We start from the raw sequence: 67,424 nt of genomic DNA on the forward strand, positions 1-67,424 counted from the left end.
AATCAGGAGTAAAAAATGTGGGTCACCTCCTGCTCAAAGAAATGAATGTTGGGAGGCTCAGCTGCTCCTGACCTCCTTGTGCTGGGGATGAAGCAGCCCCAGACCCCCCCCCACAGGGTGAAGACCTTTTGGGTTGGATATGTTGATTTTAACCAGTTAAAATTGGGTCTGAGGGCAGGGCTGGCTTTTGGCCTGGGGACAGTGGTGGGGTCAGGGCAGGGACACAAGTGGTGTGTCCCCTGACACCCCCCCTGTACACTGCTTGACCATGGCACCACAGGGGACACGTGTGAGCACAGCTGGCCATGGCCATGGTACCTGGAGCCAGGTCCTGACACATCCCCCTTGGGAAAACTCTGCCTTTTCTTTGTGCTTTCTCTCTCCTTCGATATTTTTCTCCTATCCCACTGCTGTCAAACCCACTCCTGGTTTTTCTCTGCTAAAGTAAAACCTGATGTGGACTCCATGGCAGATAGAGAAGCACCAAGGTGGCACCTGAGAGCCCTGAGTCCTTGCCCCACGTTCCACCTGTGCTCTCAGCTTGGTTTGTTTGGTGCTTTACTTTCCCCTTCTCTAACCCAGGGGTTCTGCAGCTTTTCTTCCCCTCCTACAGTCAGCTCAGAGCAAGAGGGTGGCATTTCCAGAGGCTGGCACCCAGCTGGGTCACCTCACATCTGGAAGGGACATTGGGTGTCCCATGGGCATGAGCTGCTTCACCTGACCTGGCATCAAATGAACTAGTTTGGGGGGGAAAAACCTCATGCCTGAAGGTGAAAGGGGGCAGAATGTTTAAGTGGATAAAAGGGGAAGGTGCTCAGGGTTGGGACCTGCAGAGCCCACCAGGATGAGCTGCCCTTGGCCGGGCCCCGTGGCCGAGTTTCTGCTCCCGCTTGGATTTTGTTGCTTTGTCTTCCCAAGCCCCGGAGTCAGGAAATAGTTAAACTCTACAGTATTTTGATTAGCAGAGCCTTAAAGTCAGTAAAAAAGACAGTCAGAGAGAACTATCAAGAGCATGCTAATGAAGTGAAGTCATCAGCAGACACCAGAGAAGTCTTCATGCCTGCTCCACGCTGCCGGACCAGCGCCGGATCCCAGCAAGGCACATGCAGGTGGAGCCGTGTCCCATCCCGCTCCTGTTTGTTCCCCTCCTTTTGGATATTGCAACACTTTTCCTGGGATTTTTGTTTTCTTTCTTTCTTTCTTTTCTTCTTTTTTTTTTTTTTTCTTTTTTTCTTCACTGGAGCTTAATGATATTTCCAGCTCGGCAGGAGCTGCGGGAAGCCTGGAGATAGTGCAGTGACAGCAAAGGGCAGCTCCCAGCTCTGCAGGAAAGGTGAGGGAATTCTCTTGGAAAATCCCTTGGGATTCTCCATGTCGCCGGCGGTTGGGTTGTGGCAATGCTGGGGGTGGGGAAAAGGGGATGTTTCTGGAAACACGGTGATGTTTCCTGCTCTTTTTGCAGCTGGGAAGTTGGCTGAGGGGTGTCCCGGGATGGTGATGTCCCGGTGAGCCCTTCCCGGTGCTCAGGTATGGAGCTCCCAGGAGAGCAGGGCTGGAAAGCTGCTCCTCAGGAGCAGAACCCAGCTGACCCTCTAAGTCCCCTTGGAAAAATACAGGGGTAGTTTTAATGCCATTAAAAATGATTCTTCTGCCCTTCTGGAGCTTTGCAAAGAACCCGTGTCAGGGTTTTATCAGCCTTGCTGTTAGAGCCTGTGCATGTTTGTGTCTGTACTTTACTGGCTCAGGTCCTGCCTTTTCCTTAAAAAATGTGGTGTTTTTTTATGTATATGATTTATAAACTTAGGAGAGGGCTGAGTTTTAGTCAAAGAGTTGCCTTAAGGCTAAACCCTGTAACTCTCCTGCAGACAAACCCACACTGGAGCTGATGACTCGGCAGTGCTGTTTAATTTACAAAAAGTCACACCATGAAAACATGCATTTTTGTTTATCGTAAAGGCAAGAAAAATATGCAGAAGAGGTTTTACTCCTAACCAGATGCAATTAACCCCTTCAAGGCAATGAGTTCCTGGGATGAGATGAGGGTAAATGGCTTTGCACCAGCTAGAAAGGAGCCCAGGACTCAGTTGCTGCATCGAGTGCAGGGCTCACTCAGAGCCTCAGCTTTTCTTTGGGTCTGTTCCCCAAATTTTGCATTTGCTGCCTTAATTTTTCCTCTTGGGGAAGTCTCCAGGCTTGGGACACTGAGCGTGTGTTCTGAGGAAGGCAGAAGCCCAGCTTCTGGGGCTGTGTGAGCTCCCTGCTCCTTGCTGCAAATCATACGTCCTTGAAAATAAAAATCGCTTGATTTTCTCCATATGGAGGTGAATGTTATACCAACATTAACTGGATTTGGGGGGCCTAGGGACTCCTGGCATGTTTAGCCACACAATTACCTTTTAATCCTATGTCAGAAGCATCTTGGTTTATTGTACCCTATTATAGCCAGAAAAATCTTACTGAGTTACCCTAAAAGTGACCTCTCTCCATTCAACTGCACCCCAGCACCCCCCATCCCTGGCTGGTGGGGGGGCAGAGGTTTGTGTCCCCCTCCCCAGGCCTTCCCAGAGGATTTTCCCTTGGCAGGTGCCTTCTCCCCTGGAGCCTGGGAAATGCACCTTCATCCACAAGTGAGCTCCTTGTGATGGACTCAGCTCCATCTCCCAGTTGTGGGCATCTCACCAGCTTCTCTTGGTCTGGTGTAAGCAGAGCTTTAGTTAACTAAGAGAAAACTCCAAGGAGGATCATCTGATCATCTCTTCTCTTAACTCCTTACTCTGTCCCCAGCATCTTGTGTCCTGCCCATGGTGGGTGCCAGCAGAGGACCCATGGAAGGGACCTTAGGTGCAGGCAGAGGGGGACAAGTGCAGGTGACCCTTGGTGAGGTCTCTTGGATGCTGCATCCTGCTCAGGTGCAGCCTCCCTGGCCTGACCTGCTGCTCCCAGCTCTCAGGAATCACCTTCCCCTAAGACACCCCAATTTATTTAGGGAGTTGGACCTTGGGTGTCCTACAGTGAGCTGCCAGCGGGGCTCAGGGCTGCACTGAGCCACCCAAGGAAAAAAGCTCCAGTTTCCAGTTCCTCTGGGGTTTTGGGGCAGGATTTGAGCTCTGAAGTCAGATGCAGGTCCAGGTGTGTCAGTGCCAGCTGCAGGTGACCAACCCTGCCCATCAGGCTGGCTCCAGTTGCCTTCAAATGGGGATGAGAGCACATTTCTGACCTTGGATGTCACCTCATCCCACCAAGGGCATGGATTTTGTCAGCCTCTCAAGCCCCATCTCAGCTCCAGTTGCACCAGAAGTGATTGGTTGCACATCCAGTGCAAATGAACTGGGAATTAGTTGTGTTGTGCTGATTTTTGCTGCAGATTTTGGGGGGACCGTAGCTCCCAGAGCCCCAAAAGTCAGCTAGCAGGAGCTGCCCAAAGATTCTATGAGCTTGAAACACCCTTGGAGCCTCCTCTGTCCACTTTGGCTGGCTGCTCTTGGAGGAGAAAGGTGTGAAAGGGCCCGTGGCCCACTACTAAGCAACAGTTACCAACAACCTCAAGCAAATAAAATCTGTGAGATTATGAAAACAGGGGAACAGCAGCTGCTTCCCAGCATCTCCACAGCGTGAGTCAGGAGCTCATGGCTTCTCCACTCCTTCCTAGAAGACAGCAGCCACCAGCTGCCAACCCTGGGAGCTCAGGCATCCCTGGATATTTACTGTCATCTCAAGGAATTTCTATTTCCCTGCTAGAGAAGCTGGGATTTGCAAGTTTCTGTCCTTAATGTTGGTTTGGTTTTTTGTTTGCTTGTTACTGCTTAGTTACAGGACACCCTGAGTGCCCTGTGCTCTTCCCCTGCATATTCTAGGCTGCAGCTTCCACCCCAGTGCATCAAGAGTTGACCCCACACCAGCTAAGAGAGAGGGAAATTCATCCACTGCAGTGGGGGTGTTATCACTGCTGGGTTTTTATGCAGATTCCCCAAGATCTGAATTGCTCAGGGAATCATTCAAGGGCTTGGCTGAGACTCCATCCAAAGGTGGAATAACTCTGGGAGGTGCCCATCCCATCACCGAGGTTCAAAGTTAACATTTACTCTGCAAACCTTTTATTTATTTATAATTTTTTTTTAAAAAAAGGTGGTTTTATCCAGTGTGGTGTTTCCAAGGTGGTTTCCCCAGCGTGGCCATGCTGGTGGTGGAAGGGCTGGAAGCTGGACCAAAGGGATTTACAGGTGCAGATTAATTTTAGCTCCCTGGCTCTGTATAAATAAGTTTCTGGGCAGTTTGTCTCCACAAGCAGATGTCAGTCTGTCTGAGCTCGTGTTTCCTGGCTTTTTTTGGCAGTTTGTGCTGCCATAATTTAGCAGGGTTTGGGGACAGGGAGTCTTGCTGCAGGGAAAAGCTCCTGGGTTTGAAGCAGGAGCTGCTGGGGCTGGTTTGCTGTCCTGTGGGCTCGTGTCACCAGTTCTGGTTCTCAGTGATGCTGGTGGCTGTGGAAAGGTGAGGATGGGATTTGGGGACATGTTTCCTGAGTAGTGGTTTGCCTGTGACCTTAGATGACTCCTGTCCCCTCTTTGCAGAGGGGTCTTTTGGGTGCAGTGCTGTGGGTTAGCCAGCAAAACACAGATCCCTGGCAGAGAGGGAGGCAGAAAGTCAGGGAAACCCCTCTGAGAAGTGAAACTGCTGCTTTGCCCAGCCTGGGAGCTCTTTTCTTCACCTGAAAATTCCCCTCCTTTTTCACCTGGCCACTCTTTGCTCTGCCTGGGGATGTTCTCTCCTCCAGAGCCCCCAAACCTCCTGAGGTTCTCCTTGAATTTGTGGCTCCTGCCTTTCTCTGAGCAGGCAACACACGTTAAGGGGATGGAGCCCTTGTCCCCTCCACTGCCACCAAGAGCTGTGAGGGCTTTGGAATGAAATGGCATCAGTCTGTGGGAAGTGGCACTGCCCTGTCACTTGCTCCACACCTCCCAGAGCATGGTGCAAGAGCTTTCTTCCACCTTTCCTTTTGAAGGATGAGGGGAACATGGGAGAGAGGTTCCAGCACAGGGACAAGGACATGGTTCCGAGAAGAACTCTTCAAACTGAGGGGATGCAGCAGCACAAAGCCCTTGGCAGCTTCTGCTTTCATGGAGATGTTGGGTGGCATCAGTCCAGGTGCCCTGGAGGACACATGGCCACGGGTCCCAGCATCTGCACCATCACCCTCACCTCCTGTCCTGGGCTCTGGTCACTCTGTGGTCCCCTCTCCCCAGCATCCAGCAGACTGCAGGCACTTGGTGCCCTCTGAGAAGGAATTTCTCCAGCAAGGAATCACCCTGAGCCCCCGGGGCTGCTCCTGCAAGAGACAGGGACAAGCAGGATGAGTCTCACCCTTGTTGTCCCCACCACTTGGTGCCTTGGGTCTCTGCAGACCTCGTGTTCCAGCCTGCTGAGAAAGGAAAACATTTCCCAGCTCTGCTTTGCTCCAGGAATTTCTCCCTCTGCTTGAGACACCAGAGCCTGGCAAGGTCCCAGGTCCCTGCTCCAGCACCCACAACAAGGAGATGTTACAGCAAAGCATCCTCTTGGCTCCCCTCACAAGCTCAAACTCTCTGCATCCCTTCAGAACTCCAAGGAAAAACACGTTTGCAAGGAATGGATTAAATAAAAGGGGATGGGAAGAGATGCTCGCGATTTCGTTTGCATTGCAATGAAAGAGAAAGCTTGGGTTCATCCCTGAACCTCAGAACTTGCTTCCCAAAGGTTTCCTGGGGGAAACAGGGACCAGAGAGACTCCGAGCGCGGATTTTTGCCGTGCGGCCGCATTTTGGGGCTGGAAGCCGAAATCCTGGAGTACAACATCGCCACCTGTTTGCCAGAGGAGAACATACAGCAGGATGAATCCCGGCTGGATAAATCACAGCAGGATGCCATCCCATTGGGATGCACCCCACGGGCCATCCCTCCGTCTGGATGCATCCCACTGGGATACAACCCGGGAAGATGCTCCCCGTGGGGCAGCCCCGCTCCAGCTGGGACACGGAGGGAGGAGAGGAGGGGATGGAAAGAGAGGAGGGAATTCTGTCTGGAAGCTGGAGCAGAGGAGCTCCCCAGCCCATGGGACAGAGCAGTGTCCTCTGTGCCACCTTTCCTGCTCTGTCCTCTGCCTTTGGGTGATCCCTTGGAGCCCTTCACCTCTGGGCTCCTGATGTGTTGGGTTGTTTTTTTTTCCACCATGGACATGAAGAGGTTTAAACAGATCTCTTGGAGCCTGGCATGGGCAAGAGTAAATCATTGCAGAGCTGTGCTTGCAAGATGCTGGGAGCTGAGTGGCCCTGGGTGCTGTCTCACAGCCAGTGTAGGTGCAGCATCCCTCTGGGAGGGGGTTGGAAGCCATGGCAAGAAGCTGAGCTGCTCTTGAGGGGTTTTGTGCCTTGAGAAAAAAACAAAAAGCCTTTGAGGGCTTTATCTTTCCAAAACACCCCCCAGGGTCAGGCTGGACAGGCCAAGGGGCTGGAATGGGGCTGCTGTGGAAGGCAGGGACTGCTCCCCCAAACCCACTGCTTCTGCTGTGAGAATCCCTGGCTGGGAAGATGCCTTGGAGAGGAGCAGACTGAGGGTTTGGGCTGCCTGGAGCTGAATGCTGGGGGCTCCTACATCTCAATGCACCAGTCTGGGGGCATTGTATTGATTTTCAGTGGATATTTAGGACACCTGGCAACAGGACCTGGTCATGCCTTGGGTTTCTCCTCCTTCACCTGGATGCTAGAAGCTATTTAATGCCTAAAAAAAGAAAAAAACCAAACCACATAGAGGCTGTTCAAATCCTTTTTGTGCCTATCCAGTGCAGAAGGGGCATTTGGAGAACTGGTCCCTTAGAGGAGGCTGTGTGGGGATGAAGTGCCAGGATTTTGTTTGAAAGAAGCCTCCTAGGAAGTGGCTCAAGGAGCTATTTGTATGTTTAAGTTCGTGGGGATTTGAAGCATTTGGATTCTGCTTAGGAATAGTGGCATTTCCAGGGGAGGCTCTGGCAGATCCCAGCTTGCCTCTTTGCAGGAGGGAGAAGTGTGAGTCTGGTGCCCTGTGTGCAGGCACACAAACCCCTTCTCCTTTGGGAAGTGCTGATGGGAACAAGCCAAGGTAGATTGTTCCATTAATGGGGATTTATGGCACAAATCTGCTACTGTTTTGTCAAGGCAAGCAGCAATAAGTGGGCTTTTAGTGCTGGGAAAGCTGGCCCTGGGGCTGTAGGGTGTTTACTAGCAAAAGGCAGCTGCTCAGAAAGGGCTGCAGAGGGAATAAAGAGCCCAAAAAAAAAAAAGAGATGAGGAGAACCAGGATTTGGTGCAAAGGAAGGATTCAGATGAGGGGCAGGGACTCCAGGGCCTTACCTCCACCCTGCTGAGTACTTTTTTTCCTGGGAAGTTTTGGTGAGTGAACTCACTGCTCATTTTCCCCTTCTCTGGATGTTTGGAAAGCTGCCTTCTGCTTCCAAAGGATGGGTCAGTGTTGGGCAAAAGGTAAATAACCTCCTGTGCCTTGCCTGGAGAGAGAACATACCCATGGGCCACCTGCTAAATGATGGAGGTTCCTCTCCTCCAGGAGGTGGGGAGATGCTGGACTATCCTGCTTCCCACCAGAAACATGGATCTCACCCTCTGGGGCTGGGCAGGATAAGCCAGCTTGGTTGCTGTGATGCGGGAGGACATGAGTGGGTTGTGCTTGTGCAATGGCACGGTGACACGTGGGCCCCTTGTGACAAGAAGGACATGGAGGGGCTAGAGTGTGGCTAGAGAAGGGCAATGGAGCTGGGGCACAAGTCTTTGTGCCAGCAGAAACTGGGCATCTCTAGGGAAAGATGCCTGCTCCTTCCTCTGCCCACCTCAAAGGAGAGAGACCTTTCTTCTCTTCCCAGAGGATATCTCCTTCCTTTCCTCAGCCTCCATGCTGCATCAATATAAATATAAATATAAATATAAATATAGACATATAGATATAAATAATATAAATATAATTTTTTTTAATTTCTGCATCCCCCAGCCCTGTGAAGCATCTCAGGGGACAGATGTAGGTGGACACACACAGTGCTGTCACCCTTCTGCCTCCCATGGGTGACAGTGGCCTCAGGAGCGTGTGCTGGCACCCTGGGTGACAGGTCAGTGCCTGCCCAGTGGCTGGGCTGGAGTGGGAGGTGTGAGGTTACTGGGAGAGGTTTGTGTGTGGAGAGCATGAATGGGGAATTGTTCTCCCCGGGCCAGTAATTATTATGCAAAGCCAAGTCCTAAGAAAATATTGGATTTCCTCTCCCATCATTTGGAGGAAGAACACTCATCCGGTGTCAGGCAGTGATTGGGGGGTGTCCTCTCATCTGAAGGAGCACCCCAAGCTGAGCCTGCACCCCCTTCATCCCCAGGGCATGGGTCACAGCTCCTGCTCACCTTACCCAGAGCTGCAGCCCCCTGTGTCTCTGCTCTCTGCCAGGGTCACACCAGTGCTGGACCACGCAGGTATCCCAGGTCCTGCTTCTGTCACCAGCATCCTCTGGTGTGCAGGAGAGCTGGTGCTGGTGGCACTGGGAAGGGAGCAGGGAGCCTGGCTCCAGCTGAGCTCCATCCTGGGGGGATGCTCTACAGCATCTGTTTAGCCCAAAGGTCCCAAAAAGGGCCAGGAAAGGGTTTGGTGACACGTGGCCACCTTTAGGGTGCTGGTTTTGATGTCATCACAAGCTTGCTGCATCTAAATAGCCAGAAAACTGAGCCCTGGAGTGTCACATCTCCAAGGGTAAAACCCTTCCAGAGCCCGGGATGAGGGACGTGTTTGGGAAGGGAAGGAGGAGGCAGCCCAGGAGCTGGGAACAGGAGGGGTTCTGGGCACCTCAGCCACTCCCAGGCACCCCACTGGCACCTTGCTCCCTGCTCACATCCCGGTGCTTCCAGCAGGCATCACACTTCTCCCCAAATCAACCCCAAACCTTCCCCCAGCTCAGCCCCAGGCAGAGCTGCAGAGCTGGCAGCAGGCAGGGCAGGGCTGGGGGACCTGTGCCAGCTCAGTGTCACCCCCAAAGCCACCCCTCGTGGCTCAGCCAGTGCTACCAAACCCTCCGGGTGACATTTCACTCCGTTGCCAGGCGTTTTTTTGCTGGGTTCCTCGGGCACAGGGTTGCAGTTGTTTGGCTCAGCAGGAGCAGAGGCAAGGAGAGCTTTGGTTGTTTTTCTTGCAGTTAAAAAGGAAGTTTGAGAGCAGACGTCCCGACACGTCCCAGCCCAGCCTGCACCTCACTGCCCTGCTCAGCCACAGCAGCAAAATCCTCACGGGGACCCCAGCAGGTCCCAGCTGCAGAGCTGGCATCACCCAGCAGCCAAATCCCAGCCCCGGCAGCACCAGGGCAGCTCTGGGTGCAAATACCCCCTGTGAGCAGAAACAGAAGGGATAAAGGGCCATGTCTGAGCTCCTTTTGTTCCTTTGGGTTAAAAAGCTGAGCCAAAGTCCTGCCTGATGCTTCTGGGTTGAGCTTGAGGTGCTCCAAACTCCTCCACCCTTGAGGTTCCCCCTTTGCCAACAGCTGCTCCTGGGGGGACATCACCCATCCAGGCTACTAAATGGTTATTCTGGTGCTGGGGCTGTGCCAGGTTGGTGCCTTCTGGTGGGTTGGGAGGAGAGCAAGAACACGAAGCTCTGATTTCATCTGCCTCTTGCTTTTGGTGCAGCTTTGTGTGGTTTCCTCACCTCACACAGGGCTGGGCAGAGATGGTTGGTGCACCCCAAGCCTGCACCTGGGCAGGGTGACACCAGCCCTGTCCCAGCTGTAAGGGAGATCTGGTTGGGTGTTGTTGGTCAGTAGTGATATCCAGAACCTTTTGACAGTCCAGGTGGTGTTGGCAAAGCAAAGATCCCTGTTTGCAGGGAGAAAAAGAGGATGCAAAGCCCTGGCAGGGGACAGCGTGTGCCTCCTGTCCTTATCTGGGGACACAACACTGAGACCTGAGACTGGTGCACAGAAGCTGCTGAGGGGAAATGGCAATGGGGCAACTGGGCTGATGGGGGGTCTGGAGAGCAGATCCAACGAGGAGAGGCTGGAGGAGCTGGGGATGGAGAAGAGGGGGTTGAGGGGACACATTGCTGTCTTCTAAAACTCCGTGGGATGAGGCTGCAGTGAGGCAGATGTTGGGCTCTTCCCAGTGGCTGGTGATGGGACAAGAGGACAGGGGTTGCAGTTGGACCAGGGGGAGGTCCAGGTTGGATCTTAGAAAAAAATTCCTTGCTGGAAGTGGAGAAGCATTGGAACAGGCTGCCCAGGGAGGTGGTGGAGTTGCCACCTCTGGGGGTGTTCAAAAAATGGGCAGATGTGGTGTTTCAGGAGATGGTTCAGTGGTTAAGGTGGTGTAGGACTGACAACTGGACCCGATGATCCTGAGGTTCCTTTCCAACCACGATGATTTCAGTGGCTCAGAAAATGCCTGAGCTGCTTTGCCCTCAGGAGCCAGAACTGCAAGGTCTGGGCATGGGGAGGCTGCCTCAGTTTCCCCACCTGTAAATCAGGGGTGAGAGCACTGGGGTCCATACCCCACACCCCCCCTGTGCTGTGCAGCTCAGCCTGGGGCTGGCAGTGACCTATTTACCCACAGCAGAACTTTCTGCTCCACTTATTTGACCCGGCACCTCTCTGTTTGCTGAGAGCCAGGCAGGTTTCCTCCCGGGCAGGCAGGGATGTTTGCTGGAGAGACAAACCACTGCTCTGTGCATCCCCACCTCCAAGGAATTCCAACCCTTCCACTGCCATCCCGTTGCAAAATTCCCCCTGAAAAACCTTCCACGTTTCAGTTTGGGGTTTGCTTGTTGGGTTTTATGTTGTGTTTTGGTTTTTTTTGCTTTTACCCCCTTTCCTCCCCATCCCTCTCGAGCTCCTCATCCTGGGGACAGGGAGTAAAAAGGTGACATTGTCCCTGCCCTGGAAGGCTGTCAGCATCCCAGCTCCCCAGCTCTGTAGCTGCTTCAGTCATGCGTGTTTGCATATGTTAAAAATATTTAGTCCAGTGCTAAAAAAAATATTATGCCCAAGTTCTGGGGCCAGCTCAGCATAATGCCAGCTATGTGTCCATGGCACTGCATGCTGGAGGCACACAGGGGTACTATTTGCCTTCCTCAGCTCTGAGCAGGGATGCTGGGAGTGATCCCGATCCCCGTTTCTGCCAGAAATGCTTTTTCTCCCCCTTTTAAAGAGGGATTTGGGGCAAAGCAGGGGTTTTGGGGTGGCTTTTTTCTGGGCTAGGGGTGTTTCCCTGGGCCCCCGCAGGCTCTGTGGTTGTGGGTGGGGATGCAGAGGGCAAGGGAGGGGGAAAAAATGGCTAAAAAAATGGTGTTGGCTGGAAAAAAAAAAAAAAAAGTCATAAAAATTACTTTTAAAAGGCCATAAAAAGAGTAGGCTGGGGCTCATTCCTGGATTCCCAGCTGGTGGGATGAGCATGGTGCAGGGATGAGCTGGGGATGGTCCTGGTCCCCAAAGCCTCTGGTGCTACCAGAACCCTGGAGTGGTTCCATGGGTGACTTTGGTGAGGGCTGAGACCTCCCCAAGTCGTGCCTTGCACTTTGGTGATGCTGAGAGCAGGTTACAGCAAGGACCAAGCTCACCTGGGCTGTCACCCAGGGCCCTGCTCAGCCTGGGAAGTTTCACAGGAATGGTTTGAAGTCAGCTGAGAGTGTGGGAGGGCAGAAGTTTCCCCCTGGTAATCTCCCCCGACCAGGGGCAGGAGAAAAGGGTTTGTTCTGGCTGGAGGAGGAAGACAACAGGGAGTGAGGCCACGGGATTTTTGTGCAGGAGCATTAAGGAATCATTTCCTCTGCTTTTTTTTTTTTTTTTTTTTTTTTAACCTTTATATATTTATTTTTGGAGAGGGGAAAAAAAGAGCTGGAGGAGGGTGGGGAAGTGAAATAATCAAGGAGTGTGAAGGAATCTTTATACCCCATCCTTTTGGGGCTTTTTTTTTTTTTTTTTTTTTTTTTCCCTAACTCTGGAAGTGTTTGGAGAAGCTGAGGAGCAAGCAGCTCCATACACTGCAGCTATTCATGGCTCAGCTGGGGGTGTGCAGGGCTGGGTGGGAGCCGGGCAGGAGAATAACTTGTTCACAATCTATAGAAGCAGGGAAAATAGGCTGGTTGTCTGAGCAGGGATGGAGCATAATGTATAGAAGTGCAAGCATCAATAAGGCCATTTATTAGCCCGAGGCTTTTCGCTCGAGCAGGGCTGTGAATGAACTATACAGCTGGGAGAAAAATGTAAATGTTAGTGATCCCTTAGAGACATAATTACAGGAAAAAATAAGGACAGCTTTTCAGCCTGGGGAAGCCAGGCTCCTTCATCCCTTTGCCAGCTCCTGAGCCCCACGTTCTGCTCCCCACCTCCTCCTGCAGTTCCCCCCTCTTGCAGCTCCTCTCTCCTCCTCCCTGCCCTCCCGTTAAAGGCAAGTCCTGACTCCACGTCCCACCAAAAGTCTTCTTTGGTGTACAGAGCCCTCGAATTCCTCAAGCTTGTGTGTGTGCCACTGGCTCCTCTGGACCACAGTGAAAGGTTTCATTCATCCCTCCTCTGCTGCCTTCTAGAGTTACCACACCCTGGGCCTCTGCTCCCCAGCTCCTCTCTGTTTTCCTTTCATTAGCAGGATTCGAAGGGCTGGGAAGGGTTGGGAAAAGATGCTACAACCCTCTTAGCATCCAGGGCTGGGCACCTACCTGCCCCGTGCCCTCTCCTGCCCTCTGCCATGAGGCTTGTGGAGCCAGAAACCCAAAATCCCTGGGATTTGGGGTGTGTTTTGTCCACAAGTGCTGCTCCCAAATGATCATCTTTAAGCTCTTTTCCAGTCACAACGATTCTGTGATTCTAAAAGCAACTCAAAGTGCTGCCCCGAGTGCCCCCTGCCTCAGTTTCCCCGAGCAGACCCCATTCCCCCCCCCTCACTGGTGAGTTCTCTGCAAGCTGGCAGAGGAGCTGCAGGCAGGGCAGGTGCTGCCCACCCTGGGGACCTCTCAAAAGACTTCTTGGGATCTTTTGCTGCTTAGTTGGCTGCACCCAAGCTGTGGCAGTGCCCCTGGGCTCACAGGACTGCAGCAGAGTGTCTGCTCTGTGTGTCTGAAGCCACAGAATCATTGGGTCAGAGACTGGTTTGGGTTGGAAGGGACCTCAGACACCTCCAGCCCAAGTTCCTCCAAGCCCCATCCAACCTGGCCTTGAACATTTCCAGGGATGGGGCATCTCTGGGAAACCTGGGCTGGGGTCTCACCATCTGAGCTTGGCTGTTCTTGCCCTCCATGCCCATCTGGGAGGATGCTGACCCAAATCATTTCCACCAGGGAGATGGACAGAGGGAAGCCCAGGCAGAGGTGGGATGGCCAGAAGATGGGTTTGGTTGGTATCAGCTTTTCTTTTGGGGAGTCAAGCTGTTCAGCAAGGCTTCAGCAGAACAAGATCAGAGGAGAGGGAGAAAATGAGTTTCTAGGCAGTCCAGGCTGGGGCACAGAGGGTGACAGGAGGGGGTTGATGAGGGGATTTGCTCTGGGAAGGAAGAACAAAGCTCCACGGAGCAGCTGTGGCTTTCACCAGCCCCTCTGCCCCTTCCAGATGAGATCAGCCCCAGCCCTGCCTCTCGTGCTGAGCTGCTGCTTTTCTGGGTGAGCTGGTGAAGCAGTTGAACTTCTGATGAGTTTTGCAATGGGGAAGGGACGGGCTGGTCAACAGAACCTGACAGCAAAACCTTAGCTTCATGTGGCATCTTGTGAGGTCCACAGCCACGTTCAGCATTATTTGGGGTTTGGGCCTTTGCAATTATTCTGCTGGTGGTGGGGACTCAGCTGGGGTGGATGGAAGTTTCCTGATCACTGGTTTGTGTCCTCAGTTGCCATTCCTGGGGGGCCTCACAAATACCTCAGTATCCTGGGTGGGTCATCATGGTGGATGGAAGCTTTGGGAGGTCAGCCAGGTTTTTGGAGGACCCATCCCTGAGCCTGGTGACCTTGATGCCATTGGATCCCTCTGTCCCTTCATCCAGCACTGGGGATTGGCTTCTCTCTGTGTCCAGTTGTCCCATGTGTGGGGACCCCAGGTGATGAACACCAGGTAGGACAGGGAGCTGGCGAGGTGCTGAGCCTTTCCTAGGGCTGCTGAGCCTTTCCTAGGGGTGCTGAGCCCTTCCTAGAGGTGCTGAGCCTTTCCTTGGGGTGCTGAGCCCTTCCTAGGAGTGCTGAGCCTTTCCTTGGGATGCTGAGCCTTTCCTAGGGGTGCTGAGCCCTTCCTAGAGGTGCTGAGCCCTTCCTAGGGGTGCTGAGCCTTTCCTAGGGGTGCTGAGCCTTTCCTAGGGGTGCTGAGCCCTTCCTAGGAGTGCTGAGCCTTTCCTAGGGGTGCTGAGCCTTTCCTAGAGGTGCTGAGCCCTTCCTAGGAGTGCTGAGCCTTTCCTAGGGGTGCTGAGCCTTTCCTAGGGGTGCTGAGCCCTTCCTAGGGGTGCTGAGCCTTTCCTAGGGATGCTGAGCCTTTCCTTGGGGTGCTGAGCCCTTCCTAGGAGTGCTGAGCCTTTCCTTGGGATGCTGAGCCTTTCCTTGGGGTGCTGAGCCTTTCCTTGGGGTGCTGAGCCTTTCCTAGGGGTGCTGAGCCCTTCCTAGGGGTGCTGAGCCTTTCCTAGAGGTGCTGAGCCCTTCCTAGGAGTGCTGAGCTTTTCCTAGAGGTGCTGAGCCCTTCCTAGGGGTGCTGAGCCCTTCCTAGAGGTGCTGAGCCCTTCCTAGGAGTGCTGAGCTTTTCCTAGAGGTGCTGAGCCCTTCCTAGGGGTGCTGAGCCTTTCCTAGAGGTGCTGAGCCTTTCCTAGGGGTGCTGAGCCTTTCCTAGGTGTGCTGAGCCTTTCCTAGAGGTGCTGAGCCTTTCCTAGGGGTGCTGAGCCCTTCCTAGGGGTGCTGAGCCCTTCCTAAGGGTGCTGAGCCTTCCTGGTGCCCAGAGATGTTCCCCAGGGCTTGATTTGTCTCCTGCCAGCCCAGCTGTGGTGGGCAGAGCATCGGCTCCTCCTGTCCCCACAAACACATTTTAACAGTGATGAGAAGTGCTGTGGGTTGGGGTCTGAAGTCTGCTTAGCAAACCCCATTGGACTTGAAATCCAAACAAAGCCTTTGGGACCTCCTGAGCTGTCTCTCAGCTTTGCTGCTGCCTGCCTGGATCGTCCCAGCCTGGAACATCTCAAGTCCTGGCAGCCAGGTCTGCAGGCTGGGTTTGGGCTGGCACTGCCCATGGTGTTGGTGCAGGGACAACCTCCTGTATCTTGGTGTCTGATTTCTAGCCTGGAGCTGCTGGGATTGAGGTTGAGAGGAGCCTGGAATAAAGAACAAGCAGTTGGCAAGGTTGAGTAATGCTGCCTGTAGGGTTTCATGAATCAGCTTCTGGCTTGTCACTGAGGTTGGGTTCCCAGCACCTTCCTTGGGACCATCTCAGGAAGTTCTTGGCCTTTTTTCCCTCATGCTCCAAAGCTGTGCAGATGGGAGCTGTGGATTCGGGTCAGGATCAGAACCCCTGGACACCCGTGGTCATTAATACAGCATTAATATATTCTTCTATATCTCATCCCATTAAAAATAAGCATGGGGACAGCTGTACTTGGTTGGAAAAAAAATGATTTTCTTGTGTATAAGATGAGAAGAGCCCCAAGCCCACCTGGTTTCTAGGAAATTTTGGATGCAAGTTGGATATCACGGAAGAAATTCAGTGTGAGGAGGAGCAGGGCCCTTTGATCCTGATGTCAAATGCATCAATTGCTGACGGGGTCACCACCACCTGGGGGCAAATCCACTGCTCCTGGGGCCAAAAGGGAACTCTGAGGCTGGGTTTTATTTTAATGCAGTTGTCTCTGTATTTTAAGCCAGGTTTCTTAGCCAAGTGCTTCCTGCAGAAAGATGCACCTGGGTTTGATTTATGTTCCATGAGGAACATCTTTGACCAAGGCAAAAAGGCAAAAGAAGTAGGGAGGTGACACAAAAGGGAATTTCCCTTTTGTTGTGCACAATGAGACGTGTGCTGTGTGACAAGGAGGTGACAAAACAAGTTTTAAAGTTTATCATTTTGCCCTGGGAATGAATCTCCTAAAAAAAACCCCTCAAATCTCACTCCTAGACCAGCTTCAGCCCAGAGCAACTCCACTTGGCTATGGAGAAGTTCCTCTGGCCTTACCTCATGAGCTCAAAGGAGCTTTTTTTGACCTCCTTCATCCCTCCTCCTGGATGTGCCTCTTCCAGGGACTGAGTGTGATGGTTGGTGGTGATGTTTTCCATGTGGGTGCTAAAGGCATTGGTCCCCTTGGTGCTGGAACACATCATCTCTGGAGGCTTGGGAGGGACCTGCTGTTGCCAGGATGGTTTGGGGTGTTTCCTTCCAAAAAAAACCAAACTAAATTAAAAAAAAATTGCTGCAAGAAAGCAGCCCTATGCTCACCTTCAAGAAGTAAAAGCTGAGCTGGTGCCTAAGCTTTTGCAGTGATGGGGGAGAGTGATGGGGGAACTGGGGTCATCAGGTCGCACCATCAGCCTGGACCAGTTCAGCCAAAGTAACCAAGGCTGGAGGCAAACAGGGAGGTTTCCAGCCCCTCAGTTCTGGTTTCCCTCCAAACAGGACTTCTTCTAAACTTGCAGAGGCCTTTGGAGAGCTTTGGATCCAGGCTGGTGTGTGTGAGCTGCCCTGTTCCCACAGGGACATCAGGAAAGGGAATCAATCTGTGGCTGGGAGGTTGCCCACGTTGTGCAGAGCAGCCAACCAAAGATGCCACAGAAGTTTTGCTTGATTTGGGGCTGAAAAACAACAACAAAAAAAATCCAAACAAACAAACAAATAAAAAAAAAAAGCCACACAAAAAAAAATAAAATAAAAAAGATGTGAAATGGGAATCATTCCAACCCTGAACCCTGTGCAAACTTTGTCCCAGCTGAGGTCAGGGCTTGCTGCAGCCCCGCTCCCCAGAAGCCAGGTTGATTTCCAGAGGCTTTTTGCAGCCATAAAAGCTCTTCCAGGGGCTGCTGGGGTTGGCTGGCATCCAGTCCAGGGGTTTTATTGCAATTCCACTTGATTGCTGAGCTTCCAGGAGGACCCTGTGGCTGCAGGAGTGATCACCCCAAGGGGAAAGATGTCAACGGGTGCCACGGAAAGTTGTGGTGACCTCAGAGCAGGGTCCCAAATATTCCAGAAGGGAAGCAGGGCAGATGATCCTCACATCCTTTTATCCTTACCAATGGGGAACAGGATGCTTATTTTCATTTTATTTTATTTTATTTTATTTTTTTTAAAACCAGGAAGCATGAACTGACCTGGTTGCAGATTAGGGATGGGGATGGGGAGGGGAAGGAAATTGAAAGGAAGGAGTCAGAGAGTTGTAGTCAATGGGGCAGAATCTGGTTGGAGGTGTGTGACTAGTGGAGTCCCTCAGGGGTCGGTACTGGGACCGGTGTTGTTCAATATCTTCATCAATGACTTGGATGAGGGTATAGAATGTACCCTCAGCAAGTTTGCTGATGACACTAAGCTGGGAGGAGTGGCTGACACACCAGAAGGCTGTGCTGCCATTCAGAGAGACTTGGACAGGCTGGAGAGTTGGGCAGAGAGAAACATGATGAAATTCAACAAGGGGAAGTGTAGAGTTTTGCATTTGGGGAAGAACAACACGATGGGCCAGTATAGGTTGGGGGCTGACCTGCTGGAGAGCAGTGTAGGTGAAAGAGACCTGGGGGTCCTGGTAGACAAGAGAATCATAGAATCATAGAATCATAGAATCATAGAATTAGCCGGGTTGGAAGGGACCTCAGAGATCATCTAGTCCAACCCTTGACCCACCGGAGCAGTTGCTAGACCATGGCACTGAGTGCCACATCCAGTCTCTTTTTAAATGTCTCCAGGGACGGAGAATCTACCACCTCACCGGGCAGTCCATTCCATAGCCTAATCACCCTCTCTGTGAAGAAGTTCTTTCTAATATCTAACCTAAACCTCGCCTGGCACAACTTAAGACTGTGTCCTCTTGTCTTGTTGAAGGTCGTCTGTGAAAAGAGTCCAGTTCCCACCTCGCTACAGCCTCCTTTCAGGGAGTTGTAGACAGCAATGAGGTCTCCCCTGAGCCTCCTCTTCTTCAGGCTGAACAGCCCCAGCTCTCTCAGCCTCTCCTCATAGGGCCTGTGCTCGAGTCCCTTCACCAGCCTGGTTGCCCTCCTTTGGACCTGTTCCAGGATGACCATGAGCCAGCAATGTGCCCTTGTGGCCAAGAAGGCCAATGGCATCCTGGGGTGCATTAGAAAGGGTGTGGTTAGTAGGTCAAGAGAGGTTCTCCTCCCCCTCTATTCTGCATTGGTGAGGCCGCACCTGGAGTATTGTGTCCAGTTCTGGGCCCCTCAGTTCAAGAAGGACAGGGAAGTGCTTGAAAGAGTCCAGTGCAGAGCTACTAAGATGATGAAGGGAGTGGAACATCTCCCTTATGAGGAAAGGCTGAGGGAGCTGGGTCTCTTTAGTTTGGAGAAAAGGAGACTGAGGGGTGACCTCATCAATGTTTTCAAATATGTAAGGGGTGAGTGTCAGGGAGATGGAGTTAGGCTCTTCTCAGTGGTGACCAGTGATAGGACAAGGGGTAATGGGTGTAAATTGGAGCACAGGAGGTTCAAGCTGAATATCTGGAACAATTTTTTTCCTGTAAGGGTGACAGAGCCCTGGAACAGGCTGCCCAGGGGGGTCGTGGAGTCTCCTTCACTGGAGACATTCAAAACCCCCCTGGACACGTTCCTATGCGAAGTGCTCTAGGTGGCCCTGCTCTGGCAGGGGGGGTTGGACTAGATGATCTTTCGAGGTCCCTTCCAACCCCAAGGATTCTATGATTCTATGATTCCATCACCACCAGCACCTCCCCAGCAGCTCAGAAGTTTGCCAGGGCAGAGCCTTCTCCTGCTCTGCTCCAAATCAGCCCCAGCTGCTGTGGAGGCTGCGGGATGGCTCTGGATTGACTCCGGTGTAAGCAGGAGTGGGGAGGATGTGTGCCTTTGATATTGTAACCTAAAAACCTGGCAGCATTCCCTGCTCTGGCAGGGCTTTAGAAACACTGCCATATGAGCTGGTTTTCCACCGAGGCCTGAAAATGCAATCCATTATCTGATATTTTGTAGCAGCTTTTTTAATTAAGGCTTTGGCCAAAGGGATGATTAAAGAGGTGTGTGGGGTTTGGGTTGGGTTTTTTGCTTTGTCCTTAGGGACTTGGCACATCCCAGCAGCTGTCACCCTTCTGCAACTGCAAGACTCACTTTCCCTCCCCTGTCATATGCACAGCAAAAGCTTTTTTTTTTTTCCCCTTCCTATCCTATTTTTTCTTACCTGTCAATCCCCTTTCCCCTCCTCTTTCCATCCCTTTTTGCTTTTCCTTTTCTCTTTTTTCCCCTTGCTATCTCTTTTTTTTTCCCCTTTTATCCCACTTTTCCTCCTTTCAATGCTTTTTCCCCTTTCCTATCCCCCTTTTTTCCCCTTTCTCTCCTTTACTACTCTTTTCTATCCCCCTTTTCCCTCCTCTCTTTCCCTTTACCTCCTTTCTATTCCCTTTCCCCCTTTCTATACATTTTCCCCCTTTCCTATCCCCCTTTCCTCTTTCTATCCTTTATTACCCTTTTATCCCCCTTTTCCTCCCTTTCTATCCCTTTTAGCCCCTTTCCCTCCCCTTTTTTCCCCTTTTTATACTTTTTCCATTTCCTGTCTTCCCCCTTTCTATCCTTTATTACCTTTTTGTTCCCCTTTTCCCCCTTTCCATCCCCCTTTTCCTCTTTTCCTCCCCTTTCTATCCCTTCCCCCCTTTCTATCCTTTATTACCTTTTTTTCCTCTCTTTCCCCCCTTTCTATTCCCCCTTTTTTCCCTTTTCCTCCCTTTCAATCCCTTTTCCCCCCTTTATATCCTTATTACCTTTTTTATTCCCCTTTTCCCCCTTTCCATTCCCCCTTTTCCCTTTTTCCTCCCTTTCTCTCTTTTTCCCCCTTTCTATCCTTTCTTGCCCTTTCTCTCCCCTTTTTTCACTTTATATCCCTTTCTCCCCCTTCCTATCCTTCATTTCCCCTTCCTATCTCCTTTTTCCTCCCTTTCAATCCCTTTTCCCCCCTTTCTATCCTTTATTACCTTTTTTATTCCCTTTTTCCCCCTTTCTATCCCCCTTTTCCCCTTTCTCCTCCCTTTCGATCCCTTTTCCCCCTTTATATCCTTATTACCTTTTTTCCCCCTTTCCCCCCTTCCTATCCCCTTTTTCCTCATTTTCTTTCCCTTTTCCTCCCTTTCTATCCTTTATTACCTTTTTTCCCCACTTTTCCCCCTTTCTATCCCCCTTTTTCCTCCCTTTCTCTCCTTTCTTGCCCTTTCTCTCCCTTTTTTCACTTTATATCCCTTTCCCCCCTTTCTATCCTTCATTCCCCCTTCCTATCCCCTTTTTCCTCCCTTTCTATCCCTTTACATCCCTCATTACCTTTTTTCCCCCTCCTTCCCCCCTTTCCATCCCCCTTTTCCCTCCCTTCCTATCCCTTTTCCTCCCTTCCTATCCCTTTCCCCCCCTTCCTACCCTTTCCCCCCCCTCCCATCCTTTTTTCCTCCCTTTCCATCCCCCGTTCCACCTTTTCCTTTATTTTTCTCCCTTTCCCCCCCTTCCCAGAGGTGCAGATAAATCACTGAGGTCTCCTCTCAGCTTCTCTCCTTCTGCTCTGACCCAACTTGTGTTCGCTACTGGCTGGTGCCTTGCGGAGGGGGCGTGAGCAGCTCCGTGCCTGTGGTCAGTAATGAAGACTTCTCTTTTTATCCCCAGATTACGGAGGAACTGCACAGGGCCAAGCAGCAGCTCTGCGTTCCCCCGACTTGGTTAAACCTGGGGGGAGGATGGAACCTTCCCCTCCAGCGGCTTCATCATGAGGTGGGTAAAAACACCTATTTTTTGATTATTTCTTTGAAGCTTTGCCACTTAAATCTTGGCTCCCTGGTGTCACAGCAATATTCTGCTTGGATTTGGGGACGGGGAGGGGGGGTGGAAAGGGGAATGTGCCCTTTGCCGGTGTTGGGGGTTTAACCCCGGGGATTTCCTGGGGTTTGGTGGCTTTGGGAGCGTTGCTGAAGGCTCCGGCGTTTTCACTTTGGAAAGTCTCTTTTTTGACCAAAAACTTTTCTTTCCTCCCCCCCCCCCCCCCCCTCAACACCCCCGGCTTTTTCTTGTTCATTCAATGACTCAACGAGGTTTGTCAGAGTTTAAAAATGATGCTCCTCTGCTGCAAACTATTTGGGCTATTTGTGTCAGCCTGGGACTTTAAAAGAAAAAAATTATTGCCATTCCCTTCTCCTTCCCCCCCCTCTTCTCTCAGCCGAGGCTAAAATTACCCCCAGTCTGCAGAAGTCAGAGCTGGGACCCAGGGGGTGCTCAGCCCCCATCCCCAAGGAGCCCTGGGCTCCTCTTCCCTCTGGTCCCACCTTTCCCAGGAAAATGTCACCTCTGTCCCGGCAGGGTGACATCCCCCCTCCCCCCGAAGAGAAGGGGTTAATGCAGCCCCCACCCCGCCTTCAGCTGCAAAAAATATGAAGTGAGGATGGATCTGCTCATCTGCTCAGCAGAGAAGTTGCCTTTGATGTCGGCCCTTCCTTTCCTCCTTTTTTTTTTATGTTTTGCCTCCCCTCCCTTAACCCTTCTCCCGGGGTTCGCAGCTCCCGGGGGGATCTAAGAAGCTCCCCCCCATCCCGGGAGCATCATGTGCAGGGACACCCAAAGGTGCTGACACCCACCCACCCCCACCCCTCCTCCCGTTTTCTCCCCTCTCCCTTTTTATGTGCATCCCTCTGGGATGTGCATCCCCCTCCCCACTCGCCACGGGTGGGATGGGGGGGACCTCAGCTGTCACCTGGGGGTGGCCCCAGCCTCATGCAGTGTCCCCGGAGGGCTGAGCTCGGGTGGGTTGGTTTGGGTTTGTTGTTTGTAAGTGGGGGAATGGAGGTGGGGGGGGGGGGGGGGAGGTTAACTCTTTTTCTTCCCCGCCGGATTAAAAAAAAAAAAAAAAAAAAAAAAAGCGCCGCGGCCACTTTAAGGCAAAAAAAGTCCCTTTAAGTGACTTTCCATTTGCTGCTGCTTTGCAGAGCTGAGAATTCGGTTTCCCAGATTTCCTCTGAATTGTCTGCAGTAGGCAGAGGGAGTTAACAAAAAAAAAAAATACAAGGAGAAAACCCCCCCAAAAAAAACAACACAGCACTACTGGACACTGGTGTGGCCACAGGGAGTAGCAAGGGAAGGGGAAAAGGAGGAAAAAATCTGAGATTTAGGGGAAAAAAAAAAAGTTGTAGGAGGTAAACGAGTTCGGGGGGGAGGGAATTACGTTTAGGAGGGGGAAAAGTCATCTGTGACCCTTTCCCTTTGCCTTCTGCTCCCGTTCCTGGCTCCCTGCTGGAAGGGGGTATTTAGGGATGGGGAAGCCACCCCAGGGGTACAGGAGGGTGCTGCACCCCGGGGGTGATGGGGTCTAACAGCCTTCACCAGCCCCCCCTCCCCCAGCACATAAATTTAATTTGTACTTTCTTTTTTCTCGTGTTTGGTCCGGGAAGAACAACAAAAAACAAAAAAAAAAAAAAAGAGGAAAAAGAGGGGGGAAAAATAAAGAAGGGGGGTATGGGGGGGGGGGAGATAAAACCCTAAATAAATAAGCAGGCTGGAAGGGGGCTGGGGGAAGGCTCTGTTTCCTCAATTAGCTGGGACTTGCCTTCTCTTGAAGAAGGGAAGGCAGAGTGTTTTTAGCCTCTGGATTTGTGGAGCTTTCTCCAAGTGCCAAGTCTGGTTATACGGGGACTTGGGAGGGTTAGGTGGAGGAATCCGAGTCCTCTGTTAACTCCTTCAGGGTTGAGCAGCTCTGGGGAGCAGGTCTGAGTGCCCAAACCCACTGGTGAAACCCATGAGGAGGGAGAGGTTTGGGAGAGGTGGCTCCTTCAGGTGGGACCTGGCTGTGCTTGGGGTTCTGCTGCTCTGCTGGGGAGGTCCCAGGTGGATCCTGGGATGAGTTGGGTGTGTTTGGCATCATTGGCAGTGGGTGAATCGTGGGATTGGGGGGGAAAAGAACAATTTTGGGGGTTGTGGAGAAGGTTGGGATGTGTCAGTGCTTCTGGGAGAGGATGAGGTTGAGGTGACAGCGTGTCCCCTGTGTCCTGTCCCATTCCATCCCATCCCCTCCCCTCTCCTGCTGGGTCGCTATCACCATCACCAAAGGTTGTGTGAGCACTAAGGGCAGGAATTGCTTCTGGCACCATGGAAAGAGATGGATTTGGGAACAAATGCACAGCAGCAGCTCCCAGGAGAGAGAGTCTGGTGTAGGGGAAATGTTCTGCAGAGGAGGAGAGTGGGGAATTGGCCAAGGTCCAGGGGGAAACCCCTTCACCTGTGCAGGGAAAACTGCTCCTGAGGATTTCAAATTGCCATTCCAAGGTGCTGTGGCCTTGGACAGGAGGCATGGGCTCTGTAGGGGGGTGGGATGTCTCCAGGGGGTTCCTGCTGCTCTGCCTTTGCCCAGAGACCTGGTGGCCCTAGGACATTGGGTCCTGGGACCCCTCTGTGGCATGGCTTGAGGGCAGGCAGCTCAGGGAGGATGCTGGCAGCTCAGGGGGTAGAGGCAGCTCAGGGGGTACAGGCAGCTCAGGGGGGTACAGGCAGCTCAGGGGTACAGGCAGCTCAGGGGGTACAGGCAGCTCAGGGGGGTACAGGCAGTTCAGGGGGTACAGGCAGCTCAGGGGGGTACAGGCAGCTCAGAGGGGTACAGGCAGCTCAGGGAGGATGCTGGCAGCTCAGGGGTACAGGCAGCTCAGAGGGGTACAGGCAGCTCAGGGAGGATGCTGGCAGCTCAGGGGTACAGGCAGCTCAGGGGGTACAGGCAGTTCAGGGGGTACAGGCAGCTCAGGGAGGATGCTGGCAGCAGAGGAAGGGCTCTCACCTCCCTGTGCCTGGCAGGGAAGTCTGCCCATCTCACAGTCACACTAAAACTCCTTTACTCCTCCTTGGAAGCATAAAGGGGCCTTAAAAAAGGAAGCAAAAGTAACTTCTATTTAATTTCCACTCGCTTCGAGACCTCTTTACATGGCTGGAGGAGCATAAAGGAGCCTTAATCCAGCCAGGGCTTGGTGTCTGTGCCTGACTGCTGCACATTCAGCCTGCAGACTGCTCGCCTCAGCCTTTGGAAATCCAATTTTTAATCCCCCATCCGGCCCCAGGTTGGGTCTGACCTCCACGTGTGTGAGTGGAATAGAGTTGGGCTTCCAAGGAAGAACTCGGAATCACCTCTGTGCCGACCTCACTCTCTCCATCATCCACTTGGGATGAAGGGAAAGGATTTTTTGGATTAAATTCCCCCTCTGCCATGGGAAGGGGCTCTTAGGGAGGGAAGGCTGGTGACCCACGGAGGGGACAGCTGAGGGTGGTCCTTAGCACCCACTCGTGTGGATGTGGCTTCCCAGGAAGCCTGAGCCTGCCCTCACCTTTCTGTTATCCCAAACGATGCAAAGGTGGATCTGATGTGAAGAAAATTCATCACAACCAGGTTGGTCCCCTACAGATGTCAGCTGGTGGCTAGGCAGAGCCATCCCTCTGCAGCTCTCCTGAAGGCTTTAACACCCTCACTTGTCACCCACTGGGCCATGAGGCCATCAGCAGCATCCCCTGTGACACTGAGGGTCCCTGTGCTGTCACTGTCACCAGCCTGGAGTCACCTGGAGCCCAGGGCAACTCCTGCCAGGTGGGCAAGAGCTGGGGTCTCCCTGTGGAGCATCACCTGGGGGTTCCAGGATCCAGCATCGTGATCCTCAAAGACTTTGGAGCAGAGAGAAAGGCACTGCTGGAAGAGGCTGAAAGTGAGGACTCGATTTATCCCAGGAAAGGATGGAGCATTTCTACCTAAGAAAACCATCTGGGCTGATCCCAGTTCCAGTTCAGAGGGGAATGATCAACCCAGAGCTTTGGGGCTGCAGTGAAGGCTGAGCAGAGGCAGTGTTCCCATGGGCAGGGGGCTGTCCCCATGTCCTTCACTCTGGGATGCTCTGTGGGACATGGGGACAGATCAAATGACCTGGGTCACCATCCCCATGCTTGCAGGGCTGCTGGCACCAGCCCTTGGCCTCATCCCTGAGGAAGGTGGCCTGCAGGAAGGACACTGAGGGGCTGGAACGTGGCCAGAGAAGGGCAATGGAGCTGGGGAAGGGTCTGGATCAGAAGCCTGAGCAGGAGTGCAGCAGGATGGAGGATTCTGCTCTGCAGGGAGAAGCATCCCTCCTGCCCCCAGGATCCTGCAGGCATAGGAGTGAAACCCAGCAGTGAAGGACCAGTGCTCGTGCTGTCCCCTGGCTTTTCATTTGGCTTTCAAACTGCTTTTTTAATCCTTGGATTTTAAACCTTCCTCTCTTGTGGCTTGGCCTCCTGGTGAGGTCTGTCCCATCCCTGCATCAGCCATCAGCTCTGCCCCAGCCCCACAGCCATGGGATGGAGCCCCTGGGAATCACAGAACGTCAGCTTGGAGGAGACCTCAAGGATCACTTGGTCCAACCTTTCTGGCACTGTTGTTTGTATGAAATGTTTATATCTCAGCCCCCTGGAGAGCTGAGACTTCCAGAGTGGGGAATCCACCACTTCCCCTGGAAGGAGCAGGGCAGGATCCTGTCCCCAGGTACAACAGAGGATGAACTGCAGGACCCAACCCAGCTCATCCTCCCAGATAGAGATCTCCTGCAGAAGGCATCTGAAAAATGCAGCCTCAGGCAACCAGCAGTGTCCCCTTAGAAAAAAAAAAGGGGAACCTGATCTATTTTTGGTTTGGTTTGAATCTGCCGCTTTTTAATTAAGGGGAAGCACCTGCCCCTTGCCCCTTCCCCATGGCTGCCTGGACAAATGGGGTGGCAGGAATTATTTCAGGCCCCTTCCTGTCAAGCTGTCATGTTTAATTAGCACCCTCCTGCCCAGCCCGGGTTAAAACCAAGCTGCAGACGCCCTGGGTGCTGGCCTGGGGCTTCCCTCTCACCCACACCCCCCAAAAACCTCCCTGTGAGGGGACCCTCACCTTCCTGCTGCTCTTGCACCACATTTTTTGTCTTATCTGGACCCTGTCTGTGCAGCCAGGACCCCCAGGATGAAGGACTTGGCTGCAAACTCAGATTTGGAGCCACTTGGGTGCCCTGCAAGGAGAGATGATGCTGCTGCCTGGTCCCCTACAGCCCCGGGGGCACAAGGAGCAGAAGAAGCTTCGTGGTCCTGGCTGCCACATCCAAATCCTCTGCAACCCCCTGAGAGGAGGTTGGAGCCAGGGGGGGTCGGGCTCTGCTCCCAAGGAACAAGGGATGGGACAAGAGGAACTTTTGGCCTCAAGCTGTGCCAGGGGAGGTTTAGGTTGGAGCTTGGGGACAATTTCTCCCTGGAAATGGTGGAGTCCCCATCATCCCTGGAGGGGTTTCCAGGCCTTGGAGATGTGGTGCTGAGGGACATGGGGCAGTGGTGGCCTTGGCAGTGCTGGGGGAGCAGTGCACTGATTGTCTTCAAGGTGTTTTCCAACCAAAAGGATTCCATGATGCCCCCATTCACTGAAGAACCTGGAATCTCTGGAGGAAGAAGAAGAGGAGAGGAGCTGGGCATGCCCAGGGGGGTTCAGAGCAACCACCTGGGTTCTGTGGTGACCACTGCCAGGATCTCACCGTGGGCATTGCCTTCAGCCCAGCCCCTGCCCACCCCTCCCAGCCTGAGGGAATGGAATGATCTCCAACACCACTGGATGGGAAGGGAAGGGAAGGGACCCTGTGCCCTCCTGGTGCCCATCAGCAGCCAGGGATTTCTGCCTGCCAGCAACCCCCAGCATCTGGCAGAGAGCAAAGCAAAAGCTGGGAAAGCAGAGCAGGACAACATCCAGACCCGATGGCTGGAGCTGAGCTGACCTCCTGCCTTAGCCAGCCCCAGCCCAATAACTCACTGGTGTTTGCATTTAATTACAAACGGTTTGGAAAAAAAAAAAAAAAAAAAAAAAAAAAAAAAAAAAAAAAAGAAAAAGCAGCCTTTCTTTGCACAACAACAAAGCCTTGAACCACACTTCAAAGTTGGGTTTCTGGGACAGTTGCATACCTTTTAAAAATAGCCCTCTGAGCCCTGCCAAGTGCTAAATGGATTGCAGAGGGCAGGTCCCCCACGTGGGGCTTCAAACAGCCCTGCAACTGCTGCAGCTGCTGCAACTGCTGCAACTGCTGCAACTACAACCTGCAACTGCAACCTGCAAATGCAACCTGCAAATACAACATGCAAACTGCAACCTGCAACTGCAACCTGCAACCTGCAACTGCAAACTGCAACTGCATCCTGCAACTGCTGCCAGCAACCTGCAGCAACCAACTGCAACTGCTGCAGATCCCCCCAGACCCTCCCAAAGAGGGTCCCTCCCCCTGTTGCTTTGTTTCTTCTCTTGGGTTTTTCTTCCTGGGCAAAAAGGGAGGTGGCCAGGCTGAAGGTGCCAGGCAAAGGGGTTTGGGGATGGTGTGGAAGTGAGCTGAGATCCCTGGTGATTTGCTGGGAAGGTGTCACTGGAATGGCAGGGAAAAAGCTGGAAGGGAAACTGAGGCAGGGCTGGTTGAGGTCTGGTGTCCTTCTGTCCCATCCCCATCGTTGCTGGGACCTTTCTGGGTTTTGAGGAGCTTCCTGGCCCTTCAGCCTGACCTTGCTCAGGTATCCTTGGAGCTGCTGGCTGGGCCAGCTGTGGCTTGAGGGGTTTTTTTACCCTAAATGAGGAATTCTGCACCAGCTGAGCTTCTTCTCTGCTTTTCCTATTGGTGATGCTGAAGTTGTACTGCATGGAGAGGGGGACAGAGCCTGGAGCCAGCCCAGGTTGTCCAGAGTCCAGGTGGAAGTTTTAAAGAGGGAGTTTCCTACTCTGATGGAGCAGAAACCACATCTCAGAGCAGCCAAGACCCGGGGCTGGGAGCTGAGGGTTTGCTTCAGGGAAATATGTTGCATTCTTGGGGTCAGCAGCTCCTCACCTGTAGAGCTCAGTGAGGGTGGGAGACCTTGGGAGCTGTTGATGAAGTTGAGGGAGTTTGGGTTGTCCTGTGAAACCAGGGGTCAGACCTCCTTGTTCAGCTTTCCCAGAAGGAAAGAGGCTCGTGTATACAATCAGGAAAGGGTTGGGGTTGGGAGGGACTTTAAAGATCATTTAGTTCTGGTCCCATGGGCAGGGACATCTCCCCCAGCCCAGGGTGCTCCAAGCCCCATCCAGCCTGGACTTGGACACTTCCAGGGATGGGGCAGCCACAGCTTCTCTGGGAAACCTGGGACAGGGGCTCAGCACCCTCACCCCAAAGAATTCCTTCCTGATCTCTCACCTAAACCTGCAAAGCCACCAGGAGCTGATTGCTTGGAGGCAAAACCTGTCTCCCAGGGCAGAGGAAGCTGTGTGGAACTCCAGGAAAAGCTCTCCAGGTCAGAATTGTGCTTTTCTTGGCCTGCTCCTCGCTATTTACACGGGGTGGTATGTGTGGAGTAATTAGAACCTCACCCCAGGACTTGCCAAGCGTGTTTTCCATGCTAGACAGTGACAGGTCAGGTTATCCCTTCATCCCCTGTGCCTAAAAATGTTGATATTTTCTCTTTCCTGAAGCCAAACCCAAATACTGGGAAGTTGTTGGAGCGGAGAGAGCGATGCTGGGGGTGGGCAGCCTGATGGTGACAGACCTGGGGCTTCACATGCAGCTGAAAATCCTGCTGGGCTCCCTGCCCCTGCACTTAATCCCACTGGGGTGGTGGGAAAGGAGCTGGAGAAGGGATCTGTGCTCCTGGGAGCAGCCACCAGGGAGTCCTTGCAGGGAAGCAGGGAGAGGTGGGTGCTTGGAACCTCCAGACTTTGCCTAAAAGCCCCGTGTCTGTCTGGTATCCAAGGGGATGCCAAGGTTGTGCTCACTCTTACTTCTGAAATAAACCTTGGGAAAGCTGCAGGAGGTATCCAGGATATTTCAGGCTGGGAAAGCTTCTGGAGCTGAGGTTTCAGGGAATTCACACAGCCTGGAACAGCTGAACCAAACCAATCTTATTTCAGGTGATTTGTGAGATGAAGCTGTAAGGTTCCCAGTGGGAATCTTCCCCTCTGCCCTCACCCACCTCTGTCCCAGTGTCCTGTCCTGTGCCTCGGGTGTCCCTTTCCACCCTTCCAAACCTGGAAAAGCCCCTGGAGAACACAGCAAAGGGGGTGTGTTGGTTGCCTAGTGTGGGACTCCTGTTCTTCAGCAAAGGGATTGCTAAAGGGCAGAGGAAGGGGCACAGTGGGGTGGGAGCCCTCCAGACCCTCCCTGTGCATCCTGGGGGATGGGATGCAAGTGGAGGGGCTGGAAGGAGCTGGAAGTTGCCCACAGCCTGGCTCCCCATCCCGTTTGCCCCGTTTGGAGCCATCACTGGCTGCTGGAGCATGGGAGGGAGGGAGGGAGGGAGGGAGGAGGAGGATTCTTTTCCTTCTCCACCTTTGCTTTTCTGTGCAAAGCAGCCAGGTAATGTTTCTCATTTCCTCTCCCCATTAAGGAAATTTGGGAATGCAAAGCTCCCCGTTCAGGCTGCCCTAACCCCAGCTGAGGGCAGGAGCCAGAGGGACACTGTGAGCTGGCTGTTGGGCACTGCCTGGCACCCCCTCCTTGCCTGCTCCCAGCACAGAGCTGTTTGCCTGGGCACAGCAGGGACATGGGAACAGGGAGGAGGATTCTCACCTCTCAGGGGCAAAACTGCCCAAAACAGTGACCTTGGGCCTCTGGGATGTGCCACAGAGCCCATCCTTGGTAGGACAACCCAGGGATGAGCATGGCACGAGATGCTCACCCCATGGGTGCTGCAGGTGTGGGGATGCTGATCCCATGGATTCTGCAGGTGTGGGGATGCTGATCCCATGGATTCTGCAGGTGTAGGGATGCTCATCCCATGGATTCTGCAGGTGTGGGGATGATCACCCCATGGATTCTGCAGATGTGGGGGTGCTCATCCCTTGGGTGCTGCAGATGTGGAGATGCTCCCTCTGCCACTCCTCTGCTGCTGAGCATCTCCCAGCCCAGCTCCTCTCCCACTGTGCCCTCAGCCACATCCAGCCCCAGCCTTTCCTGACTCTGCAGCTTCCCAGGGCAGCCTCTTCCTCCTCTTCCTCTTCCCCCTCTTCCTCCCAGCTCTCACTGGGGACTTCCATGAAAAAAGCTCCTTTATAAAACCTGACGTTTGGTTGAAGTGGGCTCCACATCGTGCTTTACATTTCAGGGAGGGTGAAGGTTCCACCTCAGCACTGGGTGCAGTTTTGGTGCAGATCACCCCAACTTTGGATCTGAGGAGCATGACCACCAAGGAATGGTTCAAGGACCACTTGCAGCCCACCCTGGGGGCTTGCAGAGGAGAGGAGATCCCAGCTCAGGGAGATTTAATGCTTTGAGGAGCCCAGGGCTGTGGCCTGGGTAAGATTTGGGTGCTCTGATGCTGTTTGGAACATCTGGCTTTGCTGCTGTCACCTGGGGTGGTGGAAATGGGTCACATCCTGATTCCAGAGGAGCTGTGGGATGATGTTTTCAGGTTTGCGCTCATCTGGGTCATTGGAAAACTCCTTCCTGCTTTGCTTTCTGCCCAAAAGTTGACCCTGAGGAGGTCCCCTCCTGTCTCAGTTCCAGGTGGAAGCAGAACATGAAGTTTCTCAACCTCAAGATCTCTTCCCATAGGATTAACAGGGCTGTAAGGTGGGGTAAGGACACTGGAGATGTGACGAACCCACAGCACTTCTTCTTGCTTCTTAGCAACAAACCTCAATCTGGTTTTTCAAAATTTAGATTTTTTTTTTTTTCCCCATGGTTTTTCAAGCCAGAAAATCCTCCTTTTCCTTCCCCCTCACAAACAGCATCCTCAGCTTAGCTGCAAAGTCTGGGCCTGAACTTTTGTCCCCCAGACAGCAATGGCTTTATTTGTGGCCCCATAAAGTGGCTCAGACTGTTCCCTCGAGGAAGCTTTGGGAGGAAGATGGAAAATAGACCCTTAATGCCCTAAGAATTTTTCTCTCTTCTCCCAGCCCCTCTTCCCTTCCCTCAACTTTTAAGCTCCTCCAAAAACTGCTTCTATACATTGGTGGCAGGACCAGGAGGCTGCAGCCTTGCCAGCAGCACAGGATTTCCATGGAGTTCTAAGTGGAAGCAAATGGTTGCAAAGGAAATTAAATTTACAGCTCTATAAAAAAAAATATATATATAAATATATATAAAAGAATTGCATTTTATTGTCGTTGGGCAGAGGCTGGGAGATAAAGGAATGCTTTGCACTTGGCTCTTGCCTCAGAGGCAGGAGGCAAAGAGGAGCAAAACCACCAAATGTGGAAGTTGCTGGGGAGCTGGATTTGTGGGAGTCAGTGGCAAAACCCTGGGCTGGGGATGCTTGGAGGTGATGCTGCCTGTGGGCTGGGAAGGAGGATGCTTCCTGCTCTGAAATGTTGGCTGGAGGAGGCACAGAGTTTGGCTTGGAGGGCACGTTCTGCCCTGAGCCTCATCCATCTCCCTCCCCAGATCCCAGCCGGTGGCTTTGGAAGCATGCACAGATTGAAGGGTTTGTTTATTTTATTTGTTATTTTTATTTATTTTATGGGAAGACAGATCTACTCCTCTGATGGGTAATGAATTCATCTCTTCTCCGTGTCATTACAGCCCTGGCTGGGGAACAAATGGCAATAAATGGGAATAAATGGGAATAAATGGCTTGGCTGGTGGGCCCCTCTGTGCCGTGTCCAAGCCCTCTGGGATGGGGGTGTGGGATGGGGGTGTGGGAAGGTGAAGGGCAGCAGCTCAGGGATGGGGACAGCTTGGTGTGGCCCCCAGCCACCTTTCCCCATTGCCACCTCTGTCAGGGCCTCAGGGCAGGCTGAGGGATGCTCTGAGCAGCCCGTGGGAGGTGGGTGAAGGAGCTTTGGTTCTCCCAGCGCTGCTTGAGCTCCAGAGTGACTGTGCAGAGGCTCCTCTTGGCCCTCTGGAGGAGGAACCTCCCCCGGCTCCAGCCCTCCCAGCTGTGTCAATAGAGGAGGAAGAAACAAAAGTGCTCTTTCTTCTCCTGTTGTTTTTGCAGAGGGGGACAAGCCGATGGCAGTCGCACTGTGACACTGGCTGCTGGGGACAGGCATCTGTTGGCCTTGGCCAAGCTCTCCGGAGCTGTCTGGAAGGGGTGGACAGCAGGGTGTGGTGATGGGGCTCCCAGACTGTCTGCTTTCTTATTTTTCTGTGTATATAGATGTGTGTGTGTGGCTGGTAGATATTTCCTTTGGCTGCTTGCTTTATTGGGAGCAGCTCATTAACACAAGGAAGGGAAGGGGCTGTTCTCTGGAGCCAGGTTGGATGGAGCTTGGAGCATCCTGCTCCAGTGGGAGGTGTCCCTGCCCATGGGGATTGGATCTAGATAGTCTTTAAGGTCCCTTCCAACCCAAACCAGTGTGGGATTTGGTGATACCTTGCTGGAGCATCACCCAGCACTGCTGCTGCTCCTCCTGTGCTCCTGAGGAAGGCTTTGGAGCAGCAGCAGCAGCAGCTCATCCCTGGAAAGCCTGCAGGGATGCTGCAGATCCAGGAGTTTTCCCATCGGACAAGCCCAGGTGTTGGCCACAGCTGCTGGCCAGCCCTCTGCCACGTTTCCTCCCCAGCCCTGCCCTCAGCTGTCACAACAAGAGGAGCCACAGCCCCATGTGGAGCAGGAGATGTGTCCCCAGCCCCCTGACACCACCACGGCACCGGGACCAGAGGACCCGTGGTGCTGGGTGCCCTGGGCACCTCGGCTTTTGGAAGGGGAGGGTGCCTGCCTCTGCTTACCAGCTGCTGACCATGAGCTCTGGGACTGAAATGAGGAGTTAAACCATCGTGTCTGTTCCTTGTGAAGGGCTGGGAGAGGACAGCCCAGCCCTGGTGGAAACACAGAGCAGCCCAGTCCATCCTCACAATCCTGTTCCCTCTTTCAGAATGCTTTAAAGCCAACATCTGGGTATTATCATCCCTCCTTTGGGCAGTGCCATCAGCCTGGAGCCATCCTGCAGAAGATGCCAGACCTTACTGGTGGTTTTTCCACTCCTGTCAGATCCACATCTGCCCAGCCAGGCTGTTGACCCCAGGGATGTGCTCTGGGTCTCCCTGGGCACCCCTCCTCCTGGTGCCACAGCTGGATAAATCCAGGGAAGCTTCTTGCACTGGTGAGCATCTCAGAGGGCTTTGCTGCTGAGGATACAGCAATCTTTGTGGGCAAGAGCACACCACCTGAATGGCTCTGCCCAAACTGGTGTCAGACTGGGAACAACTGGGATTTTTTTTCTTTTGGATCCTCTTGGATTTTCTTCATATGCTGAGAAAGCCCTGGTGGAAGGCTGGTCTGCTGGCTCTGTACCTCTGACTTCTCTGCAGGGAGCCCACCTCAGTTTCTGTGGAGGCACCAACCAGCAAGGAGATGAAGTGGAGCAGAGCCTGGTTCCTGCTCTGCCTTGAGGAGCAGCAGATTTATGCAGAGTGTTTGTAGGGGCAAGGAGATAGCAATCAGCTGCTCTCCCTGTCTGCTCCTTTACTGCTCCTGGTTCCCATGCAGACATCCATTTTAATCTCCAGGCTGACAGGGAAAAATCAGTCCTGGCTGCTCCTGAAGCCAGCCAGCATGCCTTGGGCAGGAGAAGGAGAGTCCCAAAGAAGGGAATGATGGCTGTTGCACAAAGAATGCATCTTGCATCCAGCAGATCCATATTTTGGTGGCTCCGGGCCCAGTTGGATGTTCTGGACGAGTCTGATCACTGCTCTGACTCAGTGGATGTAATGGGTGACATTGGGGGTGCCAAGTCTGGGGTCCCCAGAGCTGTCTGGCCTGTGTGTCACTGCAGCAGTGATGCTCAGAGGATGGAGGAGCCAGGAGTGATGCTCAGAGGATGCAGGAGCCAGGAGTGATGTTCAGAGGATGCAGGAGCTGGGAATCATGCTCAGGTGCTGGAGGAACTGGGATGCTCAGAGGATGCAGGAGCCAGGAACGATGCTCAGAGGATGCAGGAGCTGGGATGCTCAGGTGATGCAGGAGCCAGGATTCTCAGAGGATGCAGGAGCTGGGATGCTCAGAGGATGCAGGAGCCAGAAATGATGCTCAGAGGATGCAGGAGCTGGGAATCATGCTCAGGTGCTGGAGGAACTGGGAATCAGGCTCAGGTGCTGGAGGAACTGGGATGCTCAGAGGGTGCAGGAGCCGGGAGCACTGAGGAGCTGAGGTTGCACCAGGGCTCCTGAGGATTGTTGGCAGCTGGAGCCGGGGAGAGGAAAACAACCGGCAATTGCTCTGCAATTAAACAGCCTCTTAATTGCAGCGCTACAGACGGCTCTTCCGCTGCTTTCTAAGTTTGGTGGTGTAATTACAGCGGCGGGGGAAAGGCAGCATCTGTGTTCCCAGCACGCCAAGCCCTGCCTTCCAGGGATTTTGGATCCCGGCGTCTGAATCCTGGGCTGCAACCTGGCGTCCGATGAAAGGGAAAAGTAAAAAAGTGACCCCCCAGCTCTGCCTGGCCTTGGCCCGGGGGAAGGGTTGGAGGGCAAAGTCCTCTTGTCCCCGCCGTGCTTGCCAGCCCTGTCCTGGGCAGCACTTTTTCCTCTTTACAACGTGTTTTTTTGTTTTGGTTTTTTTGGGGTTTTTTTGTGAAGCAGCTTTAAAAAGAAGGGAAAAAAAACCACACACAAAAAAAAAAAACAAAAAACAAACCCAAACCAAACAAACCCCAGCCTTGCTCTGGTCAATCATTGTCACTCTCAGTTTAGAAACCCGCGGGCAGGAAGATTAAAGGGTGGCTGGGGGGGAAGGCAGCCTGGGTGTCAGGATGCTGGGATGCACCAGGAGCAGACAGGAGGGAGTTGTCCTCTGGCTCTGGCTCTCTGACTCCATCTCAGCTCTTCTTCAGGGGGACCAGGGCTGGTGAATCCATTTCCCTCTGCCTGACCCATTTCCATCTTTCTGACCCATTTCCCTCTGCCTGATCCATTTCCCTCTTTCTAATCCATTTCTTTCTGCCTGATCCATTTCCCTTTCTGATCCATTTCCCTCTTTCTGATTCATTTCCCTCTTTCTGTCCCATTCCCCTCTTTCTGATCCATTTCCCTCTGCCTGACCCATTTCCCTCTTTCTGACCCATTTCCCTTTCTGATCCATTTCCCTCTCTCTGATCCATTTCCCTCTTTCTGATCCATTTCTTTCTGCCTGATCCATTTCCCTCTGCCTGATCCATTTCCCTTTCTGATCCATTTCCCTCTCTCTGATTCATTTCTCTCTTTCTGACCCATTTCCCTCTTTCTGACCCATTTCCCTCTCTCTGACCCATTTCCCTCTCTCTGATCCATTTCCCTCTGCCTGATCCGTTTCCTTCAGGCCTTCCAGTTCCTGAAGGGCACCTATAGGAAAGCTGGGGAGGGTCATTTTACAGTGAGGGGACGAGAGGTGATGGTTTTAAACTGGGAGAGAGGAGATTTAGGTTAGAGATAAGGAGGAGATTCTTTGGTGTCCGTGGAACAGGTTGCCCATGGAAGCTGTGGCTGCCCCATCCCTGGCAGTGTCCAAGTCCAGGCTGGATGGGTCTTGGAGCACCCTGGGCTGTGGGAGGTGTCCCTACCCACGCAGGGGGTGGCACTGGGTGATCTTTAAGGTCCCTTCCCACCCAAACCATCTGGGATTCTATGAGCCCAGCTTGTTGCTGTGGGGCTGCTCATGCAGGGGGGGTTTGTTTGGGGAGCATCCCCCAAGTATCCCTGAGGGGCAGCGTGGGCTGAGTGATGGGTGCAGGCAGCCTCCTAGACCTATATTTAATTTTTTTTTCCTGGTTTGGTTTTTTTTTTTTTTTTTCATCCTGTGATAAATGCCACTTTCTGTGTGAAGAGCAGCACCAGGTTGGAAGGCAGGGCAGGGAAGCTGAATCGCAGCCTGTGTTGGAGAGGGGGTTATTTTGGCTGGGTTTTTTTTTCAGTTGGAAACGTGTCTGGGATCCCAAACGTTTTCCAGCAACACAGGCAGGTTTGTGTGGGTTCCCTTGGGCAGGAAGCAGCGGGGTAAAGCGATAGCCCATGGGGTGCAGCAGCCCTTCCCCAACACCCCCCCTGCCCTAAACCCGATCGCAGCCGCCGGCGCTTAATGAAAGAAGCAGCTCCTGCACCATGTGCAAAAATTATTACTTGCAACTTTCTTTTTGCTTGCTGCTGGAAAACCGAGGGAAACGAGTGGGGTGGAGGAGAGCTGCAGGAGTTTATTCACTCTGCAAAATCCCCACGCCGGCATCAATATCCCACCCCCCCTCTTCCCCTTGCAGCGTTGCATCCCCTGCCCTCTCCCAGCAGTGTTAAAGCTCCAGGTGAAGGGGGAAAAAAAAAAAAAACCAAAAAAAAACCCCCAAACACCTCCTCCTGGGCTGTGAATTCACTGGAAAAGTATGTGGGGTTTAGGAATCTTGCATTAGCACTGGTTTAGTCGTTGCTAAATAGCTGAGGGAAATAAATAGTTTCCGGTGTCCAGGGCATTAGGTATTGTCTGGGACTTTGTGTTTTAGGTTTGGGGTTTTTCTGCTGCTGGGAGGAAAAATAATCCTGGGATGAGTGTGGCTGGTTGGACAGAGAGTGATGCTCAGACCCCCTGCCCTCTCCTATCCACGTCTGCTCATCACTGGGGGCTGGAAGGAAACCACTAACCAATGGGTTTCATCCCTGGTTTAGAACCAGGATTGATTGATTTATTTATTTTTTTAATTGTCACTATTCAGAAGAATTCCATTTTCCAGCTAGGATATAGAAATCGACACCTTTTTTCCAGAATTCCAAAGGGATGGGGAATAAATGGTCCCCAGAGCTGCTGCCAGCCCCAGGGTGGTGGCAGTGCCACCCATTCCTGGGCTTTCCATCCGATTCTGCTTGCAGCATCACCTCCCAACTGGGATTCAGCCCCAGGAGCAGCTCCGTCTGCATTTCCCTGGTATCCCTGGGACAACATCTTGGTCTGCCTGAAAACAATATCCTGAAGCAAAAGGGAAATTCCAAATCCAGGGCTTTGCATCTTGCAAGGAGCAGACACTAAGGAGACATCTTGTCCCAGGCTGGAACCAGGACCAGAACCCGGATTGGGACCCAAAATTCTTTTCCACCTCAGGCAGCACCAGCAAATGGAAAACATTTGTCCTTCAGCCCACTGAAGTGCTCTCTGCTCTTTTATTTTCTTTTTAACTGATGAAAGAAAAAACCCAGCAGTGTGAGGGAGGGGATTTGTGACCCAGTGTGTCCCTGGAGCTGCTTCCCAAGCAGACAGAGCCAAGGTTCAGCTGGGTGATGAATTGAACCACCTGCCCTCACTTATGGGTGGTGCCTGGTGACAAAGAGAAGGAAGGAAAGCAGCAGAAATCCCATGGAGCCTCTGGGTGGGTTTTCTCCACCTGGCTGGTGCCTTCTCCCAGGGTTGGGGCACAGGGATGTGTCCCAGCAGCTGGAGCAGTGGGAAGGGCTGCCCGTGCCTGGAAACCCCTCAGGAAATGCTTTTCATCCTTTGAAGGTTCAGGTTGGAGCTTGGGGACAACAATCCCTCCCTGGAAAGGTTTGTCAGGGACTGGAGTCCCTGTGCCTGGAGGGTTTTCCAGGCCGTGGGAGATGTGTTGCAGAGGGATATGGTGCTGTTGGGCTGGACTTGATGTTCTTACAGCTCTTTTCCAACCTTTCTGATTCTATGAAAGCCCAGCTGGAACCTGAGCCATCTCCTCCTCACCCCACAAACCGTGGATGAACTGGGGGAAGTGGGGGTTTGCAGATCCACCCATCCCTATCCCTATCCCCTTGGCAGGCAGAGGAGGACCAAGCTGTCACCCTGCTGTCCTGCTGCTCCCCATGGAACTCACAGAGTGCCCCCAGCACCTTTAGGAAGCAGCCGATTGAAGCTGCCATCAATGTCCCCTCTGTTCTCCAGACTTTTTATAGCTCCGGGCGTTTTTCTTGGCCCCGCGGTGCTGCTCCCGTTGCGAGCAGGGAACATCCCAGCAACGATGTCTGCAGGCAGCCCGGCTGGCACCAAGGGGGCTGCACCAGGGCTGATCATTTCTTGGGGGAGTCTCACTGCCCCAAATGCAACATTCCTGGCTTGCTGATGGCCCCAGGGTGGCCCAAAGGCTGAGGAGAGGGGTGGCTGCTGTGTGGTGCAGCTCAGAGCTTTGCCCCATCCCTGGCAGTGTCTCAGCCCAGGTTGGATGGGGCTTGGAGCAGCCTGGGCTGGGGGAGGTGTCCCTGGGCATGGCTGTGGGGTGGGATCAACTTTAAGGTCCCTCCAACCCAAACTATTCCATGATCTATGAGCTCAAGGACCATCCTGGGGAGGAGGAGCAGTAGTAGTGACCTCCAGGAACTCATCTCTGCCCCAAATCATCTGCTGGGCAGAGAGGTGCTGGGATGGGGCATCTCCTGGCCAGGCTTTGCATTTAGTTCAGCATCTCCTTTGCTTTCTGCCACTGGGGCAGCCTGGGGACCTGGCACTGGTTGTGGTGGGGGTTCTGGTGGTGTCTGTGGGGGGGTTTCCAGCAGAGCCACCCCCACCCCATGCCTTGGGTGGACTCAGATCTCTCCCCCACCAAGCCAGTGTCTGTTTTCTGAGCATTTTCAGAATGTTTTGCACTTGGGAGACCCAGGAGGAATGGCTGCTGGGGGCACAGGTGGGGTGAGGACCTGCCAGGTGCTGGTGCTTTCTCCCTAATTCCTTCTCCAGAGCTGTTCTCACCACAAGCCCCACAGCTCTCCTGGTGGGAAAAAAAGAAAAGAAAAGAAAAAAGACATTATTTCTCAGTCAAAAGAGAATCCACAGTTTCTAGCAGCACTTTCCCTCTGTGGGATCCAACAGGGATCTCCCACGGAGCATCTCCTGCTCTCCCAAACATTCCTTGGGAGAAGGTGGCTGCTGGAGGAGCATCCTTGGGTCTCCCCATCCTCAGTTTCTCATCCCCAAACCCTCTGTCCAAAGTTGGCACCGGGCTGGCCGGATGCTTCCAGACACCTTTGCTTCCCTCTGCAGGAAATCTCCACCAATTGCAAGTGGAGCTCCACATCCCCTCATCCCAGAGCTGGACCCCACCCGGGATGGAGCTGCCAACTTTGTGCCTTCACAGCTTGGCCTGCCAGTGCCACTGGCTACTCTTATCTCCATCACTTAACTGTTATATTTAATCAGGAAGAGGGGGGGTTATATATATTATAATTATATTTCTTATATATTAAAAAAAAATGCTTTTATACAGAGCAAATTATAATCAGTTTTAATTGAAAAAAAAAAAAAAAAAAGCTGATAATATTCTGAACCAAATTTCTGGAAGAGAATAATTAACAGTGCAATAAATCCCCAAAGGAAATGCTCATTAATCTTTCTTTCAGAAGCAAATTTCAGAAGAGAGCTTCTTTAAAACACTGCTAATAATTATAGGAAAGTTGGCAACTTAAAAAAAACCCAAATCTCACAGCAGTCCCCTCCTATCAGCTCCTGGAGGACAAGTTTGGGCTGGATGGGAGCATCCCTGCTCCCTGGGTGTCACCAGGGATGCTTCAGACTCCCCAGGGTAGTTCTGGGTGGGATGGAGGGGACGAGGGGTCTGGGGAGAAGCACTGGGGGGACAAGAGCATCTCAGCTGGTTTGGGAGGTGTGCTCAGAGCAGGGCTGGGATGGATGCTTCTGGGACATTCCTCATGCCACCTGTAATCCTCAGGCTGCCTGTGGTCCTTGTGCTGCTTGTGGTCCTTGTGCTGCTTGTGGTCCTCACGATGCCTTTGGTCCTCATGCCCCCCCTGGTCCTCATTCCCTCTGTGATGCTTGTGCTGCCCGTGGTCCTTGTGCCACTTGTGGTCCTCATGCTGCCCGTGGTCCTTGGTGTCACCAAAGCTCCTGGTGCCACCCCTGGTCCCTCTGGTGCCAGGTGAAATCTCTTCCTCCCTCCATCTGCTGCCTCCAGGTGCACCCAGGGCTCTAGGGCCGTGGCTGCAGTTTGGGGAGGAATTAAGGGGATTTTGGTGCTCTCCGAAGGACCAGCCTGGGCTGGGAGGTTGTCTGTGTGTCTGTCTGTCTGTCTGTCTGTGTGTCTGCTGGGGCTGGGCAGGGTTGGTGGCACTGGGGATCCCTGTCAGCAGCAGGATGAGACCTGCAGTGGGTGGGGGCAGGACTGACACCCATCCCACCCCTCAGGGCTGTGACCACCTTAATTACAGGCAGCCAATTAATTTCCCTCTGGGAAAATTCCAGGGCAGGATGGGCCAAGCAGCCCTGGTGACCTCCCCCCCCTGAATCCAGGGGAGGAGGACACCAAAGGGACAAGGAGCTCAGTGAGGTTTGGGTGACAATCCCGGTGAGGGGCTCATCCTGCTCGGGTTTCCTGTCCCCATTTGACCAGGGAGGGAAGGGAAGGGCAGCTTGGAGCAGCCCCAGGCTCTGCCAGGAGGAAGGAAACATGAGATTGCCCTGGGAATGGTGTCCTTGCCTTGCCTTTTGTCTTCTTATTTTCTTTTTATCACAGGGGGAGGGTTAGGAGGGGAATGTGGAGTGAAAACCCATCCCATGGAAAGCAGGGTGAGGGGGAGAATGTGGTGGGGAACCCAGTGTGGGTGCCCAAGGGGGTCACCCAGGGCTGGGGGTGGTCGAGGTGGTGGCCCTGGGCTCCCCGTCCCCAAACCCATCCTCTGTCCTCACCTCTGGCAGCACCCAGGAGCATTTCTCCCCTTCTTCCACCAGCACCCCTCAGGGTCCCACGCACAGGGGTGGATGTGGGTTTGTTACATTTAAAACAAAAAGAAGCAAAGGAGGGGGGGAAAATCCTCCCTTTTGGCTTAGGCAAATTCCCTCTGCTCTGACAAGGAACCTGGACAGGTCACACAGACCTGGGGAGACGGGGAGATTTCCTCCCAGCACTATTTAATACCTCTCCAAGGCCCCGGTGACAGAGAGCACTTAATCCCCTGCTTCATTTCATCTCCGTGCCTTAAAATACTGAGTGAGGTGCTCAGCCCAAAGGCAGGACCTGGGCCCCCCAGGCCCACTGAGGTTCTCCAAATAAGGAGGACAAAGACCCCAAATTTTGGCCAAAAAACAGCCCAAACAACAACTCAGAGAGGGGCTGTGGTGGTCACCAGGGTGCCCAGGGGGTGATGTGGGATGTGCTGGTACCCAGAGCCCTTCACCTCCCCCAGCACCTGATGGGATTTGGGTCCTCATGGAATCAGAGAATGGTTTGGGTTGAAAGAGACCTTAAAGATCAAGACCCAACCCCCCTGCATGGGCAGGGACCCCTCCCACCAGCCCAGCTTGCTGCCTTCTGCTTTTATCACTCTAAATGACATATAAGGAGGTTTTTGGGGTTTTTTTTGCTGTGCTCCTTTACCCCTGTGCCACCTGGCCCCATCCTGGGTCCACCAGGACCCCGGGGGTCCCTGCAGTCCCCTTCTGCCTGCTCTTTGTCATCGAGAGCCATCGTTTCCATCAGGCAGCTGCTCCATACCTGCTGCCCTGCCTGCCTCTTATCTGCCTTCTGTTAAATGATCTCAAATATGTGATACGATAAAGACAAACAAACACCCGTTCAATTTAGTTCACCCTAATGCCAGACTCTACTTTTACCCAAGTAATTAAGATTAATGCAGTTGATAATTTAGGAAGCATTCTTAAATGTACCCTTCTGGCAGCATCCAACATGTAATTTTACCTTAGAAGATTTATCGGAGCACTTAGGTAACAGATAGTTCCTCAGCAAACAGGAGCATTTAGAAGGAAAATGAAAGATTAATATTTCTTAAATAAATGTCAAAATAAGTCATTCTTTATTACAGCCCTACAAAGCTGGGGCTCTCAGGCCCAGCCTCTCCACTGATTCCTGGGGCAGATTAAGCCCTGAGCAGTCCTAGGGCTTGGGGAGCAGGGAGGGAGGAGGCTCCCATCTCCTGTGCCTCTGAGGGCAGGAGGTGCTTTGACCCAGACCCAGCCCAGTTCCTTGTTTTGCTGGGGATGGGAATTTGGGAGCTGCCACTGAGCTTGCTCCAACCCATCCCCATTCCCACCTGGCTCTGCTCTGCCATGGGTGAGAAGCAGTTGAGCTGAGCCTCGGGAGAGTCCTCACCACTGCCTATCACCCACCACCTCATTTCCTTCAAGAAACACATGGAGGCTCCTGGCCATGACTGGGGACAGGACTGGATTGGCACCCAACTCCCACCACCCCCAAGGTGGGGAATTACAGGACTTGCTTTGCCAGGTCACCTCCATACATCCATCCATCCATCCACCCATCTATCCATTCATCCATCTATCCATCCATCCATCCATCCATCCACCCATCCATCCATCCATCTATCCATCTATCCACCCATCCATCTATCCATCTATCCATACATCTATCCATCCACCCATCCATCCATCCATCCATCCATCCATCCATCCACCCATCCATCTATCCATCCATCCATGCATCCATCCATCTATCCATCCATCCATCTACCCATCCATCCACCCATCCATCCATCCACCCATCCATCCATCCATCCATCCACCCATCCATCCATCTGTCCATCCATCCATCCAACTTTCCATCCATCCATCCAACCATCCACCCATCCATCTATACATCCATCCATCCATCTGTCCATCCATCCCTTTGCATGGATTGGGCTGACATATCCTCTGTCTTCTCCTCTCCACCTTCTCCCATGCAAACTCCTCTCCCAGCTCCTCTGGTTTGGGCATAAATATTTGTGAGGGACCCTGGGGACAGTGCCAACACCCCAGCTTCCCACACACCCCCCCCATGTCATGGGGTGCTGAGGGATTTGCCCTCTCCCACTCTTCTGCATGAGAACTGAAGGCAGGATGAGGACTGTTTGCAAAAATCTGGATCCTGAGTGCAAGTTGGATTCTCCCCAGCTTGGAAATTCAAACCTGTTCAGATCCAGAAAATCAATTTTGGATCATTGCAAGAAACAAACTTTCTGAATAAGCTTCCAACTTCTTGGGCCAGAATAATCTGGATGCAGTTTCTTGTGGTGCTCCGTGCTCTGACACAGCCAGACTGCAGCATCCACGTGTGTGTGTGCTGGGCACATGCTCAGCACCCTTCCCAGCACCTCACAGAAGGTCCTTTCCAAGCTGCTGGCACCAAGGCTTTGGCTCTTTCCTGCTGGATTGCTTCCCAAGGGATGCTTCAGCCTCCTCCCAGCCCTTCCCAGGAGGAATCTTTGTCCATCCACAAGTGTGGCCCAGGCGTGGGCCAGTCCCAGTCCCCCATCCCAGCCAAACTCTGTGGGGACCAGCAGGGACTGGGGCTGGCAAGGGAGGTGTCCCCTGAGATGCTCCCATCACTGCATCCATCCTGGCCAGGAGCCAGACCCCTCACCCCACTTTTCTCTTCAATTGTCCAGGAAATGGGTTCATGTCAGAACAGGCTTTGATGTCTCTGGATGTGACCCACTTGCTCTTGAGGAGCAGAAAATGTGGGGTAACCTCAGGCTGGACAGCAGACCCTTAAAATCCTCCCTTCCTTTTCCCAAACTTGAGGGGTAGAACCCCTCCCTTTTCCCAACTCACTCCCAAGGTGGAATGAAGGTGAGAGCTGGGAGAGGTAGGGGGTAGCACGGGGGGTCCTGAGCTCATCACTGGGTTCTGGTGCAGGATTGGGCTCTGCAGCTCCTCCTGGCACCTGCCTGAGGCTGGCTGGTCCCTGTGGTTTGGCCATTGGCCATCCTTGGGTTCCTTCTCCTCTTCCCTCCCCTTTTTCCTGCCCCCTGGGGCCATATCCTGGTTGAAATGATCCCCTGGAAGGCTTTGGATCTGCAGAATCCCATCGGGCAGAGCTGGTGCCTGGGATACAGGAGCTGGAGTGCAGAAGATGAGGAGGTGGGACCCCGTTTCCATCCTTGCCTCAGTTTCCTCAGTCCTGCACCACCCCATGACCACACACCCAGCCAAAGGCACCCCATCCATGGGGGCCCAGCTGCAGGTGGCTGTGACGGGGCATTTTGGGGTGAAAACCCTTCCTTTTGGCACCTGAGTGCTCCCTGCCTGCCGCCGTGCTGGCAGCCAAGCCAAACGTAGATTCCTGACATATTTTTCTCTTTCCTTTGCAGCCAAGAAATTCATATTTCATGGGAGGTGAAAGAGAGTCCCGGCAGTAGCTGAGCAGTGGAAGGTGCCAAGGTTGGGGCCAGCTGACAGCACAAGGTTGGATGCTATTTTTGGGAGCCAGAATCTCCTCCTCCTCCCCAACAGACTCAGGGGATGCCCCCAGCCACCCCGAGCTCCAGCTGGGGGGATGCTCCAGGACCTCTCCAGATGCTTTTCTGGCCCTGCAGCAGCTTGGCTGCCAGAGGCAGAAGGTTTAAAGAATTCTGAGGCTTTGGGAAGGGGGCAGTTGACAAGGGGACAGGATTTTTTGCAGCCCAACCAAAGCTGTGCCTGGGTAGGACCAACCCCCTGGATAGGGCTGACTCACCTTGATAGGGTTTAAATCCTTCAGGCAGGGGTCGAGTGCCCCTTTTTGGGGACAAAATCCCAAAGGATGCTCACAAACTTCAGTCTTGTGGAGCTGGTGAAAGCCTACAGAGCCCAGGGGGTTACCTCTGGGGACCCCCAGGTAGAATCATAGAATAATGGAGTGGTTTGGGTTGGAAGGACCTTAAAGCTCCCCCAGTGCCATGATCAGGGACACCTCCCACCAGCCCAGGTGGCTTCAAGCCCCATCCAACCTTCAACCCTGCCAGGGATGGGGCAGCCACAGCTTCTGGGGCAACCTGCCCCCTGCCCATCTCCCTCCCCCACTGAAGGGCATTTGATGCCACCACCCACAGGCATCTTGATTTTTGTCCTTTCCATCCACTCCCACGCCAGTCCCCGAGCCACTGTTGGACTCGATGATCTTAAAGGTCTTTTCCAAGCCCAATGATTCGTCAGCAGGACTTCCCTGTGTGCTTTCCTTCCCTCCACCCCTCAGCTGGTGCAGGGAGCGCTGTGCTCGTTTTATTTCTCCTGACTCTCAGCACTGATGCACCAGCAAACCCCAACCCTCACCCTGCAAATCCTGTAGCTACACAAACGAGCCTTAAAAAAAAATAATAATAAAAAAAAAAAATACACACACACAAAAAATCAACCAACCAAACAAAAACATTTCAAAGGGCTCCTTTATGTGGCTGAAAGAGCAGGGCTGTGATAATGTAGTGAGCGCCGGCCTTGGGTATTTTATCTTGGCAAGGAGCCTTTGCAAATTTAAGCAGCAGCAGCAGCAAGCAGGCTCTGCAGTTGTGGCTGGAAGGGGCACAAGTGGCACTTTGTTGTGCCAGCAAAACCCTGGCCTGCCAAAGGGCCGCGTGGGAGCTTCAGCTGGCACGTGGGGGGTGAGCACCGTGGGCTTCAGCCTCTCCTCCCTGGGTTCATTTCACTGAGCAGGGGGTGAAATGAATCATAGAATCATAGAATCATAGAATTGGCTGGGTTGGAAGGGACCTCAGAGCTCATCAAGTCCAACCCTTGATCCGCTCCCCCCGTGGTTCCCAGCCCATGGCACTCAGTGCCACATCCAGGCTCTTTGGAAAGATCTCCAGACACGGAGAATCCACTACTTCCCTGGGCAGCCCATTCCAATGTCTGATCACCCTCTCCAGAAAGAAATTCTTTCTCATCTCCAACCTAAACCTCCCCTGGCACAACTTGAGACCCTGCCCTCTTGTCTTGCTGAGAGTGCCTGGGAAAAGAGCCCAACCCCCCCTGGCTCCAACCTCCTTTCAGGGAGTTGGAGAGAGTGATGAGGTCTCCCCTGAGCCTCCTCTTCTCCAGCCTCAACACCCCCAGCTCCCTCAGCCTCTCCTCACAGGATCTGTGCTGGATCCTTCACCAGCTTAGTTGCCCTCCTTTGGACCTGTTCCAGCACCTCAATCTCCTTCCTAAACTGGATTTAAAAAAAAAATGGTGGAGGAATTCAGGCTCAGCAGCTGGAATTAGAGAGGGGACCCCGGGAAGCCCCCCCTTTGAGCTGCCTGGAGGAAGGAATCTGCTCTCTCAGTGCACACAGGGTAATTTTATTGATGCCCATGTGCTGTAGCAGGGTGCTGGGTGCTCACCCCACCACTCTGCATGTGCAAAAGCATCAGGTGTGAATTGCAGAGACCCTGGAGAGATGGAAGTTGCTCCCCTTTTCTTGCAGAAAGTCTCCTTTTCTGCTCAGCTTGCAGGGATGATGAGGGGTGGACCCCAAGTTGGTGCTGGGAGGCTGTAGGAATTACACCCAGGTGAAGGCTATTAGGCTGAATTTCACACTTATTTACAGCCAGGTCAGAGCTCCCAGCAGTGGTTTGTGTTTGCTCCTTGGAGCAGAGAGTAAAGAGGTGTTTTTTAGGTAGGAAAGAGGAAAATAGAAACCTTTCTGTTTCCAACAGGCTTTAAATGAGATGCTTAAAACCAGGGTTTTACTCTGATTTTGAATATAACCTTCATCTGGAGCTGCAGTCCTGGGGGTACCTCTTAAAAGGTACCTCAGCTGGAGTTGTGCTGAAGTCCTGGATGGTAGAACCAGCTGGTAAATTCGAGGCTCCTTTTCTGTGCTTTAAATGTCTAGAATTAGTGTCTAAAATCGCAGTTTGGGGGCGGTGTAAAAGTCGAGGCAGAGGCTGCAGCAGCTCCAGTCCTTGCTCCGGGGGTTTGGTGGAGGGGCAGTGAGGTCCAAGGGGTGCACTGGGGGTACCTGATGTGCAGCAAAAACCTCATTGTCCCTCTGGCTGCAGAGACCAAGACTTGGGGTCAGTGAGGACACGGGGACAATGAGGACACGGGGACAATGAGGACACGGGGACAGAAAGCCCTCTCCCAGCCTGGCCCGCCAGCCCTTCCCACTAATCCGTAGGTGGAGCTCTTCTGTCATCTTTTTCTGCTTAGGTTGCTAAGTAGTGCCCAGAAATAGCTTCCCGAGGAGGGGAAAAAAATTAAAAAAAAAAAAAGAAAAGAAAAAAAAAAAAGTGCCTCCTCAGCAGCTTGTGCCAAAGGTGAAATGCTCAGAGCATCCTTTGAAGAGCCCCAAGCTGAAGGGGCTGCCCGGGGAGGGGGGTTGTGCTGCCCCTTCCTCCATCCCCCTCCCGTTGCAATGCCAAGGAAAGGGGCACAGTCTCTCCCCTGCCCCCTCCCATGGCCGATGGCCACCCCACTCTTTTTTGATCTCTTTATCTCTTCTCCAGGTGTGAAAGGATGCAGCAGAGCCCTGGGGACATTCGGGACCCCGCATCCCCCTGGCCCCGGGCAGCTACTGCCCCTCTTGCCACCCCAGAGCCCCCCAGCCAAGGACCATGCCCGTGGTGACAGGGGGTGCACGGCAGCTCGCAGCAGGACGGGAAAAGGGGGTTTTCTAAGCTTTGCCCCCCCTCCTTGGTATCATGACTGGAGAGACCCAGCATGTTTACACCATCGGTGATACCGAGCCCGGCCCCAAAGACCCCGACAAAGCCTTTGGCTTGGAAGGCCGTGGGGAGAAGGATGGGAAGGGGCTGTCCGGGGAGACCCCGGCCCCCTTCCCCGGCCCCAAGGACAAGGAGCCCCACAGCCAGCGAGAAGCCATCATCCGGCCCCAGCAAGCCGGGAAGATTGACTTCAAATCCCTGCAGCTCAAACCCAAATTCGTCAACGACAGCTCCTGGGGGGAGGTGAAGGGCAGCCCTCCCTCCTCCCCGCCGGGCAAGGGCCGAGCCCGGGAGCGCAGCCGGCGCGGAGGGAAGGGCGAGCGGGCTCAGCACCAGCTCTACCGCCTCAGCATCGCCGGTACCCGGCCCAACCCCACCATCGGCATCGCCTACCCCCAGCAGAAGGTCACCCCCCCCGAAGAAGCCGGAGGAGAACCACAACCAGGGCCCCGCGGATGGCAGCTACCGCTTCCACCAGCCCGGCGTCCCCCCAGCGCCAAGCCGACCTCCGGCAACCCGACCTGGGGCTTGGGGTGCTGCTTCCCCGACGCCGGCCGCACCTCCGCCAACTATACCTCACAGCCCCCAGCCCCTCCCCACGGCCCCAAAGGGCAGCCCCCCACCCCCGGCCTCCCCCTCAAGAGCCCCGGAACCAATGGGCAGCTACATTATTTGGAGTTTCAGGGGAACGGGACCGACTCTTGGCAGTCCCCGGAGAAGAGCTTTGCGGGTGCTACCTACGGGATCCCGGTGCAGAAATCCGGCTCTTTTCTGGAGGGGGGCAAAGCCGGTGGCCACGGGCTGGGGGCTTTGCCGTGCCAATACCCCTTCCAGCTGCTGCAGGACTCGGGGAAGGAGCCCTACGGCGGCGAGGCGGGGAGCCAGGAGTACCTGGACGGGGGACTCGGCACCGGGCAGCTGATTCACGGCTCCTTCTCCTTCCACTCGGCCTCCCGGGAGTGGCAAGAGGAGACACCGAGCGGTGGTTCCTACGAGAACGTGTCCCCCCAGGGCAGGCTCTACGCCTTGCCGGCCCCGCCGCCACCATTCCTGCACCCGGTGCCGGTACCGGCCCAGCACCACGGCTCTCTGCCGTGCTGCAAAGGGAGGAGCGAGCATCCCGCCGACCCCCACGGTGCTCTCTCGTCGTCGTCGTCGTCTGGTGCTATCGACCAAAACCCAAGCACTTTCCAAGAAAACCAAGCTGTTTTTCCCTCTAGTTTACACTCGCCGGGTCTGCCCAAGCCGGTGGCCGGTCAGAGGCAAGCCTCAGCGAAGGACAGTGTCCCCAGCACAAGGCTGCTGGTCCAGAGCAGCCCTCTGAGAAGGACCGTGCCACCGAACTCCCTCTCCGAAGTGCACTTTCAGAGCAAAGCCTATTGCAGCTCCCCCGCCGGCAGCGCCAGCGCCGGCTCCGTGCCTTTCGAGACGAGCATCCCCACCCACCCCCAGGCTGCTGCAAGCTTGGGAAGGTGCCACCAAGGTGTTTCCACCCACGGACCAGAATTCAGCACCTTATCCAAACCCCGTTGGAAACCAGTTCTCATTCGAGTGCCAGCCTGGGCCCGAGCAGAGGCAGCACAGGCAGAAAAACGCCAGGATGCCTTGGCAGCAAATCCACCTCGCTCCTCCAATGCCCGCTCCAAACCGGCTGGAGCTGTCAAGACAAATCACCAGCCAGAAGCTCCCCTTCCCCTGGGCACCTCCGAGTGGCAGGGGAGTGGGAAAGGTCAGAAAGGACCCCCCGTGAGTAATTCCCCAGGGTATCACAGCAAAAAGCTCTTGTTGGGAGAGAGCCTCGGGGTCCAGAGAGGAGACCCCAGCTCCACGGGTGCTTTCTCCTTCGAAAACGGGAAGGAGCCGGGGTCCCCCACCTGCGATGCAAGAAGCAAAGCCCTCTTCTACAGCATGAGTCAAGCAGCTCCTCCTCCCTCCTCCAGGAGCTCGTCAGGCTCAGCGCTGGTCCTGCCACCCTCGGCCTTGGTGGTTGCCTCGCCTTGTGAGTCCCCGCTGCCATCCCCCATCCCCAACCCCCCCTGTGGCAGCACCTGCTCCTCGCTCTCCCCCATGTCCAGCAGCCCCCTCAACCCCAACTTTGAAGACAGCCAGATGTCTGCAGCACTCACCCCTTCTCCCTTCTTCCAGCACCCCTGCCATCCCAAGGACGGCAGCAAAACCTTCCACTCCTCCAACGTCTTGAGCTCCAGCTCACTTCATTACCACCCCTCAGACTCCATCAAGTCCTTCCACTTCCCCCCTGATGCCCTGAAAGATGACAACCTCCTGAAATGCTCCCCATCCAGCCCCTTCCACAAACCCAGCGTGGAGATGGCCAAAGGATGCTCGGATGGGCTGGAATGGGGAGCAGCCTCCACCTCCATACTCCTCCCACCACTTGCTGGCCAGTTCTCTCAGCAGTGCCAGCCTGGACCAGCTGGACGTTCTCCTGACCTGCAAACAGTGTGACCAGAACTACAGCAACCTCTCCTCCTTCCTGCAGCACCGCCAGTTCTGCTCCTCCCACCCCTCTCCCTGCAGAGGGTAAGGATGCTCCTCGGCAGCGAGGGGCGGAAAGCTTGCCCCCGGAGCCCCTCACCAAGCCCTCCAGCCTGGGGCTGTCTCCAGACCCCCAAGCACATCTGTTGGCATTGAACAAGAGCCGATGACCTCTTGCTGGATGGGAGAGAACAAAAGGAGGGCAAGGAGGATGCTCTGAAAGGGTGGCCTCTTCCACGGCCTCGCCGCCGGCTCCCTGCCGCTCACCGCCTCAGACCTGGACATCGACGATGCCAAGCTGGACAGCCTGATCACTGAAGCCCTCAATGGGCTGGGTACCAGTCAGATAACCCAGAGATCGACAGCAGCTTCATAGATGTGTTTGCTGATGAGAGCTGACGGGGCGTGAAGGCGGCCAGCGGCGGGAGTGTCCCACAAGCCAAGGAAGTCCTGGCCTTGGAGACCCAAATCCAAGCAGGTGGCAGGGGAGGAGAAGGCAGGAGGCCAGCCCAAGGCCAGCTGTTTTATGAAGATGGCCACCTGGGTGGGGAGCAGATGAAGCAGCACCTGCATAAGGGAGGGGCAGCACGGAGGTTGGCAGCCCAGGAGCCTGATCCAGGGCTAGCAGGAAGGGAGAGGACGGCCAGAGCTGCGGGCAGGCAGGTAAGAACAGCATCTCCCCGACACCGCCTCCTCCAACTCCACCTCCAGGCCAAAAACATCCCAGGAAACTCAGCCAGGAGCCTCCAGCAAACAGCGAGGTGGGGTTGGGTGTCACCAACCAAGAGCTCCAAGCCATCCTGGTTCTCCATGAAGGATGCGAAGAAGAGGAAACCTCGAAGCGGGACGTGGAGCAAGGAGCTCATTCACAAGATCGATGCAGCAGAAGAACAAGCTCCACAAAACTGCAGGTGAAGAGCAGCAAGCAGGCCCAGGTCACCCAGGACACCGAGAGGCTGGTGCCAGCCCCCAAGGGAGGGCAGGTTTCAGGAATATGACTACATCTCTGACTCAGATGATGATGGGGCAGAGTGCAGCAAGCTCCGGGACGGAAGAAACGGGCCCGGGATTCATCGGGAGGTCCAAGGGCAGCTTCAGCAAGAAACACCCAGGAAGAAGTGAGAAAGCCAAAGACAAAGACCCATCCTGGAGCTACAGCCGGAAAAGAGACGGTCAGAAAAAGGAGGCAGAGGAGCACCGGGGGGTCCAGAGCCAGGAGGATGCTGAGAAAGAGGATTGTGTTGCCAGAGTCCGCAGACGGAGCAGCCAGTCCTCTGCTGGCAGCAGCCACAGTGGTAGCATGGCTGGTGAGATGGTCACCAGCCCAGCCCATACTGGTGGGACTGGCTCGGGTAGTGAAAAGGGAGGCTCACGGAGGAGGAGGAGGAGCTCAGGCAGCCTGACACGTGCACCGAGGGCTCCTCTTAGCCTTCCCGAGGGACAAGGGCCCGAAGAAGAGCAAAGAGGACTTTTCCAGGGGAGCAGGAGGGTTGGCTCAGCCAAAGCTTGGTAGCAGGCTCCAGGACACATCTGAGTACTCAACCAGAACCTACTGGATGGACTGTGGGAAGGAGGAGCTGTTAGGCAGCCCCCAGGAAGCAGCTGGCCAGCTTGGCCACCTCGGGCAGGAGCCCTGTTCAGGGCTATGCTGTAAGGAGGGGACAGAAGAGCCCAAAGGAGCAGCAAAGCACAGAGCTGAGCAGGAGAACCCACCCTGGAGCTCAGGACTCCCCTGAGCTGACTGCTATCAACCAGAGGCATCAGTTGGCCCTTTCCTGAGCCAGGGGGGAAGTACCAATCGGAAGAGCTGATGGCTCCATCCCACAGTAGTGATGAATGCCAGTCCTGGCCACGGGAGTGCCACCTACCCAGAAGTGGGCATCAATCCTCGAAGCCCTTGGGCTGTGTGAAGGGTCGAGGACTATCCCGGTGCGGTTGCCCCATATGGGGGGATGCAGTGGGGATGCTGCTCACTGCCAAGGCACCCGAGCCATATGGCAGCAGTGACAACACATTCTTTGATCCCAAAGGCCTTCCCAGTCACTACGATGACAACCTCTTCTCAAGCCCCCACCTTGGGGCTCCTCACCCATGGGATGATGTGTACTTTTGCCGGGATGACCTCAACACCAGCACCTTTGAGGCAGAAGCACGCCAGCATTCCCATAACATCACAGAAACCAGCACAGGGCAAGGTCTCTCCCCACTCAGGCTTCGATTCCTCTTCAATTATTTGGAGAGCTTCCTGTCACTGAGTTTGATCCACCGCTGTATGAGAGCGTTTCTGCCCAGCAAGGATGGTTATTGACAACCTTTGCCCTGCTCCAGCAATCCCCAGAGCAAGCCACTGGCTTTGAGCAACCCTATCCCCCGTTCATGCAGGAGGAAGAGTGGTCCTTATGGAGGAGGTGGCTCCCATGGCTGCCAGACAACATGACTCAGTTCCACAACCTCCCAAGTGGAGAAGCCACTGACCAAGAAAATTCCCGAGGAAGGGACCTGTCCCCGCAGCCCAGCTTCCTCCCCTGCCACTGCCTGACAGGATAACAGATTATAATGTGACTTTTATGAACAACATATCAGACGATGAGCTGGAGATCAAGAGACTGGTGACGGAGCTGGAAAGTCAACTGCAAACCAGCAAGCTGGATAACGAGGCACCCGTTGGCCTTCAAAACCTGAGCAACACGTGGTGCAAATCTGCAAGGACCTGAGCCATTTCCCACCACTACCCGTGGAGCAAGAGGCAGCCCAGGAGAAAGGACTGTTTTTGGCAGAGGAGCTGGGCAGCTCCAACCTCTGCATCAGCAGAGGTCAGAGGGCAAGAAGCCATCCGTGGTGAGCAGCCATGGGACTACAAGAGACCCCGGGAGCCCTGGCCCTGCCCTGTGGAGCTGGACTCACTGGAGACAGGGATGTTCCACACAGCCCCACATGCCTTTGGACCATTTCTGCCTCCAAAGACAGCAGTGAGCAGCTCCGAGGAGCTGTGGCTGCTGAGGATGGTGACCCTGGAAAGATGGAAAATGGGTTCTACTTCCAAAAGTCTGCCTGGGTCATGCACACCAGACCAAGCAAGGCTCCCGTCTACACAGACCCCTTGACAAAGAACCCTCTTGCTGTCACTGACTCCCGTGTTCTCCAAGAGCCTGGGAGGCAGATGAAGCCACCAAGGATCCCCTGCCATCCAGCGTGGTGCCATAGGCTTCCCTGTGCCAGGGAAAGGGGATGAAAGCTTTGCTGATGCTGCAGAGGCTGCAGAAGTTGATGTTCCACCTGCCAAACCATAAACCTAACTGGGCTTTCAACAAGGTTCCACCCCAGCCTGGATCTCCCCCCCTTTTTCACCTCATGACATCAAGGAGGGTCCCAGATGCAGAAGAAAGACCCTCAAGCAAACCCGAATTGGCCCCCAAATGGCAAAAGCCCCGTGGGACTTCAGAGGGGATGGTGGTGAGGCTGTGTGGTGATGGAAGAAACAGAGGAGAGGAAAAGCTCTACCACATCTCCGGCCCCTGGACCTGGTGACAAAGCCAGCAAGCAAAAAGTGCTGCTGTTAGACATGCTGAGTCTGCCCAAGGAGAGCACCTGCAGCTCCCAGGAGACACAGACACCCCGGGAGACAGCTGCCAACCCTCTGCAGCAGCTCCAGCTCTTCGTCGCCAGAACGGTGAAGAGCAACGAGGAGGAGCTGCTGATGCCCTGCTTCCCCGTGCTCCTTCCTCCCAGCCACCCTCTGCCACCACCCGTGGCCAGCTGGAGCAGAAAGAGGAGAGCAGTAGTGCCTTGGAAGGGGAAAATCAGACACGCTGCCCTTCCCAGGGGGAGGGGAATGTCCCTGTTGAAGGCAACGTGGAAAATATGCCTGCCTCGGTTGGGCTTTTCTCTGGTGGATGCGAGCAGATGGAGTCCCTCGGTGGGACGGGCTCTTCCCGTGCCAAACAGTCCTCGTTGGCCAAGCCAGGGCTGCAAAATGCTGTAAGGGAGCTGCAGCACTTAGGAAATGAGCAGGCAGAGAGAAGTGACATTAATATCAGCACAGATGGTGTCTCCCGAGAGCGTGGTGACCTCTCATCACCCCGAAACCCAGCGGTGACCCCACCACCGGGGCAAGAAAAGAAAGCTGAGCAGCCCGGAGAGGAGCAGGAGGGAGATGAGAACAAAGTGACCTTGGCATTTAAAACCCTCGAGCAAGCTCAGTTAAGCAGGAGTTTGCTGGAGAAAGAAACCCCAGGCGGTGCAGCAGCAGAGAGGATGGAAAGGAGCCTGGTGGGCCAGGAGGTAAAACCCCTCTGCTCTGCTCCTCCCAGTCCCACCAGCCCTCCCAGGCCCTCTGTGGAGGGTCTCCAGCAGGACAACCACTTGGTACTGGAGGTGAAAGCTGGAGCAGTCAGTGCAAAGGTTCCCAGAGAAGGAAATGGCAAGAAGTCCCTCAGTGGTTGTCATTCCACAGGAGAATCTCCAGCCAGCTTGCTCTTGGTGAGCACCTTTTGTCACCCCAAACTCCCTCAGAGCGGTGGGGCAGAAGGAGGAGAGGTCCCCAGCTTTGGTGCTAAACTTTCTGATGAGAAGAAATGTGGCACGTCCCTGCCAAACTCATCAAGTTCATTCATCACAAAGAGGTGTCCTCCCGAGGCCAACATCCACCATCCCACCATGAGCCCAGGAGAGCAAGGGACATGGAAAAGGGCACCCACCTTTCCTCCTTCTCTGCATCACTGCAGGACCATGCCAAAGGAGGTGGTCAAGAATGGTCACAGTCACCTCCCTGATGGTGCTTTGGGGAGCTCCAGGCCACCTGAAAGAGAAGGAAGGGCAAGACCCTGTGCTCTGCTGCATGCTGATGGGCTAGTGGGCTCAGCCTTGGAGATGGAAGGTCCCCAGGAACCACATGAGAGGGACTGCTCCCTTCCCTGCTCAGCACCCTTCAACCAAAAGGGTGTTGGGAAAGAGACAGCCAGTTGTACCAGTGCTGTGCTGCCAAGTTCTCCTTTTCAAGAAACCCAAACGTACACTGTCACAGATATGGTCATGAACTCCATTTCTCCTAAAACCCAAGAGTCCCCAACCCATCCCACACCAGATCTTCTGCCAACCAGAGAAGGAGAGGCCAGGCTGAGTGAAGAGGATGATTCTGAAAGCTGCTGTGGTGGGGAAATAAACTCCAAAGTGAACCAGAGGCTCCATCCAAAGGTTGTGTTGTTCAGCCAGCTGCTGTCAGCAGAGGTCTTTCAAGGATTGGAGATCTTGGTCCTGCTGAATTAAATAACCACAAGTTTTCAGAGGCAGGAGAGGTGAGACTTGGTCTTTCCATACCCACAGAGAGCAGAGGAAAGAGTTTAAAAGGGGAGAAACCCAAAAGCCATGGGGCTGGAGAAACTGGGACCTGTGTGTTAAACAGTATGGGCCAAGGAGAGGACAACACACCTACCCCTACTCTGAGCCCTTCCCGAAGTGAACTTCCCAAAGAAAAGAAGCCAAATGGGCTCCTGGTGACCTGTGACATTTGTTCAGCCACTTTCCGGTCCAAGCCTGGCCTGACCAGGCACAAAGCTGTCAAGCACCAGGTGAAGAGTGGTGGTGGACCCAGCCCAGCAAGACCACCGTGTCTGCTTTGCTTTCTGCAGACAGGACATTGAAAACAGCCCAAAAGGTGCCCAGGAGGAGCCCGAAGACTTCAGTTAAAGACAAAACCTGCAGCTCACAGACACCAACCACCACTGCTGACCATGTCCCCAAGAAAATATTGCCAGGTCTGGAGAAAGAACCCAGTGCACATATGCAAGAAGTGGTCAGCAGAGTCCTCAGTGACCTCAGCATCATCTCCTTCGAGATGTCCCAGGAGCTGCACCACACACATGTTCTGCGTGAGGAGGTGAAGGCAAAGGGACCACACTTGGAGATGAGGGGAGCAGATGAGGTGGTGGCTGGGAAGGTGGACTTGGGTGTCAAGCAAGGAAGGGAGAAAAGGGCAGAAGGAGCCAAAGCAAAGATCCTGGAGAAGTGACCAGCAGTTCTGAGAAGAAGCTGAACAGGAAAGTGAGACGAAGGAAAGCAAAGGGGTTTTTCAGCAGAAATGAGCCTGATGATCTGGGTGAGCTGGAGAAGAAGGCAAGTCCTCCCTTTGCTGTCCTCGGCTCCAGTTTGCCCAGGGTTGTGGAGGGTTTGCATGAACCCGGTGGCTGCATCTCCACAGAGGAGCAAAATAGGTCCAGCTCACCTCAGCAACCTCAGAAAGCTAAACAGTCCCCTTGTGCAGCAGAGCTTGCAGAAGACATAGGTGACAGGATGGTGTCATCAAAGGAGATGGGCAGCAAAGAGTCAGAAACGAGCACGGTCACCTGTCCTGGGGAAGTGGAAGATCCAGAGGGAGTGGGTGACCTACAGGCTTGCAAGAAATGGGTATGTGGGTTAGTGAGGCAAGTGGAGAAGGGACTGGGTAAGGTAGGCAAAGAGCAGCACGGTGATGCTGATGGTGCAGAGGAGATGGATGCTGAGACACGACACAGTCCTGCAGCAGGCAAGGGTGCTGAGGACTGCAGTGATGCTCTGCAGAGTCCCACGGCTCCTGCTGAAGGTCTGCTGCTGGACACATGGGAAACCACCCAAAACACTCCTGGGGAAGGTGCTCCAGAAGCCACTCTGGGGACCAGCCCTTCTGTGGAAGCAAAGCACTGGGAGACACCAGACCTGTCCCCGGGCGTGGAGAGCGCGGCTGTCTCGGACCTCCAGAGCTTGTTTGATGATGACTCCACCTTCTCCCAGCTCTTCCCCCGGGATGACCAATCTGTCCGGAGGAAATGCACCCGGGTGTATGGGAAACGTAGCAAGAAACCCAAGCCCACCCCCGAGGTCACCTGCAGGCCAGCAGGGGCCATCGACCTCTTCAAGATCCGATTGGCTTCTGACCTCAGGGAGAGCAGCTCTTTCTGTGTCACCAGGGAGGACCCTCGTGAATACGAAACCATCTCCGTCGATGACGCCTTGATGCTGAACATGTGTCAGAGCAGCCAGGTGAAGAGTGGAGATGCTGCTGCTCCCAGTGGATCCGAAAGCGTTGCGCAGAGATTGGACTGTGAGGAGATCGACCTGGGGAAGGAGGACATTGACCTGGAAGACAACATGCTGACCTTCTTGTGCCAAAACAGCCAAGTGGACAACGTCCCCAGCTTGAACCTCTGGGGGAGTCTGGAGAAGGAAGGTGAAAGCCTCTCTGCTGAGGATATGTTTGAGCCTCTGGTGGGCCTTGAGGATGAGCAGTCTCTCCAGGAGCGAGCTCGGAGCCCCCCACCTGGTGGAGGAGCCCTATGATGGCACAACTAACGAGGACTCGGGCTCTTCTCAGTTTCACACCATCGACATCGAGATGCTGAATGCCAAGCTGAAAATGAGAGACGTGTGCTTCTTCAGCCCTTGTGGAGATCTTCCTGACCAGGGGGAGGACGACGCTGAACATTTCAAGCCAAAGCCGGGCCAGCACAGCAAGCAGAGGAGCAAGCCAGAAGATGGGAAATCGGGGAAAAACCGCGGCGAGGTGACCATCAAGTCCAAAGACAAGCAGTACAAATGCAAAGTCTGCTTCCAGTGGTTCCTGACACTGGGCGAGCTGGACTTCCACAAGCTCTCCCACAACCCTTCCCCTCCTCCTACCTGCTACATGTGTGTCCAGCGCAAGTTCAGCTCCCGGAGCAGCTGAGGACCACCTGAAGGAGAAGCACGCCAAAAACAAAGCCGGGCTGTGGGCCTGCGGGATGTGCCTGAAGGAGATCTCTGATGTCTGGATGTACAACGAGCACCTCCGGGAACACGCCACCCAGTTCGCTCGCAAGGGCCAAGCCCAGAAGTCGGTGATGGGCCTGGCCCCCTGCTTTGGAGAGGACAACGCTGCTGTCACCCACTTCCTCAACACCATCATGTGTCGGAAGCCCGGCAGGTCCTCCCGGAACGCTGACCCCAGCAGCAGGCACGGGGTTAGCAGAGAGCAAGAGCCCCAAGGAGCTGTCCCTGGAGCAGGAGGCCAAGGCCGTCAAAGACCCCTCGGAAAGCAGCGTCAGGGTGAAGCCACCCCCACCAGCTCCTCCAAAGCATCTTCCAGTCCGTCTCCAGAGCACGTGGCGAAAAACGAAGGCCCCCCCAAATCTGTCCCCATGCACCCGGACTGCAAGGATCCTTCCAGGGACTGTCATCACTGTGGCAAACAGTTTCCCAAGCCCTTCAAGCTCCAGCGGCACTTGGTCGTCCACAGTTTGCAGAAGATTTACCTGTGCCACAAGTGTCCCATGTTCTACCAGGAGACCAAAGAGCTGCGAACCCACCTCAGCCAGGAGCACGGGATAGTGGAGGAGCAGGAGATCAAGCACACCACCCTGTATGCCTGCGAGCTCTGCGCAGACGTCATGCACGTCATCAAGAAGTCCTTCATCTGCAGCATGTGCAACTACACCTTCTCCAAGAAAGAGCAGTATGACCGGCACATGGAGAAGCACTTGGCAGGAAGCAACAAGACTTTCAAATTCAGGGGGGTCATGAGGCCTGGTGCTGCCTCCAGGGAGGGCAGGGAGAAGGTGAAAGAGGCTGGCTCTCTGCAGGAGGCCATGCCACCGAGCAAGAAGAGGAAGGTTGCTCACCGTGGCAGCTCACTCCCACCCAGCTCACCAGCCCATCACCACACCAGTGACCTGCAGCTGGTAGAGTCAGCAAGCCCCAGCCTGCGGGCTCCCACTGACTCCTTCCCTGCAACACCCGCTGACCCAGGAGCACCCCAGCCCTCCCTGAAAGCAGAAGACCTGGTGGAGGACTTCTCTGACCTCCTGGCAGAGATGGAGAAATCCCAGCTGGAGAGCCTGCCCCCACCTCCCTGCCTCTCCCATCTCTGCCACCGGCTGTGGCGAGCAGCCCAGAGCTCAGCCGTGTCGCTGCCCTATCCGTGGAGGAGCTGGAGAAAGGAGACTTTGATGAGAAACCACTTTCTTTCTTGGACTCTCCCGAGTTTACTGTCGACCTTGCTGGGCTGGCTTGTAACCAGGCCACAGACCAACACCTCTCTCCCCCACACGAGATGCAGAACCGGGGCTACACCGACACCAGTCAAAGAAAAGAGGAGCATGTGGTAGGTGTCCTGGGAAATCCCAGTGCAGCCGTGGATGGGATCCCATTTCTCCAGCTTGCTAAGAAGGTCTCAGAGCTTTCTTCCCCGAGGCAGAGGTTCTACAAGGCAAGGAGACCACGGGTGGGGCAACCCCGGTGCCGGCAATGCCTCTTCTTGGGAAGGTGCCCTAAGGCTGCGTCTCCAGAAGGTGCCCAGCACCCCCTGAAGGACAAGCCAGCATCACCCACGCTGAACAGGGCTGCCAAAGAGTTGGCCCTGCAGAAGAAGACCTTGGGTAGCCAGCCCGCAGTGAGGCAGCTCCTGGTGCAGGCAGCACTGAGGAGGGTCACCAGCTTGTCTCGGGGAGGGGCAAAGCCATGCCTGAGGCTAAGGACAGCGGCACCAACACCAAGGACCAAGGTGACAACCCAAGCAAGTCCGGGCCACCAGCCAGAGGCGAGGTGGCCAGCAACCCCGTGAGGCACGGCCACCTGGAACCCAGCAAAGCCAGCAGCAAGCTTCACCCCAAGAGGAGGAAAGAGCACAAATCCTTGAACCACCGGAGCAGCTCCGGCTCTCGGGAGAACCTGGAGGGAGATGGGAAAAAGAAAAAAGCCAGAATCTCCTGCCCAGGGAAGAGTGAGAGCCCCGGGCAGCTGAAACGTGGTGGTTGGAGCAAGGCTGAAGCCTCGGCTCTGTCTCCTGACAGGAGGGAAGCACACTGCAACAAGCTGGTAGCCAAAGCCAGGACGGGCACCCAGCTGAAGAAGATGGTCCTGGACACTTACAACCAAAAAAAGGGGGAGTTCCGACCTGCCAACGGGGATATGAAACGCAGGAAAGCCATTCTGGGGAAAAGCCTCCACCAAGTGTTGGCCAAGGGACCCGCTCCCAGGGGCTCCTTGCACAGGGGACCCAAAGCCAGCGGGTCAGGCAGCTACCGCACTGCTGAGTCCAGAACAACCTGCTCAGCCAGCTCTTTGGGCAGAAATTAACGAGCTTTAAGATTCCTTTAAGGAGAGATACTTCAGAGTAATTTATGGAAGTGACTTATGGTGATCCTCAGCTGCTTTCATGGGGGTTTGCAAGGGGAAAAAAAAAAAAAAAAAAAAAAAAAAAAAAAGAAAAAATTATCAAAGCATTAAATTCGTTTGTGTAGCATGATTTCTCTGTCTAGCTTAAATGAACTTGCACTGCAGCCTCTGTGAAATAGTTTGCTTTGTGTCTACTAATCTACTTTAATTCACCTGATTTATCATGCAAATGCTAGAACTTTGATGTTGCTGATGATTTCCACGAACTGAAATTGTAATCGCTTTGGGCAGGCTGAATCGTCGAGAGCAATTGCTTTATTGCAGAAGTGCTGAGGTTATAAGGATACTTGCAAATCTCAGACCCTTTTGAGACTGTGTCTGTGTTATCTTTGTACAAAGTACTTGAAGAGATGAACTTCATTCCGTAGACGTCTTATTCATGAGGTGCAGTACACTGTAGAAAGCAAATTTTTTTTTTTTTTTTTTTTTTTTTTTTTTTTTTTTTTTTTTTTTGAAGATTTTGCACAAATAATCCCCTGCAATTCATTGAATTAGGAGCTGGCCTAGGAGATGATACAATTAAAAAAAAAAAAATTAAATTAAGAACCGAATGTCCTATATATTTTGACAGCCATCCCCTAGGGATTTGTTTCAGCATCATCAGGAGAAGAACTGGCCCTCAGAGGATGCTCCCACTCTTTGACCACTGTCGATGATGCCACCTGAGGACACCACAGCACCCCAGCAAGCTGCACCTTGACACTTGTGACAAACTGATTTTTTTTTTTCAAGGGTTTTTTTCCTTTTTTTTAATTTTTTTCAATGTGTGTGTGTGTGTGTTTTCCTTTTGTTTTGTGTGTGTGTGGGTTTGGTTTGGTGGTTTGTTGTTTTTTTTTGGTTTTTAGCTCAATGACAAAACTGTGCCAACCTCCCAAACCAGTACCATGCCCTCAATGGTGTCACTTCTAAACTTTCTCACTGGCTCTCTTGGGATCTGCTTTTTCCTACGCAGTTACTGGTGCTATTTCTGTTGTAATGTGAATACAGACTTCCTTGATCAAAAACTAAAAGGGAACTGGGGGGAAGTAGCTGTTGCCTGTGAAGGAAAACGAAGCAGGAAAAAAAAAAAAAATTAAAAAAAAATCCAATTTTGGGGGAAAGAAAGAAGCAAAAAAAAAAAATAAATCCTGTATGCTGGTACTCGTAGTGTCAAAAAGGTTCCATCAGGTTCAACGAGCTCGTTCTACAGCCAAACTTTTGGGATCCAGAAAGAAATCTCAGGTGCAAATGAGGACGTGGAGGAGAACTAAATACTATTGAAATACTCCCAAGTCAAGGAGGTGAAGTAATGCACTGATGTGATATGAACAGTCAGAGTACTTTGCGTCTGTCCTGCAATGATTATTGTTATTTTTGGGGGTTTGTTTTTTAGATTTAAAAGGGAAAAAAAAAAAGGAAAAAAAAAAAAACAAGAGGCTTTATTCTGTTAATATGTATCTTTACAGTCCTTTGTATTGTATAGAAATATTGTAGGTAAATTTACCTTGGGTGCAATGTGTTCTGTCAAAAGTTTTTTTATTTTGATATTTTTTGTCAGAGAAGAGCAGAGAGAGAGAGCAGGAAAACGCCATTTTATGATGTTGTATGTGTGCTTTTAAAGTGCCTCTTTTAATATTGTTAAATAAAGTATGAGATGGAAATACGGGGCGGTGCTGTAAAATCATCTGGGATTCATCTTTCCAAATATATTCCAATATTTTCACAGAAAATCCCCTCTCTGCCTGATGTTTTGTGGGATGCTCCTGAACCCTCCGCGGTCCCGGTTCTGCCCAAACGATGGGATTTCTCCTTGGCAGCTCTGTGTGTCCTCATGGACCTCTCCGTGGTGAAGGTGCTGGTGCAGCTCCTCTTCCTCACTGCCCTTGCTCAAGGCTTTCTCACAACGTGGGGGTTTTGTTCTGGAGGGGGGAAAAAAGCCCAAGGTGGTGGTGGTGATGGTGCAGTTTGGTCATTGTTAATTGGTGATGGTGGTGATAGCCCTGTCTGGTCATTGTTGGTTGGTGATGGTGATGGTCCAGTTTGGTCTTCACCAGCTGGTGATAGCACTGGTCCAGTTTGGTTGTCAGCTGGTGAAGGGGATGGCTCAGTTTGGTCACCATCAACTGGTGATGGGGATGGCCCAGTTTGGTTATCACTAATTGGTGATTGTGATGGCCCAGTTTGGTCACCATCAGCTGGTGATGGCCCAGTTTGGTCACCATCAGCTGGTGATTGTGATGGCCCAGTTTGGTCATCACTAGTTGGTGATGGCCCAGTTTGTTGTCCATCATTTGGTGATGGTGATGGCCCAGTTTGGTCATCATTAATTGGTGATGGCCCAGTTGTTCTCCATCATATGGTGATGGTGATGGCACAGTTTGGTCACCATCAACTTCTAAAGGTGATAGCCCAGTTTGGTCACCATCAGCTGGTGATAGTGATGGCCCAGTTTGGTCTCCATCATTTGGTGATGGTGATGGCACAGTTTGGTCATCATTAATTGGCGATGGCACAGTTTGGTCACCATCAGCTGGTGATGGTGATGGCCCAGTTTGGTCATCACTAATTGGTGATGGCCCAGTTTGGTCACCATCAACTGGTGAAGGTGATAGCCCAGTTTGGTCACCATCAGCTGGTGATAGTGATGGCCCAGTTTGGTCACCATCAACTGCTGATGGCCCAGTTTGGTCTCCATCATTTGGTGATGGTGATGGCACAGTTTGGTCACCATAAACTGGTGATGGGGATGGCCCAGTTTGGTCATCATTAATTGGATAGCCCAGTTTGGTCACCATTAACTGGTGATGGTGATGGCCCAGTTTGGTCACCATCAACTGGTGATGGCCCAGTTTGGTCTCCATCATTTGGTGATGGTCACAGCCTGGTGTGGTCATCACCAAGTGGTGATGGTCTAAGTTTGGTCGTCATTAAATGGTGATTGTTGGTGACACCCTGGTTGGTCAGCACCAGTTTGTCCTCGAGGTGACCTCTGCTGGCAGGGAGCTGAGGTCTGCTGGCAGGAGGCTGACACGAAGCCAGGCATATTATATTCTTTAATTACTGTTGCAATCATCACATTTAAACGCTGTCAACAAGAGATAGCTCCTCGCCACGGGCTGGAATCCTTGCCACTTGGGGCTTGTAACTAAAACTGCCGGATTAATTTGATTAATTGATAGAATTATTTTCCCAACTACTCTTTTGTTTATGGAGGCTTAAAGTGCTCGCCGCCTGCACCCTCCTGGTGTGTTGCAGAGAGGAGATAAAGTGGCTGAAAATAATTAGTATGGCTTAATTTAGGGGGGGAAAAAAATAAAAAAAAAAAAAAAAAAATAACCTCGGAAGAATTTTGCAGCAAATTTAAGGCAGCACATTTCACTTGGGGTTGGCAGGAAATATTATGGGGCTGGAAATGGGATTTTTATGTTTTCCCCGTGCTGTATTTCAGGCTTGCAGGGCAGGGGAGGATTTCATGGCTGGGTGTTGCTCTCCTGCACCTCCAAATTTCCACCCTAGGAATTAAGTCCCTTGGGTGCCCCAGGTTTGCTGCAGAGGGATGGGGACCATTCCCAGGGGGTGGGGACCTTGTCCTAAAGCAGCACCCACCTTCCTGTGACACCGGCCCAGGGGGTGGCTTGAATCCCTCAGGGGATTTCTCAGCTCTTAGCCACCACCCTCTGTTTTCCTCAAGCTGCTCTTGGCTCTTCCAGCCCCTCCAAAAAAATCCAGCCAGCTTTTCCTCATCCCTCCCCACCCAAGTCCCTGAGCTGGAGGTGCTTTAAGCCTCTCCGTGAAGGGATAACGGGATCCACCATGGCTGTCACACTGCTAGCAGGGGCTGAAGATTCAGACACAGTTTTTTTCTTGCTCTTGAGCCAGATCTGTCCCTTCCTTGCACAGCAGGAATATAAACCCCATCCCCACGTGTGCCCTGTGTGTGTGACAGGGACAACACTGGTGTCCCTGATGTTGGATTGCCATTGGAGAGAAACCTCACCCCCAGGTGGCTGTGGGCTGCTCCCTGCAATCCCACGGGGCTCCAGAGCACCCAGCATCAATTTGCATCATTTATTTAACCCCAAAACCTTTGTGATTCCACCACAGCTCTCAGAATCCCAGCAGCATCTCTTCACGGGACGTGCCCAAACTGTGCCCAAGCAGTGGGGGCCACATCCAAGTGATCCTGAGCCATGAGCAAATCATGGAGGAACATCCCCAAGCCATGCTGAAAGCATTTACAAGGGATGCCCAAGCTCTGAGTAAGCCATGGCCAAGCTGGGCTCTAGCCATGCTTTAGCCATGGCCAAGCTGTGACCAAGCCATGGAGGGACATGCCCAACCCATGTCCAAGATGTGTCCAACCCATGTCCAAGATGTGTCCAACATGTCCAAGCTTTGATCCAGCCATGCTTGAACCATGACCAAGCTGTAACCAAGCCATGGAGCCCAAACCACACCCAAGATGTGTCCAACACGTGTCCAAGCTTTGATCAAGCCATGCCTAAACCATGACGAAGCTGTAACCAAGCCATGGAGCCCAACCCATGTCCAAGATGTGTCCAACCCATGTCCAAGATGTGTCCGAGGCTGGATCCAGCCATGCCTAAGCCATGACCAAGCTGTAACCAAGCCATGGCCAAGATGAGCTCAAGCCATGGCCAAGCCATGCCCGAACCACGGGAGAGCCCCGAGGTGCCAGCAGCCACCCAGAACTGAGCCACCAGCAGGTGACAAGTGGCACCCAGGGCCAAGCTCCTGCCAGCAGGTGGCAGCGCCCATCCACAGCGCACCCAAAGCCCCGATCCCTGTGGGCACCTGGGGGTGCTCAGCGCAGCACCCGATGTCCCCCTCCCCACCACCAGCAGCTCCAGCACCTTGGGGCTTTTCCCAGTGACATTCCTCCACCGCCACCTCATCTCTGCCCGCGTCCCTAAGAACCTTTCCCCCCCAGATTAATTGGCACTCCTACAAACGTCCCCAGCTCCGTCAGAAGATGTCACCTCGGTGACAATGGTGGGGGGCAGGCTGCTGGCGCATTATCTCTGCTCTGCAGGCGTGTAATTCACTCCTCGGGAAAACACGGTGTTTGTTCTGTTACCCTAGAACAATCTCTCTGCAAACACAACGGCACCGAGTGGGCACAGGAGGGGGGGTTGAGGGGGGCTGGTGGTGGAGAAGAAGAACAAACCACGCAACTGTGCCACTGTCACGGGTACCGTGGCCCTGGACCCCCACCCAGGGACACCAGGGTGAGGTGGGGTGATGGGGCAGGGAGATGTGGGGTCTGGGGATGTCCCTGTACTGGAGATCTTGGCCCTCGGCACCCACCAGCTTGGGCAAAGGTTTTTTGGGTCCTTATGGTGAGGGTTGGATGCAGTGTTGTCCCATCCCAGGCCCCCAGGGGTGTGACAGCTCCTGGGTCTGTCCCTCTGGCCCCTTGATGGATATGTGCTGCTTCTAGCACCAGGAGCCAGGAAGAGCCAAGCTCCCCCTGCTCCCTTTGGGGAAAGGGAACTGGAGAGCTTTGGTTCTGTCTGCTCACCCCCAAACACCCACCCCAGGGCCTTGCTGTTTGGGGGTTTGGTTGTTGGAGACCCCCCTGAAAGGTCAGGGATGGAGAACCCCAAAGTATCACGCTGTGGGAAGATGGAGACCCCCTGAAAGGACACATTAAGGGGCGATGGAGACCTCCTGAAAGCAGCAGAGTGGAGCCATGGTGGAGCCAGCAGATCAGAGGCCACTGGAGATGGACCCTGGAAGCTGCAGCATCCCAGGTGTGAGTGGCAGTGGGCAGGGAGCAGCTCTCCCTGCAGAGCTTCCTGCCCTGAGGGGGGGTGGTCTCTCTTTAGGGCCAAACGAGGTGAAAACACTCTCAGGATCACTTTAGGGTTGGCCAAGCAAGAAGGGGGAGAGCAGAGCCTTGTCCTCAGCAGCATCTCCTGCCCTCCGTGGTTTTTTTTATTTTATTCTTTTTCTCCCCTGGAACTCTTCTTAATTCCTAACTTAATTTCTTTTGACATCCTCATTGCCGGCTTGACCTCTTTACTGGAATCATGTGCTGCTTAAAACTCATTATCCCACCATTGGAACAGGAAGTTAATTAAAAACCCTTCAAAAAGGAAAGGAAAAAAAGAAAAAAAAAAAAAAGGAGGTGGGAAAGGGAGGGGAGAGCACACCCCATGGCCAGGGAGAGATGGAGAGGGGACAAGGCCATGCCACATCTCCCCAGCTGCCCCATTGATCCCAAAATCACAGCAGTAATTGGGTCAATCACCAGACAGCAGCACCAGCAACCCCCTGGGATCAGATGGGTCACAGCCAAGGGGTGGGTTGGGCAGAAATGGTTCCCTATTTTTTTTTTTTTCCCCAGCAGGAATATTCACATCGTGGACCCTAAATATCAGCAGCTCCTGGTTTTATCCCACAATTAGCTCCCAAATCACCAGCTGCTGCATGCCAGGGTGAGGACTGGCTGGTGATGGATGGGGTGATGCCAAGGAGCACCCCAGCACCCCTACAACATCACCAGTGTGTCTCCCACCCCAAGCTGGGACACCTGGAACTCCTAAGGGGGACTTTTTGAACCCTCTATCCACAAATGAGAGGGATTTCAAAGAGAGACCCTGGGAACCCCACAAAGATTGAGGGGGGAGCCCACAGGAGGCTTTGAGAGCCTCCAGACAGTGGGTTGGGACCCAGTGGGGTCCAGAAGATGCAAATGTTGGCTCTGCAGGAGTCTGGGAGCTTCTAGAGGGGGAGTAGGGGTGTAAAGGGTGATCGGACCCCAAAAGGGGGTTGAGGACCCAAAGGAGGGCCTTGGGGACCCTAAAGATGGGTTAGAATCCCAAAGGAGGGGGCTCAAGACGCCAAAAAGGGCAGTGAGTCCCAAAGGTGAGGCTTGGAGACCCCAAATGGAGAGCTGGGTCCAAATAAGGGGCTTGGAGATCCCAAAGGAGGATTCAGCGTTCCAGAAAGAGGGCTTGGGCACCTCAAGGAGGGGTAGGGTCTTGGGGACCCTAAATGGAGGAGCCGGTGACACGCGGGAGGGGTTGGGGACCCCAAGGACGGCAGAGGGGCGGGGGGACGTGTCCCCAGGCAGGGTTCTGGGGTCCTCCAGGAGGCTTTGGGAGCCCCCACACTGGTGCTTTGGGGAGACGCCCTAAGGAAGGGGTTTGGGGGGGGGGGGGGTGGAGCTCCCCGGCTGCCGAAGCCGCGCAGGGATCGGGCCCCTCCGCTTGGCCCCGCCCCTCGGCGTCACGCGGGGCTACGCTATCCGGTGGGCGGGCCTGAGGGGGGGCGGGGACCTATGGGCGGCGCGCGGGGTTGCCCCGCCCCCGGGAA

General features: G+C 53.7%; 1 pseudogene; it reads left to right on the forward strand.

The window, feature by feature from the left end:
• Window positions 1–47,296: 47,296 nt before the first annotated feature.
• LOC115598940 lies at window positions 47,297–60,046 on the forward strand (annotated as a pseudogene).
• Window positions 60,047–67,424: the final 7,378 nt, after the last annotated feature.

The sequence above is a fragment of the Calypte anna genome, chromosome 11 (genome assembly GCF_003957555.1).
Source record: "Calypte anna isolate BGI_N300 chromosome 11, bCalAnn1_v1.p, whole genome shotgun sequence".
Taxonomy (NCBI): Eukaryota; Metazoa; Chordata; class Aves; order Apodiformes; family Trochilidae; genus Calypte; species Calypte anna.